The sequence below is a fragment of the Phycodurus eques genome, chromosome 14, assembly GCF_024500275.1.
Source record: "Phycodurus eques isolate BA_2022a chromosome 14, UOR_Pequ_1.1, whole genome shotgun sequence".
NCBI classification, from domain to species: Eukaryota; Metazoa; Chordata; class Actinopteri; order Syngnathiformes; family Syngnathidae; genus Phycodurus; species Phycodurus eques.
The window spans coordinates 18,213,781-18,285,673 of record NC_084538.1 but is presented as its reverse complement, the minus strand read 5'-3'; the positions used below and the strand labels follow the sequence as shown (position 1 = coordinate 18,285,673).

At 42.2% G+C, this 71,893-nt stretch overlaps 3 protein-coding genes and 1 long non-coding RNA gene across 9 annotated transcripts in view; 2 read left to right on the top strand and 2 right to left on the bottom strand.

Annotated features, from left to right (window-relative positions):
- The window catches only part of babam2 (BRISC and BRCA1 A complex member 2), a 109,161-nt gene extending 100,847 nt beyond the window's left edge, over positions 1 to 8,314 (top strand). Inside the window, exons 7-10 of one of the 2 annotated variants that reach the window (XM_061695734.1) lie at positions 2,618 to 2,688; positions 2,811 to 2,893; positions 3,000 to 3,153; positions 5,298 to 8,314. In XM_061695734.1, the coding sequence (XP_061551718.1) occupies positions 2,618 to 2,688; positions 2,811 to 2,893; positions 3,000 to 3,153; positions 5,298 to 5,361 (372 nt within the window). In that variant the 3' untranslated portion in view covers positions 5,362 to 8,314. The remainder of the gene's footprint in view (positions 1 to 2,617; positions 2,689 to 2,810; positions 2,894 to 2,999; positions 3,154 to 5,297) is intronic. The other variant, XM_061695733.1, reaches the window with a different exon arrangement.
- A 27,189-nt stretch (positions 8,315 to 35,503) lies between these two features.
- fosl2 (FOS like 2, AP-1 transcription factor subunit) lies at positions 35,504 to 42,551 on the top strand. The gene is made up of 5 exons (XM_061695407.1): positions 35,504 to 35,868; positions 35,996 to 36,214; positions 37,445 to 37,699; positions 37,943 to 38,050; positions 40,381 to 42,551. Exons 1-5 carry the CDS (start codon positions 35,860 to 35,862, stop codon positions 40,924 to 40,926), a joined length of 1,137 nt encoding a protein of 378 aa, XP_061551391.1. The 5' UTR covers positions 35,504 to 35,859; the 3' UTR covers positions 40,927 to 42,551.
- A 197-nt stretch (positions 42,552 to 42,748) lies between these two features.
- Positions 42,749 to 67,404, bottom strand: mocs1 (molybdenum cofactor synthesis 1). Of its 5 annotated transcripts, none has more exons than XM_061695401.1 (11): positions 67,148 to 67,404; positions 64,085 to 64,193; positions 54,972 to 55,139; positions 52,108 to 52,272; positions 51,578 to 51,639; positions 50,108 to 50,219; positions 49,765 to 49,877; positions 46,638 to 46,748; positions 46,437 to 46,557; positions 46,327 to 46,374; positions 42,749 to 44,694 (listed from the first exon to the last, which is right to left on the bottom strand). In XM_061695401.1, the coding sequence occupies exons 1-11, from the start codon at positions 67,334 to 67,336 to the stop codon at positions 43,736 to 43,738; spliced, it is 2,157 nt and encodes a 718-aa protein (XP_061551385.1). In that variant the 5' UTR covers positions 67,337 to 67,404; the 3' UTR covers positions 42,749 to 43,735. The 5 variants fall into 5 exon arrangements, with proteins under 5 accessions (XP_061551385.1, XP_061551386.1, XP_061551387.1 ...); XM_061695402.1 differs by having other exon boundaries at positions 42,751 to 44,595; XM_061695404.1 differs by having other exon boundaries at positions 44,504 to 44,595; positions 46,309 to 46,374.
- On the bottom strand, positions 59,566 to 61,939 carry LOC133412343 (uncharacterized). The gene is made up of 3 exons (XR_009769752.1): positions 60,176 to 61,939; positions 59,871 to 59,986; positions 59,566 to 59,655 (listed from the first exon to the last, which is right to left on the bottom strand). It is a non-coding gene; the product is annotated as an uncharacterized LOC133412343 (long non-coding RNA).
- Positions 67,405 to 71,893: the final 4,489 nt, after the last annotated feature.

Genomic DNA, 71,893 nt, shown 5'->3' with positions numbered 1-71,893 from the left:
ATAAACTGCGGTGAATACAACTTAACCTGACAGGACGTAATAGGGCGTAACAAAACTTGAAGGAAGTTCGTAGTGCGATGAGATGTATATCAATTCCCCGGAATCACACAGTCCTTTCAAGTTGTGTTGCGTTCAGGCGTGTTTGGTGCGTGTTTTTTTCCCGTTTTGGCACGGTTCTCATGGCAAGCTAGGGTGCATGGTAGCCGGTTGGGCTCATTCGATTGCGGCGCATCGGGGCATGTGACAGTTCATAGGCCCAGCGTGATAATGCATGTTGCATTCTATTACGGTCTGAGAAGTTCCTTCATATATAAAAACGAGCCCATACTCGCCAACTACAACTCTTCAAAAGCCATGTGTTTAATTTACCTCACAATATCCGCCGTGGCACACTTTAGTAAGTTTATAACTTATAGACTAAATTAAACTAAATTTATAATGTGGAATGTCCCACAGTGTAGTTGGTACTTTTGGTGAACGTGTCTGTTGTGGGCACCTGGAAGATTGTGTAAGCCCACATTACTGTTGTTGTCGTAACGTGAAATGCTGTTGAAGTGGCTGCTTTGCTTCGGTAAACTATATTGTCATTGAAGACACAGAATTAAGAGTGCTTGATTTTTTTTTTTTGGACCACTTTTAACTTATTAAATAGGCTTGGGGTAATACATCTCAAAAAGTGTATTTGACCCAGTCTCTCAAAAACTGAACAGGCCTCTTTAAAATTTTGCAATTAAAGGTAGTAATTGTATTCGTCTAACATGTTTAAAAATAATAATAATCCGGTTTTATTGGGGCCAAACGTTTAATAGAAAGATTATTCCTACAAACTTAATATGGCAAATCACACCAGAATTACTGATAGTGTAATGGTCTTTAATCAATCTGTGGGTAATTCATTGTTTGATTAGTTTTGCAATTAGGTGTATTAAGATTATCATTTATTGTTTTGGCATTGTTGTGGGCTTCTGCCTCTCTGCAACCTTAGCCACTAATTCAAATGCTGCTCCTGGATAACTAAAGAATATTATGGCAGGTGTAAAGAAATGGGTTTCACACTGTACCATACTTCTTATGTTCCTTTGATTAAATATTGTGCTGGTCTAGTTTGACTTCTTTTGCTCTTTTTTTTGTCAGTAATCTGCTTGGTCTTACAATTTGTCTGTAGTCAGTCCTCTTCATGGTTGGCTGGCTGGCTGGCTGTTGGCATTCTCCCCTGCTCAATGGCCGACCAAGCCGTGAGCTTGTCTTCTTTAAAATTATGAAATTGATAAGCACACCTGTCACCGTGTAATGTGCAGTAGATCGGACTGAATTCGAAAACAACACATTTACAATGGGTTGGGTTTAAATCACCAGAATGGTGTGTTTTCATGACGGTTTATGAAAATGTCTTCCACAAACCCTATATGTATATATACCATTTAGAATGGTGTGCCTTGCTCAATGAAATAAATCAAACCGCATTTGTAAAGATTTTTTTAAGATTTCTTTGTTAAAAAAAAAATAATAATAAATGGGACGGGTCACTGAAGCTGCTGTTTGTAACAGACAGCTCCTTCGAAGTTACCTTTAGATTTTGTCGAGCTTTAAATTTAACACCATCTTATTTTACTGTCAAGTGTTAAAATGAAAGACTGTACGTGGTCTATATGGTAGCATTTTATTTTCAGTCCGCAATATAAGTGGAACATACAGAGGGGCGGAATTACTTTTCCAAGAGGCCACTGTCACAAAACCAATACAAAAAAAAAAAAAAGTACAAAGATTTAATGGTACTTTAGATCTGCAAGACATCTGGCATTAACCTGAAAGCAACCATTACAATCTTTACCCCTGTTAATGTTTCTCCGACCCGCACATTGTTGACATTCTGGGCAGGCTCACTCTGAATGCATGAATGTATTTTTATTATAGAGTATTTACACAATGGCCAAAAGGAATTGTAGTTTGTCACTTTTTACTGTCACATCCTAGATGCCCTTGAAATGCCTAGCATTTTCTAAAAAATATAATACAAATATAAAGCATATCCCTGAACAACATGAACTGTTTGTTACAACTACATTTGATGCTCCATGTGACATGTTCTCATGCGAATGTAGGAGAAAATCCATTTCAGTTAAAGTCAAACAGGACTGGGCTAATTGAAGAATCTTATTGGTGCGATTTTGAATAATGTTGTTTGTTATTGTGTGCGCTGCAATTTACTGGCGACCAGTTTAGGGAGTACCCAGCTTCTCGCCCAAAGTCGATCCGGACACACGACAACCCGTTCTTATGAGGATAATTCTTTCATCAATTCATCAATAAACTTTATAAAATTATGTTCGTGGTTAATTATAGTACATTGTTCCAAAATAAAATATTGCAAAATCCTTGTGAGAATTTTAATTTTAATTTTTATTTTAACATGATAAAATAAAATAAAACAATTACATAGAATAAAAATAATTATGTCATACTCTCGATATGTCCCAAAAGCCTATACCCATTTTATTTCAAATGACACATTCTGAACAAATGACATATGAATACCCATGTAAAGCCTCATCTAGTGGTGCTGTTTTGCTTTTAAAGTAACCCCCCCCCCCCCCTCCCCTTGTTTTGTTCTGTTAAGGTGCAGTATGTCATCCAAGGCTATCACAAGAGGCGGGAGTACATTGCTGCATTCCTCAGCCACTTTGGAATGTGAGTTAACAAAAGAGGAGCACGTTCTCTACTCAAGGCTTCAGTGGCTATTCATTTGTCTCTGCCTCTAATCTTGTACTAGACTTCATGGTGTATATATAATCAGTGTGTGTGTGTTGCAGGGGAGTGGTGGAGTATGATGCCGAGGGATTTACAAAGCTTACCCTTCTACTCATGTGGAAAGACTTTTGCTTCCTAGTACACGGTAGGAGCATTACAAAAAAACACAACACCCTATTGTGAAGCTATGATACCTACAGTCCAACACGTCCTTATTAACACCCTCATTGTGTCCTTCCTCTCCTTTGTAGTGGATCTCCCACTGTACTTCCCTAGAGACCAACCCACCCTCACGTTCCAGTCCGTGTACCACTTCACCAGCAGCGGGCAGCTTTATTCTCAAGTGCAGAAGTCGTATCCTTATAGCCCCCGTTGGGACGGCAATGAAATGGCCAAGAGGGCAAAGTAAGGAGAAATGTTATTACTTGTGTTGTTCAGAGTTAAGGCCTTGTGGAAATTATTTAAGACAATTGCCACAAGAATATGAAGCACTGCCTTTGTGTCGATGCGTTTTGCATGCCGGCGGTCTGAGTGAGGACGTGAATTTACACTAAATTCTACAATTTTGAAAACTTTAACATCGTTGAAAATTATTTACAAATATGTTTGTCGTAGTTCTACAATCAGGTTGTGTACATTAATAGAAGGTAGAATGAGTTAGAAGTAGATGAAGTCAGCACTCTTCAGATTGGAATGAATACAAAACAAGAACACTTCTGTTGACTATTGACCTTGCTCTCAGCTCATCCGTCTTACTTTCAAGAGACCGTCTGTTGGCTAGCAACAGGGTAGTTAGCGGTGGTTAGGTAGCCATAGCTCGTTATTTTGTTTAGTGTGTGGCGGAATACTGGTGTGCCTTTTTGTTTTTAGAAGGCCTGACTTTACCGGCTTGAGGATGTTGTGAACCGATTATTGACCAGCAAACCTGAAGTCTCGTTGACAATGACTCGTTGTTGCCGAATAAAAATAATGTGAATAAAAGCTTGTATTGTGAAATACGGCTTGCCATCTAATTTAACCCTTACATGCACAATATGACAAAGTATAAGCGCCAAATTCTAGATACACATAATAGTAGCAGGACAAACAAAATAAAAGTTGCCATCGGGAAAATGTCACAAACCATTACATAGAGACCATTCGAAGACCAAAAGAGCGTTCTTCGGGAAAGCTGTTTACCATAGTGTCTTTTTAATGGTACAGTAATGTTTTAAGACATTTACAAGCGTTTGAAATGCTGTTAAAGTGTTGTGGGATCATAGTTTTTGGTATATTCATGGTTTAAGAGGGTTTCTATAGTCGTAGTGGCCACAGGTGTCCCAGGTCCTTACCTCTTATGAAATAAAACATAAATTTGTTAATGTAACAAAAGATAGTCATACTTTATTGTACTTCTACGCATTTGTTTTACCAGGCTGCTCCACAGCTTTGACATCATGTCCGTGACGGTGTCCCACCACAGAATTACAGTCTTGGATAATCCATTCAGTAATTAAATGGGCAGACTTCTACCAGTCAATTGTGTTCTAATCATCATCCACTAATCTGCAGAAGTGTTATGATGCTGCCACCTTAAATAGTGTCTTAAGATGTACTTCATGAGCAATCGCTCCCTGATGAACCTGTCACTCTGTGACACTGACATGAATTTTGCTGTGCAGAATGGACTCCATCCATTTTCTGTTCCGCTTATCGTCACCAGGGTCGCGGGCATGCTGGAACCTCTCCCAGCTATCTTCGGGCGAGAGTACACCCTGAACTGGTCGCCAGCCAATCGCAGGGCACATATAATTAACCAAAAATGTTTTTTTATAAAAATGTATTTTGAACATAGATTAAATGATTTGGGTAATTTAAAAGCCTGTTCAAATTGTATCAGCCATACTGCAAAAAGAGAAATGTTGAAATTAAGGTGAGTAATTTAATTCATGACTTTAATGGCGGTGTACACCCTGAACTGTTCGCCAGCCAATCGCAGGGCCAAGAAAAATCAAACGTTGCAATTTTAATGCAATTTGTTTTTTAATCCTCATGTGTCCACTAGAAATATAGAAACCCTCTTAAACTTGTAAGGCAATTGTAATCACTTTTGGAGGCGTGTCAGTTATTTGCGAAAATTCCCTACTCATGGTTTGGCTCAGTTCCTATCCCCCGGGAAAAGTCGAGGTCCACTGTATATCTGTTCATGTTTTTATTAGATACACCATGTAAACATTCACAGTGCAGTGTGGGAAAAGTATGTGAACCCCTTGGCTAATGGCTTCACCAAGAGCAAATCGGAGTCAGAAATCTGCGAATCTTGAGTCCAATCAATGTGACGAGAATGGAAATGTGAGTTCAGGCTGCCCTGCCCTATAAAAATGCAGGTAATTGCAAAAGGTTCACTTACTTTTTCCTGCAACTGCATTTTGTGCTCTACAGATACAAATTTTCAGCACAACCATTAACCAGCGATCATGTCACACAGGCTTCTTTGTTTGGATTGACAAAACACAATTGATATGCAGTGATCTTACACTATCACTCCTCTTCCTCCCTCTCTTCCCCAGGGCTTACTTCAAGACCTTCATCCCTCAATTCCAAGAAGGAGCCTTTGCCAACGGAAAACAATAGTTCCCTGCAGCTCTATTGACATGCCTGTGGTCCTGTGATGTGTTGGTACAGGCCATTGCTTACCTATGTGTACGTGTTAACAGCCACATGGAGGGGGGGAAAAATCCCGTAGCAACTTAATCCCCAAATGTGGTGGATGTGATGTGCTAAAATGCTATAATTTGCCACAAACATTTTTTTCAGTACATCCACCATTTAAAAAAAAAAAAAAAAAAAAAAAAAAAAAAAAAGAACCCCCCAAAATGTCAGTTTTGTACTTATTACACTGAGTTACTTTTTGTATAAAACCCTACTAAATTCTAATGAGAACAGGCTTCGCAGACTATTTTGTGTAACATTTCTACCCATTATCACTAGAGTGTCAGTGAATGAAACTGTAAATTTTTTGACTTTTCTACTGGGGCTAAGGCTATGCCTTTTGCATTGACATACATTATGTTGTCCAAGCACTGCCCATACTACAGGTAAACCCATGCCCTGCTAAAGTCATGATGAGATGGCACCTTAGCACTGAGGGATCAGGCTGACTGGTTCCTGCTAGTCGTATACAAAAATAGAATTTTTTTGACAGGAAGTCTGATGTGATGGACTGTAATACAGTATCTCACCTCTCTTGCTCACAATAACTAACATTTTCTTTTGACCTCTAGCAGTAATGCCAGAAAGCGATGTAACAGATTGTAGGAACAAAATTATAGGAACCCCGCGGGCACCTACAGGGATTGAGAATTTAAAAAATATTGTGTACTTCTTTCCAAAGATATCTGATCGGATTGAGTTTAGGGCACTCAAGTTCTTCCACACAAAATGCATCTATTCATGCCTTCCCAAAAGTGTTTGCACAAAGTTGGAGCCACAAAATTGTCAAAAATCTAATTGATTAACGAAATGACTAAGACTTGTACAGTGTATTTAATACTTTGGTCCATTTAATTTAGTTGCAGATATCGATATATATAGTGTTCAAACTTTGTTGGATAATCGCCATTGACAGATCTTTAGGGACAATACTTACCTTCTTAGTTCACTGATACTATTGCATCCTTTTCTGCGTCATCAAAATTATCAAAAACATCAAAATGTTCCATGTGTTCATTTTCATCATATAAAATGTACCTTACTCACACAGTCACACTATCAGTGCTTACTGCACAATGTGCTTATTTGTAAAAACGTGTGGTCATTAAAGAGGTAAGTTACACCTGATAGTGAGTTCTCCTTGATTGCTCCTCTTACCGTAAAATCCGGGCTGTTGAGTACACTGGTTTATAAGCTGCACACATTACACATAAATATGAGATAAAACACAAACTGCCAACCTGACTATCGGAAATATACACAAGTGGAGACAGTACAGAGTAAAATTGAAGCCAAAAAAAAAAATTAAAATCTAAAATATGTAAACAGTATTTATACTTTACATATTTGAGACAACGATTACAACAGTGCACGTATTTACTTAAATCTTTAATTATAAAACCTTATACAGTAGTTTACATTTATTATACAGTAATTAACATTCATCAACATTGCCTTCTGAGAGAGGCGAAGAGGCTTGTGTTGGTGGCGGAAGAGAGGCTCTCACTTGACTCGGAGACTTATGCTGGAGGCGCGGACGGTGTAGCTGGGGTTTTTACCTTGGAGAAAAACATGGTGATCAAAAAGTTTCACTTTTTTGCTGATGGTCATCATCTTCTTCTTCCTCTTGGGCACCCGGAGGAAGCTTTCGCAGGCGCACAGCGCTTAGGTGGCATTGTAAGGGCTTGCTTAAATAATCAAAAAAAATTATCGCTCAAACAAAAAACACCAAGAGTCCTTATTCCTTGCAGTGGCCATTCAGTGGAATTGCACTTCCTTGTTCATAAATAACTTCACCCAGTTGTACCAGTATGGCAGGCAATTGACCCTGTAAATATGCCCACAACTTGAAAAATTACATTTTCCCTGAAGTGTAATGTGTTTTGTGTTATTAGGGCAAAGTGTCTTGCCGTCTGGCACCCATGCACATTGTGTTGCGAGACAGCGACGAAACGGACGAGATCCGCCGCCCCGTGGCCCATTGCCAGCGGTTAGAGAAGCCGGCGGAGGTCCAACACAACAGTGTCAAAAATTCATTCAGGGAGACCGTAGAGCGTCGCGCTGCTTTGGCCGCTTATGGAGCACCATTCGGCAGCCACAAAAGCACGTTGTCCGTTAACTTTTAATGGAGGAAAAGTTGTCTTGCCGACACGGTTTATGGTCATTATGCCGGCTCAAAGGCTACTTCTCTGCAGCCCGCGAAAGCGTGTGATATCTCGTTCGCTGGAAAGGAGCCGTGAGAAAAGGAAGGTGGTACGTGTATTTGATTGACAGGAAACCGGGATTTTCAGAGCTCACAGCAACAGGCCGACAGCGTCTATCTGTTTGGTAGTACTTGAAAAGAAACCCCAAAAAAAAAAAACCTCACATTTTTTTTCCCCCCTGTTGTTGAGGCCTACTGAACAGTAGTTTTAATCTTATCGGCTTCCCAGTGACGAGGACTGGCTAAGTTGTGGCTCAAGGTTTAGCTACATACTGTCAACACGGGGTGATGTGGCTAATTACACACATGTGGTTCGGAGATTTTTAGACTGTTTAGCCACATTGGCTTAAGAGGTTTCATGACCCAGTGCCCACCCTGCCCTGTCTCTGAAGCTCACTCCCTTGTTGCTTTGGCCAACACAATTTGCTACTTGAAAATTTATAAGACAAATGTTGTTGCTGTTTTTATTGGTGTTTTTTTTCTTTTTTGTCATGTATTATTATTTGTATTGTTAAAGAATATCACTAATATTCAGTAATGTTGGGCCTTTGTTTTCACTGAGGCCAGTTGCAAATAGTTTTAATCAGTTTCCATGTCCGCTGTCAGAAGACTGCAAAGGTTGATCTCTCCCCCTTTGGACGTGTCCCGGAAAGCCTTCAAGTGATCAATCAGAAGCAACACATCCGGTGGTGAGTTAAATACATATTATTTATTCATTTACAATTTTAAAAAATGTAAAATTTTTGTTCACGCAGAAATATCTTTCTTCCGGTTGTGTGAAGATATACTTCAGTGTGTACACTTAAATCCACCGAGATGGGTGAGGGACTGTTCTTTTCAAGCCCCCAAGTGCATTTGTTTAATAAGGAGACACGGCACAGAGGTTGTGTGTGTGTGTGTGTGTGTGTGTGTGTGTGTGTGTGTGTGTGTGTGTGCAAGCCATGGGAGGCAGTGTGTGTGTGCTTACTTGTTTTCGTCATTAAATATGAGGGTCATTGTTAGGGGCCCTTCCTCTCCTGAGGCACAGCCTTTTGCTATATTTATTGTTGGTAATGCAGCAACTGTCAAGTCTAATTGAGAACTATAGGCTGAATGTTTCTGGGGCATTTAATAGCATCAAGGCTCTTAATAAAATAATTAAAAAGCAAGATTCTTTGTCTTTTTTTTACTGCCCCGCTCCATGTTTCTTGCTGTAACCTTTGCTGACCTGCTTGCAAAACATTGCATTTGTCAGCTGAGGAACAAGCTGCTCTCGTTTTCGGAGAGTTGGCTTCGCCAGGGGGTCGGGGGGGTCAGAGGGGGGTCAGAAAGATGGGTGCGATGTTTAAAGAGTAGTTCAACTTGACAGTCAACTTTAGACATTGCAACTTTGCACTCAGAAGTTAGCATCTGATTTGCAATACTGATGGTTTAATAAAGTCCAGAACCTGAACTTGCTAAAAGTCAATCCGGGGTTTACGTTGGATGAAATATCAGAGGAGTGATTCAGTCTTCAACATTTCTTCAACAAGAGAAGTTCATTGACCTAGTTTGTTTCGGGGTGGGGGGGGTGGGGGGGGATTCTCTTTTAAAGTTCATCACTGAGTTTGATGTTGAACCAAGGTGACATAATCCCTTAAGAAACTAAGTAAACAATCCCCTGCAAAGTGTCTTTAATTATGTCACCTTTGCGACGCTTAAGTCACATTTACTTAGCCTTCCTCCTTCTAATGCGGATCACCTTTTATACACGTTAACATGGATTCATCTGCTGTAATGATCCTGTGGAGGTGATGCAAAAGTTACCTTTTGAAGATGCTTCTTAGCACCTCCTGAATCACAGTGCAGAGGTCTGCCAGCCCTCCCATCTAATACTCCACAAATCCACTAATCCAGGCGTCTTTAACAGATCTCAATGGCAGTCGGCTGGAATCGTTAAAGGCTGGAATAATTAACTTGGGATCTTTGGATGCGGCCTGATTAAATTGATGAGCGTGTGTGTGTCTGTGTGTGTATGGTCTGGCAGATTTCACGCTTTGCTGGGTCGATAGACACAATTTTAGGCGCAGCGAAGGATGCAATGGTCATTTTCCCCTTGAAGGTTGAATGGGTGATTTTGCCCCGTTTTTGCCTTGATTTGGGCGTCTTCCTCTTCTGTTACATAGCTTGAGGTGAGAAGGCTTTTATGCTGGTGGAGGGACACTTGAGTTAACCACAGCTACAGTTAATTAATGAGTGATGGTGTTCACCCCAGAAGCAGGTGTTCTTGTAGCTCAAGGGAGCTGGCGAACATGAATATTAGCATTAGATGAATTTTAAGTGCACTGGTGACAGCGCTCTAAGCAGCTGGCTTGGAGGCAGTAAGGACCTGCCAGCCTGGAGTAGTGACAAGTGTGTGAAACAGGATCACTTAAAGCTCGGGAATGAGTATGGTTCTGTGCAATCGTTGACTGTTGGCATCACTCACCCCCGCTTCACCTCCAAATTGGGCTTCGAGGGCCCGTTCCGTGTCACTGCTCAACCTGCAGTTAGGTACAAGTAAAAATAATCCAGGCAGCACGGTTTGCTAGTGGTTGGCCTGTCAGCCTCACAGTTCTGATGTTCCCGTGTGTGCAGGGCTTTTCTGCGGGTACACGAACTTCCTCCCACATTCCAAAAAACATGCATGTTAGTTTAATTGAAGCCTAAATTGTCCATAGGTGTGTGAGTGAATGATTGCACAAAATGCCCTAATAATTAACTGTTCCTGTTGCCTCGATTCTACTTTTGCAGATAACCATAACCTCTATGACTGACAATCTGACATGAAGAAAAAAAAAAACACCTTTTTTAGGAAGCACATTGGTATTTTTTTTTTATTATTGATATTCTAACATGAAGTTAAAAATGGCTTCAGCAGTTATGCTATTAGGCTAACAATTTTACCATTCTTAACAGTCATACAAGTGTACAAAAAACAACAACAAAATGTGTCCACAACTTTGACAAGCAGACGCATATGGGAAAATCACCTTGTTTGAAGACTCCATCCATTCCTAACTAATGTTAACCACATTAAAGGGGTTGTTTGCATTTTTTTAATTTCTTAAAACTTAGTAGTACAAGATGAAAATGATCTTTGGCAAAATCAGCCCTGTGTGCCCCCATCTTGTGCCTCTAAGTTGATTTTGAGAGTTTGAAGAAAGCAGCACGCCCTAGCAAAATCTACCAACTCGAGACAGAAGGCTGGATGAACGAGGTGTCAGTCATTGGCCCTCACACTCGTAGTTGGCACACCCCCACAGCCTCCCTTTGAACTTGTGCTTCAGGAGTTTTGCTGAAACTATGGCGGAATTTTCACCTCCAGAAAATAAAAAAAGTCCCATCCCTTGTTTGCCAACAATGTAGCATAAGACCAGAACGAAGCAGAGCAAAGGGACCTCAGGGAAAGGATTCAGAAGCGACGTGGAAGTGTCAGGATTTCTGCTTGAGATGTACATTTATCACCTATTTTTGATTTTTAAGTAACACCACCACCCCCCCCCCCCCCCCCCCGAACAACAACAACAACAACTTCAAACCGATAACTCTTACTGTCGGGCGGAAACCTCTTAGCCGAATCTAAAGTGTTGAAAATGGCTTGCTCTCTTTGACGGTGCAACGTTAATGGCTCAACATACATGCCATGTTTTTGTTTTCCTGAAAAGGGATGGTTTTGAAGATATGAGGAATCTGCCAAACGGTAGCAGTTCAGGGTTATAGTACTAACACTCCATTATGAGTAAGTCATGCTACAGACGTAGCAGCTGTCGGACATGTCAGCTAATGCTAATTTTGTACAACCCCAATTCCAATGAAGTTGGGACGTTGTGTTACACAAAACGGAATACAATTAGAATTTTATGGCTGCAACACGTTCCAAAAAAGCTGGGACAGGTGGCAAAAAAGACTGAGAAAGTTGAGGAATGCTCATCAAACACCTGTTTGGAACATCCCACAGGTGAAAAGGCTAATTGGGAACAGGTGGGTGCCATGATTGGGTATAAAAGGAGCTTCCCTTAATTGCTCAGTCATTCACAAGCAAAGATGGGGCAAGGTTCACCTCTTTGTGAACAAGTGCGTGAGAAAATAGTCGAACAGTTTAAGGACAATTTTCCTCAGCATACAATTGCAAGGAATTTAGGGATTTCATCATCTACGGTCCATAGTATCATCAAAAGGTTCAGAGAATCTGGATAAATCACTGCATGTAAGCGACAAGGCTGAAAACCAACATTGAATACCCGTGACCTTCGATCCCTCAGGTGGCACTGTATCAAAAACAGACATCAATGTGTAAAGGATATCACCACATGGACTCAGGAACACTTCAGAAAACCAATGGCTGTAAATACAGTTCGGCACTACATCAGTAAGTGCAACTTGAAACTCTACTATGCAAAGCAAAAGCCATTTATCAACAACACCCAGAAACGCCGATGGCTTCTCTGGGCCCGGGCTCATCTAAGATGGACTGATGCAAAGTGGAAAAGTGTTCTGTGGTCCGACGAGTCCACATTTCAAATTGTTTTTAGAAATTATGGACGTCGTGTCCTCCGAGGAAAAGAACGATCTGGACTGTTATGGACACAAAGTTCAAAAGCCAGCATCTACGATGGTATGGGGCCGTGTTAGTGCCAATGGCGTGGGTAACTTACACATCTGTGAAGGCACCATTAATGCTGAAAGGTACATAACAGGTTTGGAGAAACATATGCTGCCATCCAAGCAACGTCTTTTTCATGGCTTATTCATTGCTTATTTCAGCAAGACAATGCCAAACCACATTCTGTGCGGGTACTAGACTGGCCTCCCTGCAGTCCAGACCTGTCTCCCATTGAAAATGTGTGGCGCATTATGAAGCGTAAAATATGACAACGGAGACCCCGGACTGTTGAACAGCTGAAGCTGTACATCAAGCAAGAATGGGAAAGAATTCCACCAACAAAGCTTCAACAATTAGTGTCCTCAGTTCCCAAACGTTTATTGAATGTTGTTAAAAGAAAAGGTGATGTAACACAGTGGTAAACATGACCCTGTCCCAGTTTTTTTGGAACGTGTTGCAGCCATAAAAATCTAAGTTAATGATTATTTGCTAAAAACAATAAAGTTTATCAGTTTGAACATTAAATATCTTGTCTTTGTAGTGTATTCAATTAAATATAGGTTGAACATGATTTGCAAATCATTGTATTCTGTTTTTATTTATGTTAAACACAGCGTCCCAAATTCATTGGAATTGGGGTTGTATTTCGAGCACTGTGATTTTGTTGAAGCTGGATATGCCTTCTCTGTGACTATTTATCACGACTACGAACTTTCATGGATGGCCCAAAAATATGAATTCTCTAAACCAGGGGTGCCCAAACATTATCCTCCGAGGGCAGCATACAGAAAAATGACATGCTTTTTGTTAAGGTGATAAGGCATATAGTGTTGGCTTTTTCATGACTTAGGAGTGGCCCACAGCCCTTTATCCCACAAGAATAGGTCCGCCCCTGCCCTGAGCAGATCTCCATATTCAGGACCGAAACAAGAGCAGTCTGTAATATGTTGACAATATTTTAAAGCAGTTTTTATTTGAGGATCATAATTAGTCATTCATGTGCTATGTTCTCAAATCGGACCTTGACACAGCAGAAAGTGGAGGAAAACATTTTTGCTTGTGAAAAGGAATTATTCTAAAAATTTTGCTGCTTTTTTATTTTTAAATAGTTTATTTGCATATCAAGAAAAGCTATATAAAACAAATTCATTAGTAGTAGTACATGTCAGAAATTGTTTCCATCCATCCATTTTCCCACCGCTTAGCCTCACCAGGGTGACGGGCGTGCTAGAGCCTATCCCAGCTGACTCTGGGCAAGAGGCTACCATGCATGTTTGTGGGATATGGGAGGGAACCGGAAATATTAAAAAAAAAAAAATAATTATTATATATATATATATATATATATATATATATATATATACACATATTATATGACGTTGGTCCACCCTTTGCAGCTGTAACAGATTTAGCTCCTCTGGGAAGGTTTTCCACAATGTTCAGGAGTGTGTTTATGGGAACTTTTGACCATTCTTCCAGAAGCGCATTTGTGAGGTCACACACTGACGTCGGACGAGAAGGCCTTGGCTCCCATTCTCCGTTCTCATTCATCCCAAAGGTGTTGCATCGAGTTGACTTCAGAACTCTGAGCAGGCCTCTCCAATTCATGAAAACCAAACTCTCTCATCCATGTCTTTGTGGACCTTGCTTTGTGCACTGGTGAAAGAAAACGGAAAACCCAATTGTGGAATTAGTCCATTACTGATCTGGAGTCTCATGCTACGCTGAGATCTTTGGTGGAAACTGTATGGACCCTGGGATGTTATGTGACTTGAGAGGCCTATTTTTCACAAAGATGTTGTTGGAATTGGGAACTCGAAGCCCCTCAAGGGATTCAACTGATGCAGGGAAGATGTATGAAAGGATAACAGAGACAGAAGAGAAATTTGTGAGTGAAAATCCTGAATCACCTTAAGAAGGTTAGATGGTAAACCGCAGGGAAGGAGGTAATCAGAGCGAAACAGGGAGCGTCCGAAGGGCCTGAATATGTCCACTTCAACTAGATTATTTACTATTTTGAGCCCCCGTCCCTGTGTCCGAACCTCTCCCTCAGCTGTCAGCGTCACCCGATTCCTTTGTTTAATTCCTCATTTTGATTTCATTTGATGAGAAAAGACAAAGCGCGGCCACGTGAAAGAGGAGGCTCCAATCACAAACTCCAGTGACTGTGGGGTACTTTGTGTTTTGTCTGCATGTACAAATTCAGAGTGACATATGGGAAATTTTATTTCCCCACTCCTCATCTTTTACCCCTCACTGAAGAGGAGTGTGTGTGTGTGTGTACTTGTGAGGAGGGGGGGATTTCTGAGGCTATGTAGCATTTGCCATGCAGCGTAGGGTTGTTGATGCGAGCCATGTTGAAGATGATGGAGCTGAGAGGCTTAGCTAATTTTGGAAAGAGAGAGCAGGGTGGGGGGTGGGGATTTGGGGTCCTTTGTTGCTGTCTGTTTGATCTGGGAATTTGAAAAAATAAAAATGGCCCAGAGATGTCATGAAAATGAGAGAATTACTGCTTGGGTCCCTCACTTTTCTTTTTAATCAAACTAAAGTAGCACACGAAGTCTAATGCACTCTGAAGTCAAAGAGACCACACACACACTCCATCTTTCTTACAGATAATAACTGAATCTAGCTTAACCCTGATGGTTAATTGCTAATTAGCCCTCATACATGAGAAGTCAGGAAAGCGTAGCTAAGCTGATCAAATTGCTCTTCACTCTTCTTTCTACCTTGTACAGTAGGTTTTGCTATTTTCTCTGCATGTTATACTAGATGTGCTCTGAGTAGATGGCTTTTAACAAGATAAAGATGGATTTTTGTGGAACCGAGGAAAAGGCCAAGCTAGCTGTAGGTTAGTGGGTGGGGGTTCTGTCCTCGTTTTCCCCTTGAGTGTGATCACAGACACTCGATTCTAAACTTTTTATGGTTTAACTTAAGCACATCCTGCAGGTGTTTTTCTCTGGAATGCATTGAACTCGCCGTTTGGTCTCACTTTCATGTGCTTGATTGTCATAAAGACAAGACTTTTGTTTGCTTGGAAATATGTGAACCAGCTACTTTGGGGACTTTATTGAAAACAAAGAAACAAGACAATCATCATTGCTCATTAGGAGTGAATCAGTAGGCAAACAGATACAGGACCTGTTCATTTTCAATGGATTTGTTTAAGGATTAAGAGGTAAGGTTGAACACAAACCGATTCTGGATGCTGGTAAATCTCATTTATTGAGATTTGAAATGTTTCTTTTCCTTACAGGGTATTGAAATAAGAAGTTCTGGTTGTCATGTTTCTTAACTGTATAGGCAATGCTTTAAATATGATTTTATCATACTTAAATGTAATAATAGAATTAAAACCACTGTTAAAATAAAACAAAAAAGCAACCAACCCTAACCTACAGTATATAGGGGAAATTACTGAGAAGTATTGAATTGTCACGCTCAAAGACAATGCATTGACCTTTTTAACTCATTCACTGCCATTGACGGCTGTTGAATTGAAATATCCAGGTTTACATTGAGGCCTACTAGTTCACAGTTCCCAGGTCTGAAAGACACTGTAAAATGAATTTGGAGCTTTGTTTTAAATACAGTGTATGTGTTTAAAGATGATTGCTGAAAACATGCAAAGGCTGAGAACTGTGTAGTAAACAATTATGGAGATAACAGCATTAAACTGTTTTTCACCATTTCAGTTTTCCAGATTTTTATGGGCGTGGCTAAAAGCAGAGTGTGAATGAAAATAGTGATAGTGATTATAAAATAGTGATTTAAAAAATTCCATGCCTGCAAACGGTAGTTTCCGATCAGGAAACTGTAAGAATTTTACATTTGTATATTGCTCTGTGTAGTGCTTTTTTATGTGATTAAATAATTGGCTAAAAAATATAGTTAGATTAATCAAAACTAATGTAAAAACAAATTGCATTATTTTATTAATAAAATATTTCACATGTAAATGCTGACTTTTGTTTTGTTTTTTATCTTGTGTATGGGCGGCACGGTGGACGACTGTTTAGAGCGTCAGCCTCACAGTTCTGTGGACCCGGGTTCAATCCCCGGCCCCGCCTGTGTGGAGTTTGCATGTTCTCCCCGTTCCTACGTGGGTTTTCTTTCATGTAAACAGCCTCTTAGACAGCTTGAGCTGATTTTCTTTTCTCGTTGTGTTTTATCACTCCTGTAGACCAGTCCTCTCGCCTCCCAACACCGCCACCCCCACACTCCATCCTCCCGCTACCTGAGGAGATGTCAGTCTGGATCGAGGCGCTGTCGGTTCAGCCTGTCAGACTGAGGGACGTGTTCTGATCGGCTGTAGACACTGATAGACCTGTCAGGTGAGATGACAGCCACAAGTGGAGATGCGCACCGACAGGTACATATAATGTGACAAGACTCCTCCAGCCCGCCACCAACGCTGCTCCCGCCTCCTCTCCTTCCGAATAATAAATATCTGTGCGTTGGAAGTTAGTACGGGAGTGTTTACTGATGAGTTGAGGGAAACTTTTGATCTGAGCACATGTGATGAGTCCACGTGACGCCAGCATCAGTTTGGCATCCACTTTCTAAACCCTGACAACAGAATGCATTCAGCATAATACAAAGTCTTCAGCAGGCAGCATCATCATATGACGGAATATGAAGGATTAAACCATGGCCTTTTTCTCATACGACAATTCACGATGACGTCACAACAATATATATTCGTTCTTGTTCTCCAATTGCACCACTGGTACAAACAAACCGTTCCATGTTGTTTGACCAAGGCGAAGCGATTGAGAAATCAGGGTAAATAGCTTGAAAAAAAATTTTTTTCTTCTTGCAGCATGGTACAGGAAGTCTCATATTCTCAAGACAACATGTCTTTGATTGGCTAGCCAATGAAACTGCTTGGAAGGGACACCCAGCCCCATACATTTACGTAGCAACAGGTAAAATGACCAATATATTTGAAATGGAATGAAATAGTTATCAAATGGATGTTTACTCTCACGTTTCACTATTTATCATCACAGTAACAGTGTTACATACAGTTGAAACCAGATGTTTACATACATTATAAAAAAAAAACTACTTTTTTCTTAGTCTGACATGAATTAGGATTACCAAGATTATTTCTATGTGATAAATGCCAGGACAATGAGATAATGTTTTTTTTTTTTTTTTTCTTCACATTTTTTCATTACTTTCTTCTCAGTCAGAAGTTAACATTCATTTCATTAGTATTTGGAACTATTGCCTTTAAACTGTATGACTTGGTTCAAATGTTTTGGATATCCTTCCACAACCTTCCCATAATAGTTTGCAGGAATTTTGGCCCATTCCTCCTGACAGAACTGTTGTAACTACGCCAAGTTTGTAGGTCGCCATGCCCACACATGCCTTTTTAGATCTGCTCATACATTTTCAATCGTATTGCGATCAGGGCTCAAGTTCAAATTACCGCACCCACACAACGTCATACACTGTCTGCCATCTGATTTATACTGTGAAAACTGGGATTGATCTGTGAAAACAAGACCTTTCCTAAGTGCCAGACAGCATCCAATGTGAGCATTTTCCCATTTTGGCCAGTTACGGCGACGAACCGCAGTCAGGTCAAGACCCTGATGAGGAAGACGAGCATTCAGATGAGCTTCCCTGAGGCAGTTTCTGACAGCTTGTGCAGATATTCTTTAGTTATGAAAACCGAAAGTTGCAGCAGCTGTCGGGTGGCTGGTTTCAGAAGATCTTGGATGCTGAATGTGGAAGTACTGGGCTGGAGTGGTTACATGTGGTCTGTGGTCGTGGGACTGGTTGGATGTACTCACAGTTTCTCGGAAATTCCTTTGGAGATGGCTTTATGGTAGAGAAATATTTATTTTACAGGAACAGCTCTGGTGGACATTCCTGCAGTCAGCATGCTGCAACTCCTTGCTCCCTCAAAATTGCCGAATCATTGGCATTGGGCAGCCTAAGGTATAGCTGTGCAATAATCATCATCAAACACGCCATGTTCCCTCTCGTCATTGTCAAGAGTCAGTCTCGTTGCCGTGCGGCTCCTCAGAAATGATGCCGGCTTTTACGAAAGCTCGAACAACAGTGCAAGCAGACACGTTAGCCCAAGCATCCACAAGCTTCGTCAAGCTCCGAATTATTGCCCTCAGTCGAATGGTGACTGTAGAGACGCTTCTCCCGGCTGTTCTTTGCTCATTAATCCATTGCCCGAGTTGGAAGACCAACTCGGGCCACCTTGCCTTGTTTCCGCGGAAACTCAGCTTTGTCTTCTTGACTTGGCGAAGCTCGTTTTCCTGCTTCCTCCACTTGCGAACCATGGATTTGTTGATCTTGAATTCTCTCGTGGCTGCTCGATTCCCATGTTCCTCCGCGTAACTGATAGCTCGCAGTTTAAACTGTGCTTTGTAAGCGTGTCTCTTCGTCGGTGCCGTTTTCGACTGCGGTCAAGCCAGCCTCCACTCGTAAAGTAGCAGTCAAGCCAGCCGCCCCTAATTTTGTTCATACTAGGCATTACGGTAATAGCCACCTTCAAAATAATACCTGCTACGACATGCGGACAGTCGTAGCAGGTATTCGAACCTGTTCTACCTACTGAGCCAAATCCACCCCTACATAATACCATTGGTATCGCAAGACAAGTCCAGATCTGAATGACAGACCACCAAGGACTCCACTAAAAGAGGTTTGATGAAGATCTGATATTGTATTTCAAAATAAAAGTCTCTGAAAAATACATATTTTGCTGTCATTACCCCTGACTGAAAAAAATTGTTAAAAAAAAATCTATGAGATACATCCGTATTATTGGGAGGCTTTTATTTTGAAGGTGGCTTTCGCCGCGAGTTGGCGACCTATCACCGTAATGGCTAGTATGAACAAAATTAGGGGCGGCTGGCTTGACTGCGACTTTATGAGCGGAGGCTGGCTTGACCGCAGTCATTTCCGGGGGTCCTTAGCCAAACCGATGCACATACCGGAACTATATACCTACTGGGGACGTGTCTTTAGCGTCCTCTGTCACGCCCACCCTTCCCCCTTTACTTCCGCATGCTGCCCTCTGTCACGTCCGCCTTCCTATATAAGCAGCGTGTCGTCAGTCAAGCGCAGCGCTCATCACACAACAACATTTATAGATTTTGGAACTTAGTGCACACATAAGGCGCGCCACGTTATAAGGCGCCCTGTCCATTTTGAAGAAAATTGAAGTCTTTTAAGTGCGCCTTATGGTAGTGAAAATATGGTAGTCTTTAAAAAAGACTGACAAAAACATGATTTAGATGCAAATAATTTTCTTGCAAGACCAAACTTTCCCATTCTTCTTTTGTGATGTTTTTCCAGGCTTTCACCACAGCACCTTTCAGTTCTTTGCATGCTCTGCCAGGTTTGAGTCACATTTTTTCACTGCCAATTGACAGCTCTCTTTTTTCCATGTTGGTTACACCTCCCAACGGAATATAATCTTCACAGGCAAAATGCAAATATTAAACTGAACATATGCACTAAGTGCTATGTACAGTATTATTTGAATAATCAATAAGTAAAAGGACACACCTAGGAAACAAAAAACACCTTTTAGTCACATTCCAATAGTTAATGGGTGGGTTAAATAACTTACAGGTGGCAAAAGCTCACCACTAGTAACGAAACCTTACATATCATTTGACTAAGGCAGAGGGATTGAGGAAGCAGGGTAAATGGCTGGAATGTTAAATTGGAGTCAGGAGACTCTAAATTGCCTATAGGTGTGAATGTGAGTGCAAATGGTTGTTTGTTTATATGTGCCCTGCGATTGGAATGCAGGCAGGCCAGTCTCGTACCCGCACTCTTTTACTACGAAGCCACGCTGTTGTAACACGTGCAGAATGTGGTTTGGCATTGTCTTGCTGTAATAAGCAAGGGCGTCCATGAAAAAGACATCACTTGGATGGCAGCATATGTTTCTCCAAAACCTGTATGTACCTTTCAGCATTAATGGTGCCTTCACAGATGATGTAAGTTACCCATGCCATTGGCACTAACACGGCCCCATACCATCACAGATGCTGGCTTTTGAACTTTGCATCCATAACAGTCCGGATGGTTCTTTTCCTCTTTGGCCCGGAGGACACGACGTACACAATTTCCCAAAACAATTTGAAATGTGGACTCGTCGGACCACAGAACACTTTTCCACTTTGCATCAGTCCATCTTAGATGAGCTCGGGCCCAGACAAGCCGGCGGGGTTTCTGGGTGTTGTTGATGAATGGCTTTTGCTTTACATAGTAGTTTCAAGTTGCACTTACCGATATAGCGCTGAATTGTATTTACTGACATTGGTTTTCTGAAGTGTTCCTGAGCCCATGTGGTGATATCCTTTACACATTGATGTCGGTTTTTGATGCAGTGCCGCCTGAGGGATCGAAAGTCACGGGTATTCAATGTTGGTTTTCGGCCTTGTCGCTTACATGCAGTGATTTCTCCAGATTCTCTGAACCTTTTGATGATATTATGGACCGGAGATGATGAAATTCCTAAATTCCATGCAAGTGTACGTTGAGGAACATTGCCCTTAAACTGTTCAACTATTTTCTCGTGCACTTGTTCACAAAAAGGTGAACCTCGCCCCATCTTTGCTTGTGAATGACTGAGCAATTCAGGGAAGCTCCTTTTATACCCAATCATGGCACCCACCTGTTCCCAATTACCCTGTTCTCCTGTGGGATGTTCCAAACAGGTGTTTGATGAGCATTCCTCAACTTTCTCAGTCTTTTTTGCCACCTTGTCCCAGCTTTTTTGGAACGTGTTGGAGCCATACAATTCCAAGTTAATGATTATTTACTAAAAACAATCAAGTTGATCAGTTTGAACATTAAATATCTTGTCTTTGTAGTGTATTAAATTAAATATAGGTTGAACATGATTTGCAAATCATTGTATTATGTTTTTATTTATGTTTAACACAACGTCCCAACTTCATTGGAATTGGGGTTGTACATTTTACATAAGGAAATGTAAGGTTTTAAAAAAAGAAGACCTTTTGACCATCTATAAAATACCACAGATGAATCACCATGTGCGCTTCGCGGGTGCTCAGCTCCCATGTAATGTGAACGCTGTGCGTAATTTTACAATTTACAAAGTGTTATCACCAAGTACACGCCTCGCATTTATAGTGCACCGTTTTCAGTCATTTTCAAAAAGAAAACATCCAGATTGTTCAAACATGCCTCTGACAAATTAGTTCATGTTTGGTCTGCTGCATCTTGGCAGAGTCTACAAATGAGGAGAGGGGCATCTGTTGATTAATAATAATCATTTAAAAAAAAACGATTTCAACCTACTTTTGTCATAGCTCTTGAATTGTAACAATTTGACAGTAATATAACAAATGAAAAAAATAGGAAATAATATGAGCAGCCATGCACAATGGAAATGGTAGTCAGTGGGTGTGTTCAGTCAAGTTCATCTTCACAGCAGCATGTCTCACGACCTCAGTGCAACTGGGAAGAGTTGATCTCTACCTGCTCCTATGAACCACTGGGTCATATCCTCAAGGATTATGGGGAAAAATACAAAAAGAGGTGGAAACAACAGGCTTCTTGTGGAGAAAAAAAAAAAGCAGAGGCTGAGTTGAAGGGGAGGAGGGGGTTTATGTGGAGGGCTGATGGTGGCGGTAGTAGGGGGGGGGTGGGGGGCTCGTGCCAAGTGACACAAACCCCCCTTGGCAGACTAATTAAATTTTCCACTTTTCCACACTCACATTAAGCGTCCATTGAGCTGGAAGGAACGGACGCGATGAAGGAGTCGACCCCATGAAGAAGATGGACCGCCTTTTCCCTCCTCTCCTTGCTGGTTCATTTTTGATGAATTGTTGCTTCCCAACGCTAACTCCTCAAACTAAAATGTTTCCTGTATCTCAAACCTCTGTTTAATTAAAATTACACTTTCAGTGTGGTGGAAAGATGCCCGCTCATAAAAGAGGATGTTTTGATTAAAAGTTTGGATTGCATGTAACACGTTAGTCTGAATTCACAGTATAAATGGGTCAAGTGACATCCTTTCAATTATTTTTTTTCTTTTTGCTTTGACATGGTACAGTTTGGCTGTGCGTCATGGCAGTGTAAAGGGGGGAAAAAAACACGAAATCGGCTATTATTACATCGGAAGCAGCCCTCGTTTCTAATGTGGCTACAAATCTGATAACTGCCAATCACTGAAATACATCAAACAGTGTTGTATACGCACCTGCATCTATTACGCTTTGACTAAGGCAGAAGCATAGACCGTTAAATATGGTCTAAATATCGTACATTGGGGGTGCGTAGACCCTTGAGTAAGGACAAATAATTGCCGACAGTGGCCACTGGAGTAATGCTGCATTTAAACTTATCGGGTAAGAGTGCAGTTCATGACAAAAAACATTTTTTGGGGTTGGGGGTTATTGTTTACTTGTGTAATGTTACGGATTTTGACATTTTTATAGTCGTTAACATACTGTACATTATGGACATCTCTGCATATGCGGTTTATTTCAGGTGCTCATCAAATGTAAACAAAGATATGGGTCACTTGGAGTGTAGAGTGGAATAAAAATGAATACTCTTTTGTTCGACCCCCAATGGGGGGGAAAACTATTTTAATAGCAGAAAAGTAGCCAGTAGCAGCCCATAAAAATAATATCAAAGAATCAAAACTACAGAAATATCCACTTTTGTTCAAAGATTTTAATATCAGGCCATTAGGCTGAACAAAATAAGAGTACGAGTATGTATCGACTGTACGTACTTGTGTATGGATGCATGTGTGCGTCTAAGTGTGTGTGTGAGAGAGAAAAAATGTGAACAGCAGCAAAATTAGTCAGGAAGAACTATTAAATCCATGCATTTTTTTTATTGTGCTCATCGTGTTCAAGGCCACGGGCAGCTGGAGCCGATCTCGGCAGACTTCACTGTGAACCGGTTTTGGTCACCAGTCAATCACAGGTCACATTTTGAGACCGATGTTTGTCTTTACACGCCTCGTTGAAATTAGCAGCCTGTTTTGAGATGGCGGTCCTGTCTCGTGCAAATGAGCCACTGCTCTGTAGTACCCGCCCACCGAAACATGTGACTTTTGTTACCACGGTGACTAAGGGGGGTTGACACACACCCAAGTTGAAGGTGAATTGCAACGCTCATGCACGCCAATAAAGACAACACTTGTGGAGTCAGCACTTCATCGCCAAGCCAACACTTCAATTAGTGTCCCTATACGTGGCACCTGTCGCAGACATATTGCCAAAGGCAAATCCCACTCCCCCATTCCCATATTTTCCTGATTTTAACATGCTCCCCTTGTCTCTACTGAGATCAGAACTATATATACCCCACATCTAAACTTGCATTTGAGTCAGAGTTCACTCACTGATGTTGAAAGAACACTTTATTGAATTAAGCATGTAGAACAATAACATGGGACCATCAGTAGTAAAATTTACATCATATTTTCCTGCATGTGATTTGTGTTTCCTCGGATGCACAAATGGATCTTGTTTGCATTTTCTTTTTTTTTTAAGAACTTATCACTTACATTTTGCTTGGACAGGTGACTTCTTGAATATGTGGCGCAGCGAATACAACAGAACTTATAATAACGAAACAATTTCCAATTTAAATATCCAAGTTTTTTTTAATTTTTTTAATGATTCAAGCCAGTCTGGTTGAAACTTCAAGCTCCAGAAAGCAGCTGATTTTATTGGAGGAGAACTCAACCCAAACCTGTTAACATTCCAAACTGTGAGGCCTTCAAAACAACATCCTCATAAATTATATAGGCGGCCTTGTTGACCGTGTGAGATGAACTTGCCTTTTGTGTGCGCACTGTGGCTGCACTGGGATGTGTCATTGTCTAATGCTGTTTCACTTGTTGTGGGCCAAGCACAAGGAAAACAAAACTGAGGAAAGTGCAATGTGTAGATTTTAAGCTCATTCCAGTCAGGAAGTGCTCTCCTTGTGGACATGAGGTGGTATTTCGATAAACAGGTCCAATGGGAACATTAGGGTCCTGTTTACTTGCGCGTCGCAGGTGGTGATGCTGACCGCCCGGTGTGCGCTGCTCAGAAGTGCCCCCAATCTACCGTCTGACTTTTATTTGTTTACGTCTTCCACCTTCCACATTCTCCAACATTTCCTCTTTCTCCCTCCGAGCTGACTTGCATTCTTCTTTGTCTTGAGGCGCAAGCGTTCATGTGACACACTTCCTTCCATTGTGTCAGCAGCCGATACCTTTTGGCGAATTGGGAATTTACTGTTGAGAGCCTGAAAAGGTGCTGCGTGTTAAGCACGGGTAATTGGATGTTTTTCTTAACTGTTCCATTGCGGCCATTCGGATTAAAAGAGCCGTTAGTTTACAAATCGCAACAATATAGAAACCTCGCTCCTTTATAATCTCATGGGAGATGATACCGTTTGCCTTGCTGAGTGTTGTAGAAATACTGTAAGCTACAGTTGAGGCTCAGATGAGGTCATTAGTCTTTTTTTTTTTTTACCCCACTGCAGCAGCCTATGAGCAAAGACACATTTTGTTGCCACATGTTGACCCTTAATAAGATGTTTCGACTCTTAACCACCCATCTCACAACAGTTCCAGGCCTGCCCGTCGCCCATTATGCTACGTTTACTTCATGTTCACGAGAGCCCCGTTTGCCCGAAACGTGGTGTGGCCTTTGATTTTGGACATTCCCCCCCCCCCCCCCTTTGTATTGCCAAGTTTTCTTCCGGTCTATAAAGTGGGGCTAGGTCTAGGAGGCTCAAAGGCGCACTACGGTTCAGCCTGCATTTAACCAAGGATGCCAGTACAATCCCTCCCGGCCCATCATGTTCTGATGGGATCCCTCACGTTTTTCACGTTCTGTCAGGAGTTTCTAAGAACGAAACGTGGACGCCGGGCATCTTTGGAGCATGTCAGCGGCAACGGCAAACTCCAGTAAAGCTTCCCTGTCGGGTACGGGTTTGTAACCAACCGTCCCGCACCGTATCGTGTTGGGCCCCCCTATCTCGTCACGTCTCATGTCTATCCCGTTTTGTCCACTATGCTCCGAAAGGTGATTGCTGCATGAGGCCACATGGATATTTGTGTAGAAGTAGCATAACAGGACTAGCGATCACCAACGACGAAGCACGTCGTGTCAAATACATTTACAGTGAAATCCCAGGGGAATACGTCCTAGACTCACCAGTAATAAGGGGGAAATCTGCAGTATAGAGACCATAGAAAAAAATGCGTCAAACATATCTAAACTTCTTAAAATGCACTTTTTAAAGTCTTCCTAAGTGCCTGTTGTCACTTTCGTGCTCAAACATTTCTTTCTTTCTCCAAAGAGGAAAAGCGTGCTTGCTTCAAGCCATTTACTTGTTACTCCCGTTTGAAGTATACTGAAAATGAAAAGTGAATGAAACAGTGTATACTTAAACACCAAAATGTCCAACCAAACCCTTCGTAACTTTTTCTGACAAAAGTCAGCTAGTTTAACGCTAACATATCATGTGAAAGGGGATTAGCATCGATGTTATGGTAGTTAAAAACCTTCAAAACAACTGCCACTTTAACACTCACATCCAATCAGCATACAGCAGTCCTCAAAGGCAGATGTATTCTCTGCTCTGTGGGAACAGCCGACTATTGCTGGAGCTCAGTTAGGGACTTTCTCTGACGCCTACTCTCACTCTTAATGATGCCACATTTCATCCAGTAGACCTCAGTACTGCCTGACAAGTAGCCGAAGAACGTAAAACTACACTGAAGGCGCGCAACTCTAAATTCAGACTTGCCTGTATATTTTGCAAGCCAATAATAAAAAAATAAATAAAACGTTTAAATATCTGCACTACTGTACAGCGGGGGCGCGAACAGCACTGTATGTTGGCTTTGTTAGTCATGACTGTGCTTGACTCTCAACAACGCACTTGAGTTCTTCAAAAAAAAAAAAAAAAAAAAAAAAGCTTTTCACAGGCGAGCATATTGTGTAGCCAGAAGCAATTGTGCAAGGCAGAAGAATTACCTGGAAAACAGGTATGTATCTGCATTCAAGTTAAGTGACACGTGATCAAACCAATGCTGAGATGAATGTTACATTTATAGGCTTGCTATAAATGTACTAAGAATAAACTGTCAGTTTAGAACTATGAAAATGAAACCAAGATAACAAAACTTGTTTCCACCATTAATGTGACCTAGAACCTGTACAACTGGAGGGGAAGTCAAAATAAACAACTGAGATAATGTGGTTGCACAAGTGTGGACACCTTCTTCTCGCAGGGATGTGGCTGTGTTCACAATTAACCAATTACATTCAAACTCATTTTAAATGGGAGTCAGCACACACCTTCCACCATTTAATGTGCCTCGGATTAAGTATCAGTCAGGAGAAGTGTACAAACAGTGGCGTGCGAAGGAGAGGGCCGTGGCCCAGGGGGTTATGGGGCATCCAAACGAGTTGAGGTGGTTATCCAATGACCTGATGGGTTTAAGATCAGAGTAAAACCACTTAGGAACCTTGAGAAAATAACGCTCATTGTATTGTGTTATTGCATGCACACACACAAAAAAAGTTACATTAAAACTGTATTTCAATTTTGAAATGAAAAATATCACATTTGTTTTTCTATACATATTTACAATCAAGGATTTTCTTTTTTTTTTTTTAAGGCTATCATAGTTCAATATAAAGGTGAGCCAACACAAGGTGAGTACGCATTTGTGACAAGTCAAGTAAGTAATTACAATGGTTTGTTTTGTTAGAAAAAAAAATAAAAAAACACAGTCTGACTTATGGAGACATTATAGATGGTCATAAACAACAACATCTCAAGGAAGGTGCAACAGCTGAATCTTGTTTAAGCACCTGCTCTTTTCGAAACAGTTTGTAATGTAAATTCTCCACACTTATTTTATCGAGGGTTCTAATTTAGTGGTCAATCAACTGGTTTATCAGGTTCATATGCATTTCCCCACCTGATGAGCACACACAGCCGTTGTGACAAGTACTAAGTCGTAATGTGTGAAAACAGCAGAGTGCACATTTAATAAGTATCACAAGACATTCCTCGTGCTGCTTCTGTTTAAAGTGACACTAAAACAAACATTGAAGTGGAAATGAATTGTTTGCCTACAGGATGTGCCGAAGCTGCCTGAAATCCCACCCGATGTGGTTTATGTGAAAAATGTGTAATGTATACTTTTAATATTCTGTCTAGACATGCTGATATTTGTTTAATGAGATGTTGTTGTCAAGCAGCTGCTCTGCCTCACGCATACCTGAATGTGATTGGCCTTATCCGACAACATGCAGCCAATGAATTCATATTCTTCTTCTTCTCCACAATTCTGCACTCTGGAGGTCAGGGAGGATCAAATTATCTCTCTGCAGTTGTTGTGTTTGATTGCGTTGCATGTGTTGCCGTGGCAACTAGTCACACGTCGCCGAAAGACGGTTATTTAATTCACAGGAGCAGTCTGCCAGTCTGGCATGCAGCCGCTATTTAAAGTGATCTTCCCACAGTGGGCATCCCGATGTAAGTGCTCATTAGAATTCTATTTAGAAAGCCGAACTTGCACAAGACTTGAGAAGTGTATTGCTGCCACACAGACACACACACACGCAGACACACACACAAAAAGCCCTTTTCATGTAATTACGAGAAGCTGAATCATGTACATTGCCTTGAAAAAGTATTTTCCCACTTCTCAAATAATATATATATATATTTTTTTTTTTTTTTTTTTGCAGTTTCCCCACTTTAATGTCTAACATCACCAAACAAATACAAATATTAGATAAAGATAACTCAAATATAAAATGCAGTTTTTAAATGGTACATTTTATTTTTTAAGGAAAAACCTATTGAAAGCTACCTAGCTCTGTGTAAAAAAAAAAAAAAAAAAAAAAAAAAAAAAAAAGTAATTGCCCACTAAACCTAATAACAGGTTGGGCCACCCTCAGCAGCTACAACTGAAATCAAGCATTTCCTATAACTGCAGATGAGTCTTTCACATCTCTGTGGCGATATTTGGGCCCACTCTTCCTTGCAGAATCATTTTCATTCAGCAACACTGGAGGGTTTGAGCCAGAACGGTCTTTTTAAAGCTCATGTCACAGCATCCATCCATCTTCATCAAAACATCGGATCCGTTTCCTCGTAAACAACGCTACCTTTGTCTTTTCAACGGAAAACTTAAAAGCCCATGTATATAAATAACCATTTCTCAACCATCCCAATGGCTTTCTGTATCCTATCTTGGATAAAATGGATATTATTGCCTTTCTTCCATAATGCTCCATCATCCACAAACAATGACTTTCCTATATCTGGATTTCTTTCCACAAAAACGTCATTAATCATAATAGAAAATAATAAAGGACTGATAACACTCCCCTGAGGTGTGCCATTTTCCACCTTATAGGCAGTAGATAAAATAGTGCCCATCTTTACTTGAATCTGCCTGTCCAACAAAAAGTCTCTGATCCAATTAAATGTTCTTCCATTAATCCCCATTTCATACAGGTTATAATCAATAACCCCACCTTCGACATCATATCATCATCAAAAAATGCTGCTAGTACTGATTCTTTGTTGGCTTGTGCTTTTCTTATTTGGTTTTCCAGACAAATCACCAGGTCCATGTTCCCCTTCTTTTCCTGAATGCTCTTTGATATGGAGATATGCGTTCTTGCTTGTCTAAATAATAATTTAATCCATCTGCTTATCATCCTTTCCATAACCTTCCCTATGTTTGATGTAAGTGGAATGGGCCTGGAGCTTGCTGGCTTTGTGGGCTCTTTCCCTGGCTTTACGAGTGGAAAGAAGCAACGGTCGTACCGATTTGGTAGCGTGCTTGCCTTCTTCGCAGATTCTGTTGTACATTTGCAGCAGTTTATTTTCTGTCTTTCTACCCAAATGTTTGAACACAATATAACAGATCTGCTCTTTCCCGGCCGGGTGAGGTGAGTCCAGATTTATCTATTGCTCTCCTCATTTCTTGCAATGTCAAGGGTACATCCAATATATGGCTAAAACTCTCATTTCTGTCTAATACGCCAGCATACTCTTGTTGGAGTTGTTTCCTCCCCTCGTTTCCCCTCTTCTGTAAAATTATTAGAACTATGAATATCTTTAAAAAAACCTTTACCATTATTTTTGATTTGTCTTCATTTGATGTCCTATTTCATCTCCTTTCTGTATTACTGGGTGTTGTCCTTCTTTCTGGACTCCCCTCATCTTTCTTAGCATACCCCACACATCACTAATTGGAGTCGTTCTTCCAATTGAGCTGCAGAATTCCCTCCATTTCCTTTTCTTCATTTCTTAGGTTACTTTCCTTACCTGCGCCTGTGATTTTTTTTTTTTTTTTTTTTTTTTTTATGCTCGGAATTTATGCATTCCTGTTAATGTTTTCTAGGCCTTTTCTTTTTCTTTCTTTCTTTCACTACTTGACTACATTCTTCTGGCCACTATAGCTTCTTTTCATTCTCCCTTTACTTACTGGTATTGCTGCTTTGGTCCCCTTTATTGTCATCTCCCTAAAATTCTTATCAATGACTTCAATACCTGCTTTTTTATATACCCGCTTTCCTTGAACTGACCCCATTTTGCCTTCTTCAAAATTATTTTGCTGTTCCACACTTCTTTCCACTGTCTCTCCCTCACTCAGCCTCTTCATGTTATTTTGTTTTTCACCCTGACCTGTGTCACCTGTACTTCCTTTTGCATCACCCCCACCCCCACCCCCACCCCCTCCCCCTCCACAATTACAACACTTGGGTTGTTTATGATTCTTGCACTGTACATGCTCATGATGCTTGCACATCTGCTCTTTCCGTCGCATGTCATTGCTGTATGATCAAATCTCTGAAAGTTAAAACACTTTACTGGTTTGGGCACATATTCCCTCCCATTGTATGTCACATTGCCAAGTGACACTCTCTCCGACACTCTCTCACTCCTCAAAAACCAATAACACGCTTGTCATATTCAGTTCCATTATTGGAGCCGTGAGGGTGCTTTGCGTCCTCCCCCACCCCTCTCTGTTTTCAGCACCTATCTCCAATCAGCCCCATCACCACCGGTATATAAGCCTGCCTGTTCCAGGAAATCATCGCCAAAGTATTGCAGTTACTTCCAGCGGTACCATGGCCCATTTACCTCCCATAAGTCACTCTATTCATCGTTCCCTTTTTTGACTCTTGTGTCTCCTTGTTCTCAGTTCTCCGGCTGCTCTTGGATCCAGCTACTCCCCATACATGAAAACGCTCTTACTATTCATTCTCACCTCATCCCTTAATCTTTGCAACCACTGGACCTCCCTTAGTGCTCCTCCTCTCAAATTTGATTTCATTTCCTCCATTGATACCTCCTCCGGTAGTGCCCAAATCAGCCCTTTACTCCATTTAACCCCTACTTCAACCGTACTCAGGCATGACCTTATACCTTCCTAACTCCTTCATCCTGCATGCGGTTTCCCTTTGCTCCTCATCTTTACATATAATCAGTAAATTCCCATCACTCAACAACCCTCGGCATTTTAATATCTCCTAATTGGTTAAGGATCATTTACCCAATCTCCCCACTCTGACCCATTCACAGCTCAGTTGAGCCTACCCGCCAGCTCTGTCTTGGATTTGCAGATTTTTTTTCTTCATGTCGTTGAAGATGGATCCTCGCCTCCGACCACCCAAACCCGTATTCCACCCTCAGCCTCTTCCCCTCGCTTTTGTCCAATATCTTTCACCATAAACGGATTTTTGTATTCGAAAACCGCTCTACCGCAATGTCCCCCGTTGCTCGAAACCGCCTCCACTATCACTCCTCCCGCCTTCCCTTGACCTTCTTGGTGTGCACACAGCGCTTAAGACTGGGAGGTGATTACAAATCGCTCCCAGGTGCACGCATCGCATCCCAGACTGGGAGCTGATTGTCAATCGGCCCAGCCCCTAAGGGAAACACGAAAAACACAGGTAAGAACCAGCTGACAGCAAAAAGCAAAACAGACCTCAGACAGAACTTAACATCATCACTGTTCCATATTGTCTGTATTTGTGGATAATCGCTCTCACAGTGTTTTGCTGGAGTCCTAAAGTTTCAGAAATGGGTTTGTAACCTTTTCTAGACCTATTGGTGTCAATTACTTGATTTCTCATCTGTTCTTGAAATTCTTTGTATCGTGGCATTTTGTTGCAGCTTTTTTAGATATATTTCGGGGGACTTCATTTTGTCAGACAGGTTCTATTTAAGTGATTTCTTGACTGAAAATGTCTGGAGGTAATCAGGCTTGGGTGTGGTCAGTGAAAATGAACTCAGCTTACCAAAAACAAATTGCTAATTCATGATTTACAATAACTTTTTTCCCCCCACACAGGGCCAGGTAGCTTTCAATAGTCCGACCCCCACCTTCAGTTTTTTTGTTGTTTTTTTTTTTAAATCACCATTTCAAAAACAGCATTTTATGTTTACTTGGGTTATCTGTCAGATGTTTACATTTGTTCGATGATCTTGAACATTATCGTGGGGGGAAACTGTGCAAAAAAAATACGAATTTGAGAAGGGGCAGATACAGTTTCACAGCAGTGTAATTTGCTGAAGTTTCTTGTTAGAACAGTATCTATTCTATGTCATAGTGTGGACTTATCATGGTATTTGAAGATATTGTTTTCACGTTAAAACACCAAATGATCAAGTTATTTCAAGATCTAGTTTTAGATGAAAGTAATATAAAGGGGCAATGTTCAATGATATTAGATGTGTGACGCAAGAATATGGCCAGTTTACACAATTCAGCTACATTCTACTTTATGCTTTCTTTTTGCATCATTGCTTTATGTAACCACGTACTGTATTGACCCTTAATAGGCCACAAGCACAGCAACAAATCCCAGTGTCAGTCACCCTAATTGTTCTTTCACCCAATCACTACTGCCCGAGTCAGCACTTTGGTGCCTATGTGTGTACTGCTGGCAGCACCTGAGCTGAGAGATTAGCCACACTGATCTTGTGGAGCTATTATCCAGGTTAGCAATGGTATTACATTATTATGACATGATTTTGAGTTATAAAAGGATGCAACTCGAGGCAAGGTTAAAAACAATAATGACTACTTCTGTGAAATTTGAATCGTCGAGGAAGTTTCAGTTCAACTGCACTTTCAAGTACTTTTCAGTTCATACAGGCAAAGGCCACAGCGTGCTTTACGGGCGTACCTGTATGATGTGTTCTTGTATGTTAGTGGCTGTTCTCAGGCGGGTCCTTGAAGGCGTCATGAGGTCCGTCGGTCCGCTTGCGTCTCCAGCGCCAGCGCGTCAGGGCCAGGTAAGCCTCTTGCTCACAGCCTTTGCAGCGAAAGCACACCCTGGGATGCGATGTCCTCCGAGGAGCGGATTCCTTATGATGCGTGATAGATACGCTTCCTGACCTGACCAATCAGATGTCTTGATACTTCAGCGTTGTCTTAAAAGTCCACTTCAATTGCAAAATTCATTTGACTATATAAACATAGGGCAACAGTTCACCGTTTGAATCGATGCTTCGGCTTTACTGTGTAGAGTTTGCATGTTCTCCCATGCTTGAGTGGGACTGCCTCCCGAATTCCAAAATCATGCATGTTAAGCTAATTGAAGACTCTAAATATACATATCTCATAAGCCTTAAGTTTACTGGCGTCGTTTCCTGTCACCGACAGCGGAGGGGTCGATCGATCTTTAAATGTTTTTGTTCAACAAAAAATACGTTTAGGGATAAAAAGAAAGAAATTGCAAAACATTTGGACATTCCTTTATATGCTGTTGACTATGTGACTATATATATATATATATATATATGTTTACTTTGACCTATGGGGTGGCCTATGAACTCTGGATCAACAAGTGGCCTTGCTAACATGTGAGATAACCAGGACAAAATGACTCAAGAGAAATTCTGCTGATGCTGAGATAGCCACAATTATATTTCACTTCATAATGAATCACACATAATTTAGGTTCTCGTGATTTCGTCATTGTCACCGACCGCAGAGTGGTTCGCTCGCTCGATTTCCGTGCAGGCAGCGTGGGTTCGGTTTCCACGCCGTGACAGTGCGAATGTGACTTTGAATGGCTGTTGTTGTACTTCGCCCAATTTCAAGAGGAATTGGAGCAATGTTTGATTGCATGCTTCGTTTGAAATCTGCCGCTCAATAAATAATCAATTGAATAATATTGGTTTTCTCTCTCTCTCACACACACACACACAAACCTAGACTTTCGACATAAAGCATTATAAACAAGTTATGCCACGACAGGCGTTGTAAGGGAAATCAACATGGCTGCGCTATAGAATAGTTGGAAGCAGCGAGTGTGGCCCAATAGTGTCCTTCGGTGGAAGTTGTGCATTTTCCGGCAAAGTCTCCGCACACTTCAGACGCCAGCTGTGGTGCCCTTGAGCCACACACCGATACCCTAAACCACGGGTGTCAAACTCAAGACGCGGGGGCCAGATCCGGCCCACCACATGATTTTACGTGGCCCGCAAAGGCAAATCATGTGTGTCAACTTTCAATTTAACAATTCTTGTTCAAATCTGTACCAAAATTTCAAATTGTCATATATCATAAATGACGGTGTTGAGATATCGCAAGCATTTTTGTGTTACCAAACATTAATAAAGGTTGAAAAACCCATTACCCTTAATTTCCGGTTCCAAAACTAGGTCATAGATTTCTTGTGTAAATATGATGAGACGATTAAATATTTTGATGTTTTCACAGTCATAACGGCACTCTGAGGGAAACCGTAACTACAAGGTGGCCCGCGACAAAAATGAGTTTGACACCAGCTGCAGCCTGTAATGGCTTCAACGCGGAGGTCAAATTTGGTGAATATGCACGGAAGCGTGTGTGTCATGACAACAAAGATGATTCCTCCTCTTCTCCTTTCATCTTATAGTGCATTGTGCGACATGTTTCACATTGCGGACAATGATTTTTATTTTTATAATTTTTATTTATTTTTTTCCCATTGCGGAGGTGGCAAATCTTACGCCAAGTTAGAAAGCCGCCAGCTCATATGGCATCGCCATTATCAGGTGCGGACACGTGTACGGTACTTAGACAGGGTGTGGCTCGACCATATGCATGCAACACTGTTCTTCTTTTGTTTAAATGTGGGTCTTTGCCCGTGTTATATACCCCCCCCCCCCCCCACCCCACGCCGGCACTGTTAGAACACGAATTACACAGATGATTACATTTCTCCAAAGCATTCTAAGCAGAAACTGCGTCGCTTAGCAACGGCAAATCTGCGCCGCCGGCAACTGATAAATAATATTCATTAATTAGTATCATTTAAGAAAAGAAACCCGATTGAACATGCGCTATTAAACCAAAAGGCCTGAGGCGCAGGGTGACAAAAATGACACATTGGAAAGGTTTGACGCCTTCTTGTAACGAGCCCCCCGACCCCCCCTCCCACCCATGATGATTAATTTTCCCCCTCGGTTGTAGAACTTCCCCGCTGCTGCCGAAACTTTATTTGACAAGTCTGCGCGGCGAAGATGTTCAAGATGGGCACAACCAGCAGTGTTGATGCAGATTAAAATAGGACCCATAGCGGATCGGATTAAAACTAATAGGCCATTTCACGTGGCGTAACGTGTCATTTTCTGGGCTCCGTGCCCTTGTTTGTGCGGCGAGCATCCGAATTACGATCTAAACTGAAGCGCGGCTCCTTTCCAATTCTAAAAGCGGCGAGCGCTCGACTACACGCTTCGAGTAATAGGCTTGAAATGAACCCACAATGCACTACGAGCCGATTGTGCACGCGACCTCGGACGCAGGCGCACAGGTGCTGCTGTGAGCCCTTTTTCTTTTTTTTAAATTTCAATTCTGGCAAGTCACGTGACTGCACCAGCAAACTGGGGGGAAAAAAGCGCGAGGGAGGGAATCCCTCCAGTACGTCGCGCTTCCTTTCCAAAGGAAACCCACGCTTGTGCACTTTGTGACGCAATTGCCCATTTTAGGAAACGTGCGTCAACGGACCCAATGGAGCGCGACAAACAAGCGAGGCCCTCGCAGAAGCTTCTGACGTCCGCAAATGTCTTCGTGCGCGTTTGAAGGAGTCCATTTCGCTTGCATCCGCGCTGTTATTCTTAACGCCAATATCCATCGGGAGGAACACAGCTGTCTATTTCGCCACTATATCCAAAAAGACGACCCCCCCCCCCCCCCCCGCCTCCTCTTCCTCTTCCTCCTCCTCCTCCTCCGGCTCCAGTTGCAACGCCCATATGCGTGACGTAGGTTCTGTGGTCGGCGTTGAAAAGCAGTTGCACTTCTCGATAGTGCCATTGAAGTGAGTCATCTCTAGGAAGTGTGGTTTGGAAACAAAAAAAAATATATATAATAATAATTTAAAAAACAAAAAAAACAACAACACCACCAACATCGACGTGTTCCGTGAACGCCACAGGTCGCGCGTAGACGGCAAGACGGTGGGAAATACAGACAAGGATCGACATACAAAACGACTCGAAAGCGAGCGTCAACCTGCGTCGATCTGAACTTGAAGTTCAAGTTCGCGCACCTTGCGCCTCTCGAATACCAAAAACGGACAATCGTCTCCAAATACTTGACGTCACTCTGATGTTCCAGGTGACTGCAAACCCGCGACTGCAACTTTGATCAGGTCTTTTCTGGAAACGCGCCGTCCAACCGGAGGATTTTGATTTTGATTTTGATTCTGATTCCAACCACCCCCCTTGTCCCCCACCACCACCAGCCCGCTGGTGCCTTCGACGCAAGCGAGGATTTTCTACCTCCGACTCCTGCGCGCAACAAGTCTGCCGGCCTCTTCTGTCTTTCCCGGATCATGTACCAGGAATACTCCGGGAACTACGACACGTCGTCCCGCGGCAGCAGCACTTCCCCGGCCCAGCCCGAGTCGTTCACGAGCGGCAGCAGCACCATCGGAAGCCCCATCTCTACCTCAGCCTACCAGGTAAACGCTCCGGCAGCCTCATCTGGAAGCTGCCGCTGCAGTTTAAACGCGATGCCAACGGGGTCGCACCCGTGACTCAACTGTGTGCGCGCACGAATCCCGGAGTTGCCACTCTCGGGTGCGGATTTGATGCATTGGTTTGAACGTTGCGCGCACACCCAAAAAAAAAAATAAAAAAATAAAAATGCCAACGCCGCTCTAATCGTCGAGATGTAATTCAGCCTACAACGGATATTTCTTAACCTGCTGCGTACGGAAAGCACCTCGAAAAACCTCTGTTGCTATTTAACTGGCGCTATTGAAAACAAAACCCAAAAAATACATTGGAATCGGATATTTGCGTGTATGGCGCCCCTATCTGTCACACATACGGCGATATCAATTCCATATCGTGGAGTCTGGGAACTGGACACGCGATAGAAATCCGATTCGGCATTGAGGGTGCGATGCGTTTAAAGGTCCTCGTCAACACGTGAGATGACCGGGAGACATTTTGCGGACGCTATGGCAGCCACAGTTCGATTTTCACTTCATAATGAGTCGCGCGTCACGGTGAACTGTTGTCGAGACGAAAACGTGGAGGGTCGACATCCAGGAAGTCGTCGTCTCTGAGGAAAAGCCTCACGCAAAAGAATTTCCCACGACGACTTTCGGTGGAATTTATGGCTGCTGCTTTGCTTCTATTGGAATCTCGTATTCAATTCAATTAAAACGCAACCACAAGGAGAGAAAGATCAAATGGGACTTTTATGTTTGATTTTGGGGGAAAAAAACAACAACAACATAGGCGGCGCCCCCCCCCCCCACCGCCCCCCTCTCTCCCCTTTGCGCGTTCGACATGCCTCAACTGCGAAGTCCTCCCCAAGTGCGGCGCGCCGCTTCCCGGTTTACTGGAACTGACCGCGTTTCACACGCACTGAACAAATGAGTCACCGGATCAACAAAGTTTCGCAAGACTGCCGGGATATCCGACGGAAGGTTGGGAATAACTGGAATAGAAGGACGTGCGTAAATAACGCATAGACGCGTGATTAATGGAGCGGCCCAAAAGTTGTTCCGAACAACTTGCATGGCAACAGATAACAGCCCACCTTGAGCTTCCCCACATGATTCACAGCTTGTGTCACTCACTCCCCCACTAGGTGGACTGAATCATTATTCAAAATGTGGTAACGGCCTTATTTGTTTTTAGAATGTTATCGTGACCGAACGTCCTCTGACTCCTTCCAGAAATACAGGGTCGACATGCCCGGCTCCAACAGTGCCTTCATCCCCACCATTAATGCAATCACAACCAGCCAAGACCTTCAGTGGATGGTGCAGCCCACCGTCATCACCTCCATGTCCAACCCGTACTCCCGCTCCCACCCGTACAGTCATCACCTGAGCAACGGCCAGGGGCTGCTGGGCCACAACCCCCTGGCCCGTCCCGGGGTCATCCGCTCCATCGGGGACGCCAGAGGCCGACGCAAGAGGGACGAGCAGGTGAGGGGATAGCGTTCAGTCGTTTTGGGGGGGGGGAAAGGGACCTGTCGTGGTGTCGGTGGCATAAAAAGGAGGGGGAGGGGGGGAAAGCATCGAAATATCAAGTACTATAAACTAAATATACATTACCAAACAGTTTCCCCCCATAAGCACATCGTCTTTGCATTACGCCCGAAGGCGGATAATGTAAGACGTGCGCGTTGCCGAGACACTACCGCATTCCTTGCTTTTGATTCCCCTCAGCTCACCCCAGAGGAAGAAGAGAAGAGGAGGGTGAGGCGGGAGAGGAACAAGTTGGCCGCCGCCAAATGCCGCAACCGCAGACGCGAGTTGACGGAGATGCTGCAAGGGGTGAGTGAGAATCCCAAGAGTTCGCCGGGGATCGTGTCCGCCGACTGTACAGATCAGGGGTGTCCAAAGTCCGGCCGGGACGGCGTTTACACGCTTCGAACAGCACAAATTCGACACGTCCTGTAAAGGTCACAGGTCAAAATGTTGAAGGAGAGCACAGTATTTTTCTAAATGTAATGTAATATAATAATTTAAAAAAAAAAAAAAAAAAAAAAACGTAACAAAAATGGAGTGTTCACACTTTATTTCAAATCATTTAAAAAATTATGATATATATATGTTTTTTGGTATCCAAAAGTGCTCAGCATATGGTTAGCGGCAGCATATTGGATTGGTTTTAGTGGGCCTGTATGTGACCCTCAGTGGAAAGAGTCTGCTGCGGATGGACCTCCTCCTCTTGCCCGTTAAGTTGACGATTAGCGATGATAAATGGAGCTAGCAATGTGGGAATGGCGCTGAGGGTTGAGGCAGAAAGGGTGACGAAAGCTCAACACAGCCTGGCAGCAGCACAGTCGTTTGATGGGTGAATGCGCTCCACACCTTAAGTTGCAACCTGGCAATACTGGTTTCCCCCCCTCCCCTCCCGCTCATTGCATAAAAGCCTGACGCAAGTATGGAGAAGCGTTCTCCTCGGCAGCTGCGGCCCTCTTACGGAGCCGCTAACCTGCAGCATCCAAATGAACCAATCAGCCCGATTTACGATGAGCTCGAGCTTGTCGAGACTTCCAAAACTCCCAGGATTGGAATTCGCCGTCGGCTGCAAGCCTCCGCGAATGCAGGACAAGCGGCAAATTGGAATCGGCTCCCAAAACCCGGCCACGCTGCGAGTCGCTCCCACCAAAAAGCAACAACGGCCTGTCGCTCCTTCGAGGGGAAACAAAAGCCTTTCTTTGGCATGGCCAGCTTTTGAATTCCAAATAAGGAAATGTCACACTGTGTCCTTTGATCACATACACCACCTCTTTTGTGCACCTCCTTGGAAAACTACTTCCTCATACCTCTGTACCCATGAGTCAAAGTTCTCAGACAGCATGTCATCTTATCTTGCCTGTCTGTCTTGCATCGGTGATGAATTGTGCATTATGATCCCTGCACACAAACACACACACACACACACACCCGGGCGCTTATTAGATGGCACAAAAGTTGAAAACAAAGACAAAACGCGCATAAATGATTTGTTGCCGTAATCAGATCAACACTGCCCTCTTCTGGAAAACCGATGTCTACAATCATGGCCCTTAAATTGATCAGCGGTTCTCAAACCTTCTGACCAAGTACCACCTCACAAAATATTTAGCAAATATAATGGATAACATTAAAATGCATTCCAAAAAATACAAATGCTGAGGTTATAATCCTAAAAATAAATCACATTTACTCTACTAAGTTTAATACAACTGAACTGTACTTACGAAAATGTACAATAGTTAGTAAAAAGAAACCCAAGTACTGTACAGGAAAAGTAAAAACAACAAAACTCTAATGTACTGGATTATGGTTTTTTTTTTTTAATAAACCGTTGCATCTCTACAAGCTGCATTCTGTTTGATTGTATTCATGTTTAAAATGTTGTCAATTTTAATTGACAATCATCATACCGTCATTGTGTAATCATAGTGATTTCCAAACGAACAAAGTGTGTTCAAAAAAGTACCTGTCACACTTTTGATGCTTTCCCCCCATAATCTTTCATTTCCTTTTCTCAAGTCTGTGAGATAATTTGGGTCGAAATTTCCAACATTTCCCTTTTTCAAGCTGTTTCCGTTGGTCTTTTTTTGCCTGGCAATATCCAATGTGTAAATAATCTTTATTTTTAATATAAGTATGGTAAACACCTTTGCTCCGATCGGCGATATCACGGCATCTTGTGGCGGCCGAGCGTTCAAAGCAATGCATCCTTCATCTTTTTGCCGACGGTGACCGCTGGCTTTATTTCATCCGCAGTTACATTATACATTATAAATATACTTAAGTGTTGTTGCGCAACACAGCATACGTATGGCGGCGGTGGAGACCCGCTCGCTTAAAACCCAGAAACGCTGTGTTGGCGTTCAGCTGAGTTGTGTGGATGGGTGCCAACCGAGGTGTAGGCAGCTATTGGAAATAATTAGTAACTATCTACGAAACAAAGCCATGGAAATCTGATCCGCTCTCAAGCAGCTCATTGCCGTTTGCCTTCAAGGGAAAAAACGCATTTGTCAAACTTCAACCATGTCACAGATTCATTTTGACCTTTGTTATTTATAAAACGGGAGACAAAACATTTGGATTTTGCTGGCATGAGAACTAAAAAACAAAAACTCACATTCTCGTTTATGTCTAATCAGGAGACCGAGAAACTAGAGGAGGAGAAAGCCGACCTGCAGAAAGAGATCGAAAGCCTCCAGAAGGAGAAGGACAAACTGGAGTTCATGCTGGTGGCCCACAATCCCGTGTGCAAGCTGCCCACCGAGGATCGCCACCATCAGCCTCCGGCGCACCATCAGCACCATCAGCACCATCAGCAGTGCGCCCCCCTGCCCTTAACCATGCGCCCCAACGTGGCCGCCCGGGCCCACGTGGTGGTGAAGCAAGAGCCGGACGAGACGGAGGAAGCGCTGCAGGGCAAAGCCCAGCATTCCGTCATCAAGCCCATCTGCCTGGGTGGGATGTACTGTACGGACGGAGACAGCCTCAACACGCCGGTGGTGGCGGCGTCCACCCCGGCCGCCACGCCCAACGCCCCCAACCTCATGTTCACCTACCCGAGCATGCTGGAGCCCGACAGCCCCTCGCCCTCCTCCGAGTCCTGCTCCAAGGCCCACCGTCGCAGCAGCAGCGGCGGCGACCAATCGTCAGACTCCCTCAACTCGCCCACCCTCCTGGCCCTGTGAGCGCGTGCGCAAAGCGAAACACTTGCGAGGATCGAAAGACCCCAAAGCACATTTGGAGAAGCTGATCACGTGAGCAATCCCCCCTTTTGGCAGGGAGACCCCACAAGGGCTACGCTGCGTGTTTCTTCTTGTCCCGCCTCAGTCTGTTGAGTCGGACGTGTACGTGTGTGCAAGCAATCCTTAACGCGTCATCGCTTTGCCATCTCAACTTGTTTACTCAAGACTCTTTACTCCCTTGAAATCTGGCCATTCTGAGTTCAGATGATTATACAAAATGAGTTCTTAATATATCTATATCTATATGAATATATTTTTAGAAGAATGAATTAAAAGCCATGACCACTTGCACTCTGCCAGACGAATCAACAGAGGTCACAGCACGAGAGACACTGAGCAAACGTTTCCTGATCTTTATTTTCATGTCAGATGTTTCCTTTTATACCCCCCCTCGCAGACCTTGATTCATCTCTTCATCCACTGTATTTTATGTACTGAAAAGAAGAAAAAAAAAAAAAAAAAGTGTTTTGGAGACGTTGTCTTCTCCCCCATCTGCCTGTAGAAAAGCATCATGGTCTTCGGTGTTACGAATTGATGGCGCCTTCTTCACCTTCTATTTTGCCAATGTGGCTTGACTGCGTTAGTGGTGGTGTGCTTCACCTCAGTGGTTCTGTACCTGATCTTTACACGTTGAAGACAAACGTGTGTGTGTGCGTGCGCGCGCTTTACGTTGATGCCAGGGATAGCGCTCAACATTACCCCATCATGAAGAACGCAGGCTGTGTGATAGTCTTACCAAAGGGACAAAATAAATAAATGGGGCCGTTGTGCAACATCAGGAATTTCCCTAACATTTTAAGACGATGTAGAAGCTCTCACATTTTCCCTCTTTTGCTCACATTGTGGAAATAATAAAGGTCTTACCTTTGTCAACACTGCCACTCAGGGCAGTTCAGGTTTAACGAAACCAAAAAGGGTTGTTTGACACTTCTAATCCTTTTCTTTGTTCATCTTTGTGTTTTGCTCAAATATGGAGAGAAAAAAAAAAAAAAAAAAAAAAGCCACTGTGGTCTAACCGGACTGTCACCAGCTGCCAATGATGTCAAAACCCTGTTTGTACTGTGTTTGTAAAGCTGTCTTTTCTTAGTAAAACAAAACAAAAACAAAACATCAAGGTACCTGTTACCCAAGTGGAAGCCTGATTGGCTTAAAACAAAGATCAATCATAAAGAGTGTTTTTACAATACAGAAGGAATAGTAGTAAGACAGCTGGCCTGGGATGAAACATGACCACCACGGGAGGATTTTTAACAGGTCTAACAACTTCAATCCACAAGGATTTTGGTGATTGTACCGAGAAGGACAAAGTACTGATCGTCGAGACATCAATCGACACTTCAAACATTCCTAAATAATTTTTTTAGGAGTTAAAAGTTAAATGATCATGCGCTGGATGCAGACAAATGGACGTTTTAATACAATGTGCTGCTGCTAACTGGGTGGAAATATTTGTTTCTTCTCTCTCTCGGCAATATTTGGGTTTCATGCAGATGCAAGAAGAATTTTTAGCTCGTGTGTGACAAAAAAAGACAAAAAAAAAAAAAAACCAAAAAGAGAGTCTGTGTGTGTGTCAAGATTGTTTGCAGCTCCTCAACACACGTAGGAAAGCCATTGACGTAAATCTTCTACTGTACATGTCATCTACTGTCTATTGCCTGTTTTCAACTACTATTACTTATTTTCCAACTGCTTTAACTGTTAAAATTTATTCAAAAAGAAAAAAAAAACAGCAATATGTAAATAGCAGTGTTTGTTAATTTAAATAAATCATAATAAACAATTTCAAACTTGGATTTGTATTTTTTATTTTGCTTTCTCATACTCCATGCAGAGATGGGCAAAAATACGTAGCGATTATGCCACAAAGTGCTTTCGTAAGAGAGGTGTTAAAGTGCGCTTCCCAATCTCAATAGCAGGGTTGGAGGCAACCGTCATCCCTGCAGTGATGACTGATCAGCAGTAAAGAAAACAACCAATCTGTGGGAGCATTTGTCGCCCCCCAGTGGTCTCTCGGAGGAGAGCAACACATTTTAAGCTGCATTGTGACTAAGAGGGCCAGCAGAAAGTGCTCCCAACTCTCCAGTGAGCGGTAAGTCCTAAGTCCATAAGTCCTTGAGACGTCACCGTGGTGATTTTTGTCCTAGTGTCTGTCATTAGCCACAGCATGAGGCACTTCATCCGCAATCTGATTAACTCCAATACAACAACAATTTAACCGGTTTGTAGTTGTAGGTTTCGAATATTTTGACTGCTCTCCTGTAGACAGTCAAATAAGACAACAACACTATTGTACAGTATTCGGGTTGAGAAATTTAATGTAATTACATATATTTGACAAACAATATAAGGCGTAGGTATCGTGAAAACTTCTTTTTAAGTATGGCACTGTGTAGTTCCAACAAAGCTAATAATCATTAACAGCTGGCACAACTGGTAGAAAACTGCAAGTCTCAAAATGTCGACAAAGACATCAATATGACCTTTCAACAGTTTGGATGTTATTCCAAATCTATTGTGACAAACGTGTAGTGTGCTACCTTGACAACTGAACAATGTTTAATTCCTTCCCTCCTTCTTAAAAGCAATAGGGCTCTTATATAGAGAAAATGAAGTCCAGTGAGTTAAGAGGCTACTTTCAACTAGTAGCTTGCTAATGGGAAGCCTCAAAGGAACCAATCTCACAGAACGTGGTTATGTCTTTTTGCAAAGACTGCAATTAGTGCAGTGGAGGTATTGTGTGCAACATGTTAATTCAGGGTGACGCTCGTAGAAAGTCTTTCTTCCCCCCAGTCTTACTAAGTAGTTTTATGTCAGTAATGATGATGTCATGGCTCACAGCCTTACACATGTCATAAACGGTCAGAGCTGCTGTGGAAACAGCAGTCAAAGCCTCCATTTCGACACCCGTCCTGCCGGTGGTGCGACACGTCGCCGTGACGACCACGGCGCCGCGCTGCTCGTCCAGGTCCAGGGCGACTGAGGTGTGGTCTAAAGGGAGCGGGTGACAGAGCGGAAGGAGGGCCGAGGTCTGTTTGGAGCCCATGATGCCGGCCAACTGGGCCACCGCCAAGGCGTCGCCCTTGACCAGCTGGTTGTCTCGCAGCAGCCCAAAGGCAACAGGGCTCAAAAGCACGGTGGCGCGAGCCTTGGCTACTCGGCGCGTCGGGGCTTTACCGCTAACATCCACCATGCTTGCTCGGCCTTGAGCGTCTGTGTGTGTCAGCTGGGCTTCTGGGGTACCATCGAGGTGAGGGCTGCCGCTCTGTGAGATGCGGGGGTCTTGGCTAGAAATGTTATTGTGACATTGTCTCACACTATGTTGTGTACAGTTGACTTTGGCCTTCATTATTCGTAAGTGTCTGGGTAAGCGACTATCATTTGTTAGGGGGTTGTTAGTCACAGTGTTGGTGCAATAAGGGGATGCAGTTTGACAACCATTAAAGTCAGACAAGTGGTGTTGTACATTGATAAAGGGTTCCGTCTGTTTCTTTTCACCGAGATAGGAGTTGCCACTCATTATGTTTGTAGTGCAGCAGTCACGGTCTGCCAGTGTTGAAGCAGTGTGGTCGAGAAGGCACATAAGACTCACGCCATTAAGGACTCTGTTTCCACCTGAATGGCACATATGAGGAGATATTTTTTTAACATGCTGAATGACAATGTGGAAACACTTCAAGATGCCTTTTGATGAAGGTGTTTGGGAAGTGCTGCCTGGAATATAAAGAACAGTGTCATTCAAGGATACCCTTCAACAAAAGTGTCTACCAAGGTGTAATGTGTACTACTGCCGTGCAGCCCAAAAAAAAATAAAAAATCCAGCACAAGCACAGTAGCAGAAATTATAGCTTCATGAAGATAATACGTAAGTATTCATTTTGACTGACACCGTCAGGTCTTTAAACGTGGTTTATTTATGTGGTTGTAGTTTCCAGTGGGGTTAATCTGCACAACATCATACTGAGAGCTGTTTTGAATATTTTGGTGACATGAAAGGGCCAAAATATGAGAAAAACATCTCAGTAGGCTTTATTATTTTTGTGGTTGTCTCTGTGGTGGCACCATTCTGTGTGGATGGCTCCCACCTTTTGTCTTGCCTCCCCCAGGATGCTCAGTGCCTTGCGATGTTGCTATACTATTAGTCAATACGTGCTATGTTTATGTGGGTGTTTGCATTTATTTTTTTTATGTAAGGATGGGATGGGTGTTTTTTTTTTTTATATTTCCTGCATCTGTTTTTTATCTCTGTGAAGCACTTTGGGTTGCATTTTCTATGTATAAAAAGTATTATTTGAATACAATTTGATTAATTGATAAAAGCAGAATATTTGACCCATCTCTTTTACAGGATCTCATTAGATTGTACAGTCTACTTACGTTTATCGCAGGGGTTACCCTCACAGTAAATGAAATGTTTCCTATAGTCACTGATGGTGTAGAAACTCGCCTGACTTTGGTGCAGACAGTGTAGGTTCAGTTCCCAATCAGTGACGGTGTGAATGTGAGTGCGAATGGTTGTCCATGTCTATATGTGCCCTGCAACCAGTTAAGAGGGGGTGGTCTGCGTTTCGCCCAAAGTCAGCTCGGATAGGCTGAGATGCTGCACTTTAGAGTTAAGTGGAGGCACTTTATTTGTCTACTTGAGGTCGTCATCCACACACGCAACACAAGTACATGCCTATTAGCCATGCCCTGCTACAAGGCATGGTCTGAGTGGGCAATTTTCTGGGTTGACCGCCTTACACCCACGGTCCTGGCAATTTCAGCAAAAAGCATTATGGGTACCCAGAATTCATTGCAGCCATGTTTTAAAAGACAGCATTGTAGTTGTAGAAAATCAAACTAAACTTAGCTTCTTGTTACATTTGCTCCTGTCGATATTGTTACGAATGTGTGCAATAGCTATTCCTCAGGCTCAGGTTGGTATTTGTGAATGTATTTAGTAAAACTTTAACAGTGGCTTGTATTTTAAATGGATAACACACTTGGTAAGGTTTCGTTATCTGCTAAAAACAGGCAATTTGACGACCTGTGAGTCACTGCTGCCACATTTAAATCAATTGGCTTATAAAGCTGCCTTGTATAAGAGTGTGTAGATGACGAATTGCACAATATTGACCTTCAAAAAAAAATATGCGATGCACTCCATCTGCAATAAGTGAACCACAATATAGAGAGTGATTACTGCATAGCTCTACCTAATGCTGTGACTGATTAATGAATCATCGAGTCAAATGGGCATAACCTGCCTGCCAATGTTCAACAGTTTGGAAGGTGTGATACAAATGATTATTTCAGACTACTGGTAGTTTGAGAGTTTGTACGTACAGCCGCAGTATCACCCACCGATGAGGATCATAGGTCTGTTCTTCATTTGGGAGATAGTGAACATGCCTGAAAACCCGTCACTCTGTTAACATTGATTGAAAAGAAAAGTTCCTCAAACACAATCTTACCTGCATGTTGTTTCTTCTTTCTGCCCACAGCAGCGCCGATTATTTGCAGCAGCTCTTCATCTGACGCTCCGGAGCGTAACACATCGCGGAGGGACACCTCAGAATTACCGAACAAACACACCTGAAGACACATGAGAAGTGTTCCTACAGTATGGCAGACATACACAAACACAGGCGTATGAACATGCACATGGTCTTTACCTTGAGGTTGCCGTCTGCGGTGATGCGTAAGCGGTTACATGAGCCACAGAAATGGTCAGACATGGAGGTGATGAAGCCGACCTGCCCTTTGAAACCTGGCACTTTAAAGATCTGTTGGACCGATGTTAATGTCAAGTAGCATCAAGAAACAACAGTAGACACTTTCTAAGACGTGTTTAATGATTGTACATTAACCACATCACTCACCTCTCCAACTTGGAATCCTCACTCAGTATCATTGCCACTGCTCTTTCCTGGCTAAAATCCTATTTGACCAATCGACACCTGTTATCAACATGAACAACTGCACCTCTGCTTCTCTGACTCAGGGAGTCCCCCAGGGTTCGGTGCTTGGTCCCCTCCTCTTCATCCTCTATCTCCTACCACTTGGTAACATCATACGGCGCCATGGCCTCCGCTTCCACTGCAATGCCGATGACGTCCAGCTCTCTATAATCACCACCAAATCACTTACTAGTGCAACCCACTCCACCCTCGTCAATTGCCTCATTGAACTAAAATCATGGATGCAGACCAATTTCCTCAAACTCAACTAGGGTGAATTGGACATGATCATCTCCCGCACCAAAGACACCCACAGTTTCCACCTCATCATCGATAACTCCAACCCCTGTCCCTGACCACACATCCGTAACCTTGAAGTAATTCTCGACATCAACCCACCACGTCAAACACATCACCAGAACTGCCTTTTTCACCTAAGAAACATCGCTCGTCTTCGTTCATCACCCTCCTTCCCTGCTGCTGAAACCCTCATCCGTGCTTTTCTTACCTCCAGGCATGATAACTGCAACAGCAGTCTCTATTTTTCATCATCCAAATTCCTTAACAAACTACAGTACAGTGAAAATTCTGCCGAACGCCTTCTCACTCACACCTGCTCCTATGACCATATTACTCCTGTCCTTCAAAAACTCCACTGGCTTCCTGTTCCCGAATGCATCAAATTCAAAGTCTTTCTCCGAAACTAGAAAGCAAAGCGCTCCAGAATCTGGCACCGTCCTACCTCAAGGACCGGCTCTACCACCACCCTCCTTCCCACCCCCGCTGTTCCTCTGATGAAAACCTAACTTTCCCCACCACTCAGGACCAAGCACTTAACCTGGGGCGACAGAGCCTTCTCCATAGCTGCCCCCTCCCTCTGGAACACACTCCCAAAACACACCCGCAACTGCACCACTCTGTCCTTGTTCAAAACCCTCACCAACACTCATCTTTTTAAAATAGCTTTTAAGGTTTAAATTCTACTTTGTATTTTGTGCTGTTTTGTTTTTCTTTATATACACTATATTGCCAAAAGTATTCGCTCACCTGCCTTGACTCAGATATGAATTTAAGTGACATCTCATTCTTAATCCATTGGGTTTAATAAGGCATCGGTCCAACCTCTGCAGTTATAATAGCTTAAAGTCTTCTGGGAAGGTTTCCAGAAGCGCATTTGTGAAGTTACATACTGTTGGACGAGAAGACCTGGCTCTGTGTCTCCGATCTAATTCATCCAAAAGTGCTTTATAGGGTTGAGGTCAGGTTTGTGCAGGCCAGTCGAGTTCATCCACAGTAAAGTCTCTCATCCGTGTCTTTATGAACATTGATTTGTGCACTAATGCACAGTTATGTGGGAACAGGAAGGGGCCATCTCCAAACTGTTCCCACAAAGTTGGAAACATCTAAAAACGCCCCTGAGCCCCAGTGAAAGAAAGTCTGCAAGCTTAGGCATACCATGACATTTTGGACAGTCAAACAGTTTGGGAATTACCCCTTCCAGTACTAACATGTCTGTGCAACAGTGCACAAAGCAAGGTCCATAAAGACGAGAGAATTTGGTATGGATGAACTTGACTGGTCCTGCCCTAAACCCAATAGAACACCTTTAGGTTGATTTCGAGTGGACAGCGAGCCAGGTCTTCTCGTCCAACATCAGTGTGTGGCCGCACATATATGCTCCTGGAAGAATGGGCAAAAATTCCAATAAACTCACTCCTAAAGAACAACATAAGACAACATAAGCCTTCTCACAAGAGTTGAAGCTGTTGGGATATCACTTAAAATCATATGTGAGTCAAGGCAGGTGAGCGAATACTTTTGGCAATATGGTATATGTTTTTATATACTTTTTATATCAGCTTTTACTCTGTACTGTTATGCTTCCTTGAGTGTCTAGAAAATAAAATGTATATTATTATTGTTGTTGAGGCGGCACTGGTTAGCACATCTGCTTCACAGTTCTGAAGACCGGGGTTCAAATCCCGGGCCCACCTGTGTGGAGATTACATGTTCTCCCCGCGCCTGCATGGGCTTTCTCTGGGTAGTCTGGTTTACTCCCACATCCCAAAAACATGCATGGTAGGTTAATTGAAAAGTCTAAATTGCCCGTAGGTGTGAACGTGAGTGCGAATGGTTGTTTGTTTGTATGTGCCCTGCGATTGGCTGGCGACCAGTTTTAGGGTGTACCCCGCCTCTCACCCAAAGATAGCTAGGATAGGCTCCAGCACGCCCGTGACCCTAGTGAGGAGAAGCGGCTCAGAAAATGGATGGATGGACATACTGTATGTTTCTGGCTGGCAGCATGGTGGAATTGTGATTAGCATGTCTGCCTCACAGTTTTTAAAAATAAAATCACAGCTTGGGCCTTCCTGTGTGGAATTCAAAGTGATCTTCTATGGTTACGTGGGTTTCCTCCGATATTGTAAAAACATGCTAGTTTCATTGAAGACTCTAAATTGCCCATAGGCGTGAATGTGAGTGTGTAATTTCTTGTCTACGGTATATACACGCTGTTATTGGATGGCGACCAGTTCAGGCTGTACCATCTCTCCCCCAAATTAATCTGGGATAGGCTCCACCTCAGCCGTGATCTAAAAGAGTACAAGCGGTATAAATTTTTTTTTATGGCTTTAACTAGTGTTTATTCTTGATGTCAGCTGACTTAATCCTTAATCAATGATGTCCCCCCACCGCCATTCAGTTCTCTCTGTTCCCGGGTTTTCCAGTCAACCATTCCATTGTAAATACACCAGGTGGAAGTAATAAAAATAACAAAATATAACTAAACATAACTGAATCACACATTTGCGGAATAATTCTACATTTTGACTTGAAAATACACCTTGGCTGTGTCTGAGTGTCCAGTTTGAAGCGTTTCCAGGTCAGGCCACTGCTGCTTGATGTGATCCAACATCTCCTGGTAGCTCACCATCTTCTTAAAGTTCCATTTGTTGCCTGAACAGGGAAGAAGATACATGCGCAGCAGGTTATTGTGGGAATGGCACCACCAAAGCATCCATAGTATCAAATGAAGTTAGATACTTCAGTTTTGAGAACATTATGTTCCACTTTGTTTTCAAGGGAAAAAATGAATGACAAGCTCAATACTTCGTTCAAATTTGTTATAATAAAACTTTTTTGAGTAGTCTATCATGACTGTCATCTTCTTGAATGTGCAGACTAACCATCAAATGGCATGTATTCAATGAAGCGCACTTCCAGGGGCTTCTTCTCTGTCAGACCTACGAAATCAAGCAGTTCGTCTTCATTGAGGCCTCGCATGACCACACAGTTGACCTACAGCAGGTAACACACAGCAGACAGCGGTTACTAAACATACCCATACAGAGTTTTTTTGTGGTGTTCCCAAGTCTAAACCCAAGTCTGCAAAGAAGTGAGCTATCCTGCACAAATGCGCTCATTAACACAAGATGACTTTAAATGTCAAGTACAACAGATGTACTAGAACTCATGTCTTTACAGAGGTAATATTTCTCACTTTTTATTGACACTCAGAGGAATTCATTTAACATTAACATTATTAGCGAATGTGTCATCATTACACTACCGCTATCATGAACTGTGCCCTGCAGTCCTTTTGCCGGAGCCTGGGTGGCGCTTTGCGCTCCTCTCCCTCTCTCTCTCCCTGCCTCTCTCGCTTCACAGTAATCAGCATCACTTCGGCCGCACACCTGTCATCAATCAGCCCTCATCATCACCTGCATTTAAGCCTGCCAGATCCCGGAAACTCTCGCCAGAGTATTGCAGCTTCTACAGCGGTACCGCGGCTCCTCAGTCTCCAAGTAAGCGACTCTATTTCTTGCCATCGTTCTGACCTTCATGCTCCTCCTTGTCCTAAGTGTATGCTCCGTGTCCCTCGTCAAGTAGATCTCTGCCACATCACCGTCAAGCCAGTCGCCCGTCCTCGTCACTGCCTGCCACGTATTCTCTGCCTCAACAACCCGCCAGCGCATCTCAAGGACCATCCCCATTTCCCTTTCAATAAACTGCTCATCACAACCTCTCAGCCTCTGCCTGCTCTTGGGTCCAGTCTCTAGCCGATCGTGACAACCATATTGAATATATATGCTAGTTGACAATGATTAAAAAAAAGATTATCAACAGATTTGAGCACTTTCGACATAAAATTTTAAGTAAAAAATTTTTTGGTTATTGGGTTTCCAACAGACAAAAACAGGCTACAAGATACCGCTGCACTGTATCGATTCCTCACAAGACACTATTGGGCACACCCCGGGGAGCTGGTGCGGGGCATACATAAGTGGCCAGTGGACTGGGTTTCATCAAAATTCTGTTGTTCCTTGGTCCTGCTGCTCCACTGCTGTATCCTGCCTTCCCTCCGGTCATAATGCATGATTACACACTCATTATGTTGGGGGCAGGGGGTGCTTAAGAGGACAAGAGGTCAGTTTGGCTTTCCTCCTCTACCTCCCTCAGGCCGGCCCCACATACTGTATCTCCCACTGTTTTTAATGCACCACATACTGTACATACAGTACATGCTTTGGGGGTGGGGGTGAGTCATATACTTTTATTGTTTTCTTCTTTTTTGCTATGTTCTTTCTTAAACCCTCAAACCTTGTTCTATCTGACTGCATTTAAAAGAAAGAAGAAAAAAAAAGATTACAAGATACCTTGACTGGGTTGTAGCCCATTTCAATGGCCTTATCAATGCCTTCCATAACCTTGTGGAACCCTGTGAAAAAGAATGTGAAAGCTTAAATGGGGGATAAATAACACCTGGTATTTGGTAAGACATTATTTATATTTTGGTGAAGTTCTCTGGGTCTTGCTGTATTCATGGCTTAGTCTGTTAACTTTCCAGTGATTAAAAAAAGAAAGCAGAATGGTTCAGATGGTTGCTTTTCAGAACATTCTCTCTTCCTTATTTCTTCATCTCAGTCGGTCCATCTGTGCATTCCATCTACACGCCCACCACATAGAGCTGAGCCTGCTGTCACTTTACCTCCTCCAAGTGAGACTGGCCCACATCAGCTAGGAACTACTTATAGACGCAGTGTGGATTTGAACTGTCAGCTAGCCTAGCCTGAGCTGAAAAATATTGGAAGATGTAGCAGGGAGTCATGGTGCAGGGTGCCCAATCTAATTTTGTATACCTCAACATTCTTACATTTGACCCTAATGTTCAAACATAACTTCATACCTTTTCGCCTGACAATGAACTCAAACTTGGCAGGTACCAGAGAATCCAAACTGATGTTGATCAGGTCAAGGCCTGCATCTTTGAGTAGAGGGAGAAATCTTGCCAGGTTCATGCCATTTGTTGTCACCGCGATGGTCTTCAGACCCTCCAACTTCTTCAATTCAGCTGCATCATCAAAAAAGTAGGGAGAACATATTGAAAAGGAAAGAAAAAGAACTGCATTATTGTCAAACCGACAACTTAACTAAACAAAGCACACACACTAAAGCCTGCATTCACATTTACCCGACAAACTAGTGTTACACCATGGACAATGTGCGGAGCTCCCATTCAGCTTCGAGAAATTTGGCATCCGTGTTTTTACTCTTAAAAATAAAGAATGGGACTAAAACAGAATGCTAAACATAACATATACTGTATTCTTATACTTACTGCACTATATATAGAACCTTTACAAAAAAAAATAAACATTTAAAGGTTTATTTATTTCCATAATTCCACTCAAAAAGTAAAACTTTGGGGGGGACGGGTCCTGACTGTTTGTGCACATGCACGAAACAAGCAGCTCAGAGTACCCACCCTTCTTGGAGTCCTTGAGGGGGTGCTGGAGAGCGCTCCCGCTGGGGACTCCATTGTTCTGCTGGGTGACTTCAAGACCAGGAAGGGCGTGATTGGGAGGAACGCCCCTCCCCCCCCCCCGGCCAGAACCTGAGTGGTGTTCTGTTATTGGACTTCTGTGCGCCCCATGGATTGTCCTTAACGAATACAATGTTCAAGCATAAGGGTGTCCACACGTGCACTTGGCACCAGGACACCCTAGGTAGCCGTTCGATGATCGACTTCGTGGTTGTGTCATCGGACTTCCGGCCGCATGTCCTGGACACTCGGGTGACGAGAGGGACGGTGGTGTCAACTGATCACCACCTGGTGGTGAGTTGGCGCCGCTGGTGGGGGAAGATGCCGGTCCGCCCTGGCAGGCCCAAATGTATAGTGAGGGTCTGCTGAGAACGTCTGGCAGAATCAGAAGGAGTTTCAACTCCCACCTCCGGCAGAACTTCATCCACGTCTCGGGGTAGGCAAGGGACATCGAGTCAGAGTGGACCATGTTCCGCGCCGCTACTGCCTAGGCGGCCGACCGGAGCTGAGGTCGTAAGGTAGTCGGTTCGGTCCCTGTCGTGGCGGCAATCCCCGAACCCGTTGGTGGTTTAATATTACAGTCCACCAACATTGCAGCGGACCCTGCGATGTGACTATTGCGCACAACAATCGACAGTGCAGCCCTATTTAGTCTCACTGGACAACCCGAAGGAATGAGTGAATCATTGTGTGATACAGTTTGCTACACTTCAGCAAACAGAATCAGTGTGTTATGTGCCTAACTATACAGTTGAGTCTGTGACGTAAAACATGGGGTTGACATGCAAATACAAATTACATTAAAAATGTTAGGGAAGCAGGTGGCCCCGACTGGACCTCACCTGCAACTCTAAAGCACTCAGCCAGCGAGCTCCAGTTTTCACTGACATTTTTAATAAATCAATGATTTTATGTAAAGGTCCTGTTTTTTTTTTTTTTTTTTTAATCTATTATTATTCCAGTACTAAGAAAACCCCACCACAGGTAGGTAGCCCTTCCATCAGTAGTCATGAAATGTCTCGAGCAGCTGGTCCTGTCCTACCTCAAACACATCAAGGCCCCCCCCCCCCAATTTCAATCCATTACAGTTTGCATCCAGAGCTAACCGCTCAGTTGATGGATGCAGTTAACCTAAGGTCTGCACTTTTCTCTGGACCACCTGGACTCTCCTAGCACTTATGTCAGAATGCTGTCGGTGGATTTCAGTGCCGCTTTTAATACAATAATGCCTAAGGGGCTCCAGGAGAGGATGTAACTATTAAAAGTGTGGACCCCTCTATTAGCTGATGGATTACACAGGAAACAGCATGTGCGACTTGGTACTCACTTGTTTGGTCCTCACTTCATCAATATTGGGGCATTTCAGTGGTACGTGCTATCACCCTTTCTGTACTTTCTGTATACAAGCGGCTGCACTTCCAACAACTACACCATCAAATTGATTACATTTGCAGATGAAACAACCTTGGCCAGTCATCAGGGATAATGATAAATCTGCTTACACACAGGAAGTGTCGCATCTACAGTAGCTAGATGGTGCTCTGGAAACAACTTGCTCAAGCCACAGAAGACAGTGGAAATGGTCATAGACCTTTGCAGATCCCCCCCTCTCTCCTCTCCCACCCCCGGAAGGAAGCACAAACTCCATAACCTCCCATATAGTCACTACTCAGTACACCTGCGTAGGACTATTTTTATTTTTATTATATCTTTATTTTTATTCTGTTTATCTAAACCCTTATCAGCAGCTTTTAATTTTAATGACATTGCAATTTAGTTGCTGTGGACTCAACTACATGCAGACTTTTTAATCTCCTAAAGCCAATAACAAGCATATACATATCTTTTTGCACCTAATGTGCATTCATTGTCTGCCTCTTTAGTCTTGTTTTTCATGTCTTGTCTTTATTTAGAGCTGATTGCCAAGTCAAATTCCTGTGTCGACTTGATACATTTGGCCAGTCTTGGTGGCGACTGCTGGGATTCCATGCTCCACTTCCTGTATTTGCCTGCCTCGTTAACCCATGTAATGCTTCGATGTCAGTCACAGCTTTGTGATCCTTGTGACACTAACTCATGAAAGTCACTTGTGCTGTGATACATTAGATAAGGTAGATGTGTGGTGACTAATCAGTTATCCTTGCTGCATAATTCTTCATGAACTGAACCATTCAGTCCATCTGTGAAGTCACATGGGAAACATGCATGACTTTCTCAATTTGTGTTACCAATGATATCCAGCACATCAGGTCTGATGAGAGGCTCTCCTCCAGTGAGACGAATCTTCTCCACACCCTCTTTCACAAAGAGGCGAGCTAGGGTCAAAATTTCTGTTGTGGACAGAAGCTGGCCTCGTGGTGTAAGCGTCACACCCTCCTCTGGCATGCAGTACTGACCTGAAAATGAGCAGAACAAACAGAAACAAAAAGTTGGCTTTTGAAAGCTACAAGTTAAACCAGACCAACATATCTCACAGTATACTGCAGTACTGTGAAAAAGCATTGCCCCCTTCTGAAATTTAGTTTCCCCACCTTACTGTTTAAGATCATCAAACAAATGCAAATATCAGACAAATATAACCCAGGTGAACTTAAAATGCTGTTTTTAAATGGCCAGTTCATTTATTAAGGGAAAAAAACTTTTAAAAGTTGTTCCACTGTGTGAAACAGTAATGGTCTCCTAAACCTAATAACTGGTTGGGCCATCTTCAGCAGCAACAACTGAAATCAAGCGTTTTCTATAACTGGCAATGAGTCTTTCACATCTCTGTGAAGATATTTTGGCCCACTCTTCCTCACTGAATTGTTTGAATTCAGCAAAAATGGAGGGTTCTTGAGCATGAACAACCTTTTTAAAGGTCATGCCACTGCATTTCAATCGTATTCAATTCTGGACTTTGACTAGGCCACTCCAAAACCTTCATTTTGTTTTTTAAGCCATTCAGAAGTTGACTTGCTGGTGTGTTTTGGATCTTTATCCAGCTGCAGAACCCAAGTACGCTTCAACTTGAGGTCAAAAACTGATTGCTGAACCTTCTCCTTCAGGATCTTCTGTTAAAAAGTAGAATTCACGGTTCCATCTATCACAGTAAGGTGTCCAGGTCCTGAAGGAGAAATGCGGACCGAGATCATCACACTACCACCAGCATGTTTGACTGTTGGTATGATGTTCTTTTTCTGAACTACTGTGCTACATTTACACCAGATGTAACGCGACACACACCTTCGAACAATCTCAACTTTCATCTCGTCAGTCCATAAAATACTCTGCCCAAAGTCTTGGGAATCATTCAGATGTTTTTTTTGCAAAAGTAAGTCAAGCCTTCATGTTCTTTATGGTGAGCAGTGGTTTTCGCGTTGGAACTCTGCCATGGATGCCATTTTTGCCCAGTCTCTTCCTTATTGTTGTCATGAACACTGACCTTAACTGAGGCAAGGGAGGCCTGCAGTTCTTTAGAAGTTGTCCTGAGTTCCTTTGTGGCGGTGTTTTCTTTACCAGAGGCGGTGTTTTTTTACCAGTTCCTCAAAAGGCCATACTCTCCCACATAAAAACTAAATTTCTCGGGAACCAAACATCATAATATATTTTTTTATTTTTTTATTCTTAGTGCGTTGTACTCGGGTTGAAGTAATCATTCCAAATAGAACAACATTTTGAGAGACTGTCATTTCAATCTTGTCATGTTGCTACTGACATGCACTGTCAATTGTGGAACCTTATATAGACAAGCATGTGCCTTTCCAAATCATGCCCAATCAACTGCATTTACTGCAGGTGGACAGCAATTAAACTGTAGAAACATCTCAAGGGTGATTATAAGAAACAATGCACCGAAGCAGGGTCCGATGTTAAGCCCTTTTGAGTGGTGGCCTGCCTGGTCAGAACTTGTACTGGTCCCGAATATTCATGGTATAATATGTTAAGTTTTAGTAATTTCATATTTAGCGTCTTTCTACTATATTATTTCAGCCCCTTTAGGAAATTATTAGTTTTAGTATCACTCTGCACTCACCTCTAAAATCAAGGCATTGCAATTGCACTAATTAATAAAAATGCATACAACAATAAATCAATGACAAAATTATTAAAATATTTACTTATCACTGACATTCCAACAATGGTTTATCTTGTGTCTTGATGTTGTGCACACTATTTATAATTAGGGCTACTCCGAAAAGGGTTTTATGCTGCTGATTCAAGTACGGATAACCCCTGAGTGAGAACTGCTGTTACGATCGTGCAGATTAGCTGTAAATTTTTCAATGTATTTATGGTGAGTGCTGTTGGCCATATGGTCTGACATGTTTGTTTGGGTTTGGTTCGCAGCTCTTGCGCCTGCGCAGTGTGAAGGGACGCTACACTAGGGCTGGGCGATTATTGAATTAATAATAATCACAATTATTTTGATTGATATTAAAATCATCATTAATAAACAATAATTTCCTTCAAAACTTTGTATTTATTCAACTACCGAAACTCAACTTTAAATATAACTTAAAAGAACAACCAGAAAATAAATTAGTCACAAATAAAATAATATTAAAATAATAGAAATTGAAAACAAACAAAGAAAATTACCTTGATAGCTATTCTTGCCAATTCTTTTAGCCATAACTGTATTGTCTTTGTCTATTATTGTTGTCTAAAAAATGCTCTCATTATTCTGGCATTTAGCAAATAGAAATAATTTTGGTAATCCTAATTGACCTAATGCCGCGATCAGACTACAGACAAATTTGCTTTCACGATTGCACTATGTCAGACTACTGCCATCAAATCTTGCCGTATCTCGTTCAAACAGTGGCGACATTTCTTCCGATAGCACTGTATCTCATCTTTTACGATCGCTGAGCTTTATCTTGTCAAATCAAATGGTGTCTGGGAGGCGGAACCAGAAAACGTGTCACCGGTCAACGCAACCGGATACACCTGTTACCACGGCGACGACAACAACAATGGATTGTGCCAATGTATTGTTTGAGGGGGAACGAAATGAGGAAAAACGTGTCGTGGTCGTCACTAGGATTGCGAATCTATGGCATGAGGCCGATTCAATACATATCTAGCGACAAGGGGTGCGATTTGATACAAAAAAACTACTTCTTTAAAGGTGAAATGATTTGATTCAATTTGGGATCGACACAATATTACGATTCGATTCGATACGGAAAAAAGCTACTTTTATTATTGTTGATGAAGATGTTAATCATAAAGAACACAAGTCTATAAAATTAGATTTTAACAGTATTTTCAAACGTAAACGACGACTTATACCCTTCGCATGGTTGCTTTATGACACTGTAAAAAATAAACAAAATCTCGTTAATGTATTCATTATTAGTCATGGAATAAATAAATCATACAGCAACATACTTTTTGTTGGATGGGATCAGGAATGGACGGATGGATGAATGTACAGTAAAACAGAACATAACCATCTTCAATATATAACTACTTCAAATTAATCTTCGAAGTCCAGAGGGAGAATACAGTAGATTTAGAGTAAGCAACAGAAACCTTCTTGAGTAGGTAGTACTCGAGTAGTTTACTGGTACCGTAATTTCTCGTGTATGATGCGCACCCGTGTATAATGCGCACCCCCAAAGTTGACCTCAGAATTCTGGAAAAACCCTTCTACATATGTATAGTGCATTTTTACAATGCATGATTTTGCTTCTTCCCAGATGATCAAAACAAAGTATTATCTGTATTTTGTTAGTGTTTTCAAATAATTATTCTGAAGTTAAACACCTTATTTGAACACACAATTTATTTTAATTTACTTGCTCTTATTTTGAAATTCACAGCCCTACTTTTATTTTGTAAATGAGAAAACACTCGTTTGATTTCCCAGGCAGGATTTGTAAGATGTGTTTTTTAAGAAAATGAAAGGCTAGGCGAAATACATTTCATTTTATTTAAATGTGATTCAAATTAAACTCAAGCATTTCAGAAAAGCATTATCATTAAACAAAACATAACCATAAAGAAATTATTGATGGTTGTTGTTCAGTCCTCAGTCGTATTAAAAAACAAAAACAAAACAATATTTCACAAATTCTCCCTGGGTGTGTAAACTTAGGAGCAGAATTGTACATGTATGCAGTCATATGTACCCCTATCATATTGGAATGAAAGTGTAGTCTCCATCTTTTTCATAACCTCTAGGGGGCGGTGGCATAGTGGAATGAAAGTATACAACTTTTTCATAACCTCTAGATGGCGGCATACATTGATAAAATGTGAAAGCATTTTTAATTTTCTCCTATACCTATGTATCATGCGCACTCTTAACTTGACAATTTTTGTGGTAAAAAATTACGGTAAATTAGGTAGGTAATAAAAGTGCAGCATCTCAGCCTGGGTATAGCCTAATGTTTTGAACACAAAAGGTATTAGGTAACAACGGGCAACATTTGAGCCTGATAACAGATAGCCTAGTGCTTTGAACACAACAGGTAACAAAATGCAACGTTTCAATGTAAACAAATGCTATTATCCTTTACATAACTTATGGTTGTGCTTTTTTTGTGCTTATGCTTTGTATAGTTTATTCATCATCACTGTCCACATCTTTTTTTGACGAAGCTCAACTTATCCACATCCTCATGTTTGAGTAGAGTATGTTTCTTGGAAACAATGTCTCCTCCAGTACTAAAAACCCTTTCAGTGGCCACACTGGTGGCTGGTATGCAGATATTGTTTAGCGAGAGAGCAATGGCAGGTCCTGCTGCTCTTTCCACCATTGCAGTGGGTTGTTTTTCAGGGGCAAAGTCTCTCTCTGTACCTCCTCACTTCATCACTGGTCCTGGTCAATCACTGCTCTAGCTGCTGTCCTCCTTACTTCAAAGTCTTCTCCAAACCGCTGGTCCAGAGCTGATATTTTCTTCTTTTTGCAAGGAGGGTTATTAGCTGGAAAATGCAATGAGGACATAAAATGAAGCCTCACATAGTTCCACTACAGATTTTACAACAATAAATCAGATCTATAGTCATCTGCAGGCTTCTGTTGCAGAATTTATTTAGGTATGCCATCTTAATACATTATAAATATATTCAAATTTATAAATTATAAGAAATGTAATTTATTGAGATGTACTTGTACGTATACACACACACACACACACGTTGGAATATCATGGGTCAGGGGTCTATCAGTGGTGAGGTCTGCGTCTTCATGGGCAGGGTGAATCTGACATGGATCTGTCTGCACTGGACCCTTCTCAGTTGGATGGCCTGTTGGCTTGAAATAAAAATATATCATCCTACAGTCAGTGTATGGCTAAATGCAGTGTACTCTAACAGTAACATCAGTCAGAATAAATCTAGTAACAGCAACCAAGCACAGCAGACTGACATAATAGAATCAGAATGTATTGTAACTTGCTTTGAGTAAATGACAGTATGTTGAGTGTTGACTTGAGGGACTTACCATTTCGTCAAGGATGTAGCTTCTGCTGAGATGCTTGTGAATATCCTCTCAGCATCATTGTCACTCAGGAAGTGCAGACAGAGCCTTAAACCGGGGGTCCAGAGCTGCTGCAGTGTAAAAGAGATCATAGAGGCCTGCGTAGCGTTTCTCCAAGTCATTTGTGAATGCCTGCTTCATCTCTCCGATTACCACTGTGTCTTTATCTGATGCTAAAAAGTTATTTTTAAGCTTTGCTTTGACTGTGGAAATCATTCAAACTGTGGGCTGCTTGTCTTCAGACATGGTCACAAGTTTGACCGTTGCCATCAGCTTGACAATGTCTTCACAATTGCAAAGATTTTTGTCCTTTAGAGTGTTCACATCTCCTCCATTTCTGAGATCCCTGGACAGGAGTGCAGCAGATATAGCAAGTTGTTGCTCCAAAAAGCAGTTCAAGCATGTCATAGGCACTGTTCAAACAGGTTGTCGAAATCTTGAATGAGCTTGTGTGAAGGAAAGGCCAGTAGTTTTTATTTCTCCTGTAAAATATCTGCTGCCTTAGCACTGGTGGAAAAAAAACAACCACTCTCCAGCAACCTTGCTACCATGTTCACTCTGAAGGCTTTCTGTGTGGCAAGATTAATGGTGTGTGCAAAGCACATGAGGTGAGGGCTATGCATTCCTGTTTCAGTAGAGTACCTCTATTCTTCCCGGAGTGTGACCCTTTAAACACCTTTGTCTGTAAATCTGTAAAACATGACACTTTAGCTGCCAATTTTAAGTAATATGGTGGGCTGTGATGGTCACATATGACTCCGTTGCACATAACGTACAAGTATCAGTTGTTATTGCAGCTCGCTCTGCTTTTGGAAGCTCTTCTTCAACGTGGCTCCTCACTTGACCATACAACACCGGCATTCAAGTGTTAGTGATATGCTTTCGGGATGGTAATGCATATCTTGGCTCTAAGATATGCAGCAGGTGCCGAAAACCATCCTACTCAACTACATTGTACGGACATAAGCCCTTGGAAATGAAATGGGTTATTGCAGCCGTGATTTCCTTCGCTCGTGCTGAATTGTGGCCAAGTTTTCAGAAATAGGTGGGAATAACGCTAGCAGTTTTTCCTGGTGTGCTAGCACTGCTAGCATGCTCCTGTTGGGTGCTCGACTTTAACTCACCATACCCGTCACCGTGTTTTCTTGTGGCATCAACGTCAAGATTAGTTGTTGACCCGTAGTACTTCGGAGCTGCTCTGCATAGCTTGCAGATAGCATGGCTTTTATCGAGTTGTCCGTTTTTGTTAGAAAATCCAAAAACGGTCCAGACTTTTTCCCATAGTGCGTTGAAAACCGTTCTCTGTGAATCAGTAGTTTCACCAGCGCTCGTGCCAATTTTTACATCAATTCGTTCATTGTCCTTTCAAAACAAGTTGCTGCGGTGCTACTCTATGTTGTCAAGGAGCATCCGCGAGCGTCGTTATGTGTGCTCTCGCATTGTTTTTATGTGGAAAACACTAACCTCAGGCAACCGATCCACAGCTCGACATTCGATTGGTCTAAGGCTCCCCAGCGGATTTTGTATCGATTGAGAAGTCTGCTACCGATACTGTTGTGTCTTCACGAACGGATATCCGGTCAAATCGGTTTATCTGTCTCAACCCTAGTCGTTGGCGGTGCTCGAGAGAGGCCGTTCATTCAAGGTTTGCTTGAGCTCAGTTCACCTACTTTTAATACGATATGGCTCGCAAGCAGGCAACAAAATGTAATGTAGCCTAGCAAGCTAGTACTAGCACTAATTATTATACGTAAACATGCTGGCGTTCTGTCAAATCATGTGGTAAAACTTCGGTGAACATTGGTTGCTGCGCGTAAATAAATGTTGACAACAGCAACCAAGTATGTAGACAACCAAGCACGGGAGGCGTTGCGACGGTCACAATACGCAATCGGATTGGTCGACGTCAAGGTGCGCTGTCGTCGATATGTCACACTACGCTGAAGATATAAAAAATAAATAAATAAAATAAACAAATCAAACCTCCTAGACTTTTCATTTTGGTATCGTAGGGCTACAGTATTCCCAAATGGTTGGTCGTGGGTTATGTCACACTACAAGAAGTTTTGTCATTCCTGACAAAATATGTCAGGGCCGATCTGGGAAATCACCCGCGATAGGAAAGGTTTAGTCTGATTTCATGTCACATTCATGAAAAAAAGTGTCTTTTTATATAGTCAATGACTGTATCTGCTGTTCCTGCTGTGTGCGTCTTGGCCGCTTAGGGACAGTGTGGTGCGAGGCATGCATGGAGCTACTCGTGTGGTGGAAGCTAAAAAAAGAGTAGAAGACGCAAGTCACAATATAACGTTAATAACTTGTTTTTCACAGATTTGGAAGAATATATGCCTATGAGTCTGTATGTGTTACTGCGCCGTTTGTATGTGTATATTCGTTAATAAAGGTAACTCTCTCCTGTGACCAAATGCTAATATTAGCTAGCCCGTCAATAGGGTTTTCCATTGACTGTTAGCATTAAGCTGGCGATTTAAAAAACGATGCGTGTCTTGTATTTAAATATAAAATGAGGGTAATTTTTTTTTTTGTGCGCTTAGTTTAGAGTAAACTGCAACTAGGGTGTCAGTAAACAGCTTAAAGCACGCTGAAGGAGGGCAGAATAACATTCTACAGGCTGCAAAGGAGCAGCTGCTATATGAGGCTAGTGACATTAGCTTCTGTTCGGCTATCATCTTGAGGCTAACCCGAATGGCCCAAAGGCCATTTTCGGCAGGCGAAAATCATGGGTGACTTCGACATTTGTACTGGCCAGAGCAGGCCATTGACTATACATTGATGGTGGCCCCAAACAACGGCGTAGTGGCCCCAGGCCACCGTTACTGCAGGACCCAAATTTTGGAAGGCTATCACATAAATGAGGGGAAAAGGCAGAACAGTAAGTGTGCCAAAAAAATTAACCATTGAAAATATTTATTTACTGACCTAATACTTTAATTAAAATAGTTTTATTTAATGTAGCTGTTTTATTAAAAAACAAACAAACATTGTTTTAATCAATGAACTCAGGTTTTTAGTTGTTATAACACAAGCAATACATATCTAATCCTGATCATGAAAACCAAATTTTCCTTACAGACACTATCTGACCAATGTATCAGATTGTAAAGTACACTTGTATTACTGTATTTGGTAGTGGTAAATTCATGGCAGCAAGTGCACTGATATCACAACAATAAGATTACAGGTAACTATTTGGAAGGATAGACATTTGCTGGAGCAAGTTTCTATTTGGAACGTGTGACCAATTTTGACAGGTATTATGATGAGGAACGAGCTATCATTTTTAGGAATTTGATTACATGTAACGGTAAGGGTTTTTTTTGGGGGGGGGGGGGTTTTACAGGTATTATAAAGATGAAGAGGTTAGCATTTGCAGCAAGTATTAACAAATCACAAATGAAATGGTTATTGATTAATCTAAGTTTTCAGTACATACTATTCTAATTTCAAAAATGATTACCTGGAAATACCTGGTCTGGGCCAAAACAAGTAGATGATAATCATGTAATTATTAGACAAGTTTTACTTTTACATAAAGACAATAGGATCTCTCAAAGTTTTGAGTTTTTAATGGAATTGAATAATTTTTATTGGGCTTTATTTGAATGATGATTTAAGTCAATGATGATATTAATAATAATAATATAATTCATAATTCAAGTTTTGTGACCAGACAAACAACTAACATTTAAATTATTTTTTAGAAGCTGGTATACTCAAAAGACATACTGTTCGCTAGACTGGTTTAAATTCTCTGCTGCGGCCTCGTCTGCACTAATCTCTGTAGCTCGAAAGAGACGTGAGTCCAAATGTCCTCAAGATGACAACTTTAACAGACATGGTAGGCAGACTTACAGCGGAGGTTGCATTTCTCAGTCAGGGAGATGCGCAAGTAATTGTGTCTCCGGCCAAAGTTGTCCGTCAAGAACGATGAAAAGGGAATGTTGTGCACTCTTAGCTTCTCCTGAAGAAAAGACAGATCATTCCAAGACACTCTTGCGATGATAAATCACTTATCTGAGGTTAAACTAGCTCTAAATTCATCCGCCCCCCCACCTCTCCACTGTTATAAGCAGATCTTGTCTCCCTGCACAGAATTTGTGAATATAATAAACTCTGAATTGTAGTCAATCACAAACTATTTCATTGATGTTTAGCTTTATTCATAACTTCAGCAAAATACATAAAACATATTGCTGCTGCTTTCTGAAACTGAAATTGTTTATTGCATTTATGACAGCTGGCTGAACTAAAAAGCTGGCTAATCATTTAGAATTGGTGAACAGGCTTCCCGATTGTGTCACATTACAGTAGTTCAAGGTCCCATGGAATGACTATGACCTTTGCCTGCCAATAGTATGCGGCTGTGTTCTGAGTGTAAAGGCGAACAAAAAAATATGCGTTTGGTCACACGCAATACTTAATGACAGGACTTCACAATTGCTGTGACACCAATTGCTCTTTTGTTCACTAATCTAGTTCTCTCAAACACGCCACAAGGTCACTTTAAACGTTTAGTCGGTAAAATCAAATAAATCATAAACTTCAACCACAATAAATTCCACTTTGAAGACTATAGTAATATATAGTTATACAAAGGATGGCTGCTTAATCAACACCATGTTGACATTGGTTGCAAGTATGTAAATGCTGAGTTCATTTTTTTTTTTTCAACTCAAAGGTTAAATGCTTGGCTTGTTCTGGATGAGTGAAGTACAGTACTGTTTTTCCTCACGCTAAAATGTATTGGCTCAAAAATATACCGTTTTTTTTCTGCAAGAATACGAGACAAAAATCAAGAAACAGAAAAACATTAGCATGACAGTAATCTATCAGCGGAGCTGGAATATCACTCTTCTCTGAGACTCTAGGAAGCAAATTTGCCTGGATTGCTATGATACACGATTATATATTTATCAGCATTCTATCCATCCATCCATTATCTGTACCGCTTTATCCTCACGAGTCCTCTATTTATAAATTATTTGCCATTTCAGCTCAGTGTCAATAACTCGCATTTATGCACTATTTCCAAAGGAACTGCAGTTTCTCATCTAAGGTGGCTAAACAGTGGGTACGGAAAGTATTCAGACCCCCTTAAATATTTCACTCTTTCTTATATTGCAGCAATTTGCTAAAATCATTTAAGTTAATTTTTTTCTTCATTAATGTCACACAGCCATAAGTATTCAGACCCTTTGCTGTGACACTCATATATTTAACTCAGGTGCTGTCCATTTCTTCTGATTATCCTTGACATGGTTCTACACCTTCATTGGATTCCAGCTGTGTTCGATGATACTGATTGGCTTGATTAGGAATGCCACACACTTGTCTATATAAGACCTTACAGCTCACAGTGCATGTATGTCAGAGCAAATGAGAATCATGAGGTCAAAGGAACTGCCTGAAGCACTCAGAGACAGAATTGTGGCAAGGCACAGATCTGGCCAAGGTTACAAAAAAATGTCTGCCTCACTTAAGGTTCCTTAGAGCACAGTGGCATCCATAATCCTGAAATGGAAGATGTTTGGGACGACCAGAACCCTTTCTAGAGCTGACCGTCCGACCAAACTGAGCAATCGGGGGAGAAGAACCTTGGTGAGAGAGGTAACGAAGAACCCAAAGATCCCTGTGGCTGAACTCCAGAGATGCAGTTGGGAGATGGGAGAAAGTTCTAGAAAGTCAACCATCACTGCAGCCCTTCACCAGTCGGGGCTTTATGGCAGAGTGGCCCGACAGAAGCCTCTCCTCAGTGCTAGACATGAAAGCCCGCATGGAGTTTCCTAAAAAAAAAAAAAAAAAAAAAAAAAAAAACACCTAAAGGACTCCAAGATGGTGACAAAGAAGATTCTCTGGTCTGATGAGACCAAGATAGCACTTTTTGACCTTAATTCTAAGCGGTACGTGTGGAGAAAACCAGGCACTGCTCATCACCTGTCCAATACAGTCCCAACAGTGAAGCATGGTGGTGGCCGCATCATGCTGTGGGATTGTTTTTCAGCTGCAGGGACAGGACGACTGGTTGCAATCGAAGGAAAGATGAATGTGGCCAAGTACAGGGATATCTTAGACAAAAACCTTCTCCAGAGTGCTCAGGACCTCAGATTAGCCCAAAGGTTCACCTTCCAACAAGACAATGACCCTAACCACACAGCTAAAATAACGAGGGAGTGGCTTCAGAACAACTCCATGACTGTTCTTGAATGGCCCAGCCAGAGTCCTGACTTAAACCCAATTGAGCATCTCTGGAGAGACCTGAAAATGGCTGTTCAGCAACGTTCACCATCCAGCCTGACAGAACTGGAGAGGATCTGCAAGGAGAAATAGCAGAGGATCCCCAAATCTAGGTGTGAAAAACTTGTTGTATCATTCCCCAAGAGACTCATGGCTGTATTAGCTCAAAAGGGTGCTTCTACTAAATACTGAGCAAAGGGTCACTAATGGCTGTGTGATATTTCAGTTTTTCTTTTTTAATAAATCTGCAAAAATTTCAACAATTCCATTTTTTCTGTCAATATGGGATGCTGTGCGCATTAATGAGGAAAAAATTAACTTAAATGGCCGCAATATAACAAAGAGTGAAAAATTTAAGGGGGTCTGAATACTTTCCGTACTTTCCACTGTAAATTCGACGAACACTTTTAAACGATCAAATACAGTCTATGCATCTATACATTGTTATATTAGTTATTTCTCTATTTAAAATGATTGTGTAGTATTTATATGTATTCTTTCATTAAAATTGGTGTATAACGACCCGAAACTCTCGTAACAGTTTACATAATTTAAGTTATTACCCTTAACCAGGAGGATGACACGTGTGCTAGCGTTAACCTCCTGGTTTAATGTGTTGCCTCAAACATTCCCGTTTCAATTACTGCAGAAATATTACTATAAATAAGAAAATAACCTTACCTGTCTTGTCAAGGTTTTCGCAGATTCGTTAAAGTCGGGGGAAGCTAAAGTGGAATCTCTAAGTTCAAGTTCGTTCTTCTTCACACTAGAGAACGGTTTACGACTAACTCCATTTTGAACCAGGTGTTTTCTGACATGTCGCACACTCCTGTTTATATCTTGTAAGCCGCAGCGCAGGTTCGAAGCCATGGTTTTGTTTTTCTACTGAACCCACAGGTAAACGGATCGCGAGTGCGTATTTCGGCGACATAAATGTGTCAGTGAATTGGGACTGAAGAGTAAAGGGCGTCGTCTTGGAAGCCAATGGAGGCACGGAACGTCACATGCAAGTGCACCCTGGGAAGTGTAGTCCACCCCTGAGAGACCCTTCACGGCACACTGCAATATTTGTTTCACAGAGACTCTATAACATGACGTACTTTAAGCTTAACTGCCACAAACAAAATCTTTACTCAACGACTAATCTATTTTTATTTTTCATGACATTAGGAACGGCGGCACGGTGGACGACTGGTTAGCGTCAGCCTCACAGTTCTGAGGACCCTGGTTCATTCCCGGGCCCCGCCTGTGTGGAATTTGCATGTTCTCCCCGTGCCTGCGTGGGTTTTCTCCGGGCACTCCGGTTTCCTCCCACATCCCAAAAACATGCATTAATTAGAGACTCTAAATTGCTCGTAGGCATGACTGTGAGTGCGAATGGTTGTTTGTTTGTATGTGCCCTGCGATTGGCTGGCAACCAGTTCAGGGTGTACCCCGCCTCCTGCCCGATGATAGCTGGGATAGGCTCCAGCACGCCCGCGACCCTAGTGAGGAGAAGCAGCTCAGAAAATCCGAATCATCTTTATTTGCCAAGTATGTCCAAAACATTTTCAAGTTTATTAGACTTCAGTTTAAAACTAGTAAATTCTATTTCAAATTATACTATTCAGATTATTTTTTTTTAAATGTAATGTTTCAAATTAAACAATACACATTGAAATTATGTTTTTCATATTCAGTTTGTGAATGCGTTTATTCAAGTGTATAAATTCAAAATCAAATATAAACAATTCAAAAGCAGTTCTTGCTGGCACATATTTCAGCCCATGCAGATGCGTGATTAGGATTCCCACGCAACTTCCTGGCAGGAACGCCCCACTGCATCCCGGGAAGGGCAGGCTTGTGCTACAAACATTAACGCTGCAACACTTAATCTTTTCCTGTCGAGAAGTAATAGGGCGTGTTCTACCGGGATACAGCAGCCAATCATAGTGCAGTGGCGCGTGTCCTGTGGCCAGTAATATTGGAGCAGGGCATGTTCTGTCAGGAGAAACCATAAATCACGTGACGTGGATTTAACCAATGAAGAAGCAGTGAGGCGAGTTCAAATAGTGACCACACTTGGTTTTCTACGGCTTTGCTCACCTGGAAGACATTTTTTTTTGGGGGGGTAGTACTTCGGCATGCATGTCAGGTTAATTGAAAACTATAAATCGTCCTAATGAATCTGAGTGTGAATGGTTGTTTTTGTTCTTTTGTCTATGTTGCCCTGCGATTGAATGGCAGTCAGTCCAGAGTGTAGCCCGCCTCTCGCCGGAAGTCAGCTGGGATAGGCTCCAGCACACCCGTGCACCCGTGACCCGAATGAGGATACGCGGTATAGACAATTGATGGAGGCGTTCATGCTTATGTCCACTAGATGGCAGTAGAACATCTGTTTTTCAGCATTAAAAAAAAAAAAAAAAAGTCCACTTGGAACAGGTAGACCTGAAAGTCCTTGTTCAATTGTACTGAAGCTCACCGCTAAGTTTTTTTAAAATTACTTATTAAAAGTTAGTGTAGATTGACAAAATCATCAGTGTGTTAAAGCGTGAAAGGAGCTTTATATCAAGGCGTGTCTCAACATGTATTTCTTTTACATTTTTCTTTCTTTCTTAAGAGTGTAATAATGTGGATTTTGAATGTGATAGGCCTTGATTAGGAGAACTGTTACAGGCACAATTAGCCACAATTATCGTGATGACATCAATATCACATCAATCATCGATATCCCTAGAGAGAGAGAAAAAAAATATGCTTCTCTTATGAATACCATATTTATTACAGAATGTCAATGCAAAATGTGTGTCCACCTTAATAAAACCTTAAATAATAATAAAACCTTTGCCTCATTAACTTCTTATTGAAGGTCATTTGTACACATAGCTGAGTGGAAGACTGTCATTGTTCATACATTAATATTTACTGGTAATCACAGAAAATATGCGCATCGACCAACTATTGTTGGACAAAGCAGTTGCACAATGAATGGCCACCTGTTTTCATTCGTTCACTCAATGCTTTTGCTTCTTTTTCACTTGGTGCACACCGCGACCCCCACTATCATGAACTCCTGGCAAGCAGTGGCAGTGGAAATCCCCCCTATACTGCACGTACTGTAGATCTCTCTTCACCGTGAATTCAAGAAATGATTTGCATGAATACTTTAACATGCAAAGTATGTAATGTAGTATGTAAGTAACCGACTGTATGGAGGAAAGAGGGTTGAGGCACTGTAAGTCTGTCTTTGCCGTCATTACAAGATGCAGCAAAACCTTTGCCGTACTTTTCATTCCCTATATTAAGTAATTTTAAAATGCAGTATTTGGAAGCGACATGAAATGGTTCATCTTTCAGTCGTACGTTTACATTACTGCGGTATCGGGCAGTGCGCCGCCAGATTTACTACATATTGCTTATCATTATATTTGTCACGTATGGGGAGTAGCTGGACCCAAGAGCAGGCGGAGGCAGATGTAAAATGATGAACAGTTTATTGAGGAAAGGTAACGGCGGCGGTCCTAGGTGGGTTGGCAGGCGGTGGCGTGGACAGGCGGCTGGCTTGGTGGCAGCAGTGACGTGGATCAGGAACACGGGAACGCTGAGAACAAGGAAACACAGGATTCAAAGAAGGGAACAAAGAATACTGTGGCTTTACTTGGAGGTAAAGGGGCCGTGGTACCGCTGGAAGTAACTGCAATACTTTGGCGAGGATTTTCTGGAGCAGGCAGGCTTATATACCGGTGGTGATGGGGCTGATTGGAGACAGGTGCTGAAAACAGAGAGGGGAGGGGGGGAGTGAGAGAGGACGCAAAGCACCCACCCGGCTCCAATAATGGAACTGCAGGGCAGTATATGACAATATTTCAAATTTCAATCTACTTATTAGTTCCTTTCCCGTTCCTGCTCAAACTAATAAATACAGCTGGTATTTACTGTATGTAACATCTATGATCTCCTTTTTCAGTATGACGGACTGTTCCATTTCGAACGTGACATACAGTATGCTACGAGCTACTTTCAGAACGGGGGGGGGGGGGGGGGGGGTTTGCAGTCTTTCCAAGTGTAGCGTTGACATGCAATGCCAAGGAATGCTTTGTCTCTGAATGTGCATTTATTTTTGCGTGTCACGCAGGTATATAATTTAGCCACCAACCAGGGATCAGCACAAAGAGTTTCGGTCATCTGAATCACTGGACTGGCAGTGTTAATTATCCGACCGTGACACAGCAATTAAAGAGAGATATTTAAAGCTGCTGGAACTTGTGAAAGAGATTCCTTAAATAATAGGCTGACTTACCACTTCTGTCCACAAAGCCCCTTTCAATCTACAATATGTGGGTGTAACTTATATACAGTTATATACTGGAATAGTTCAAAACACTCACTAATGCAAATTTGTCATAACATTTATGCATTTATGGATAGCATGTATTTATTATTATTATTAATATTATTTAAATTTATACCAAGACAGGCCAACTGGTTAGCACATTTCCCTCACAATTCTGAGGAGCGGGGTTCAAATCGCGGCCCCACCATGTTCTGCCCGTGCCTGCGTGGGCTTTCTACAGGCATCCCAAAAACATGCATGGTAGGTTAACCGTGTGTGAATGTGAGTGCAAATGGTTGTTTGTTTATGTGTGCCCTGCGATTGGCTGGCGACCAGTTCAGGGTGTACCCCGCCTCCTGCCCAAAGATAGCTGGGGTAGGCTCCAGTATGCCCGTGACCCGGGTGAGGAGAAGCGATACAGAAAATGGATGGATGGATTTTCCAAGACCTCAAACATACATCTGCATGGCCACCAGAAACGTTTTAACAATGCCAGATATGTTTGAAATGATGAGCTCATTTGCTGCTGAATGTGGTTTCAAATGAAAGAGAAGAAAAACACAAAACAAGATGAAAACAAAACAAACAAACATACAAAAACAAATAGAGGACCAGCAGTAGATTTTGTCCTTTGATACCAATGTACATGTTTCATAGCAGTAGGAATTAATGAAAAACTTACCGGCTGCTACCCCTAAACATGAATACAGAGTTGATTTGGATAATAATAGCGAAATAGGATGCTATTCATATACACTCTTGATATTCAAAGTAACGGATCCATTTAAGTCAATCACAACAGTCAAGCTAACATAGCCAAGCTTTATCATCATCGACACGCTGTTTATACCTGATTTGTATGTTGTTGTTGTTGTTGTTGTTGTTGTTGTTGTTGTTTTTACTCTTGTTTACATAAATACAAACATGTATAGTACTTTTGCACCACTGTGGAAGACTGGTAAAGATTTCTCCGTTCACGCCTTTCAGATCTGCTTTGTTTTCGCTGAGAAATCACGTGCCAACTAAAAATCGCTGCGGTGCTGGCAACGTTGGGCCTCGCCTGGCAAGCAGGTGGTGCATGCCTGTGAGACTATTTTGTCGTTAGTCATCAGCAT

What these genes read in the sequence shown, in the direction of transcription:
- mocs1 (XM_061695401.1), bottom strand. Translation starts at nt 67,336, where the DNA reads ATGGCTTCGAACCTGCGCTGCGGCTTACAAGATATAAACAGGAGTGTG. An exon ending in TGAGAAATGCAACCTCCGCT is followed by an intron (nt 55,140 to 64,084) that starts GTAAGTCTGCCT and finishes GCTCATTTTCAG; the next exon opens with GTCAGTACTGCATGCCAGAG. An exon ending in AAAGAAGAAACAACATGCAG is followed by an intron (nt 46,375 to 46,436) that starts GTAAGATTGTGT and finishes ACGGGTTTTCAG; the next exon opens with GCATGTTCACTATCTCCCAA.
- fosl2 (XM_061695407.1), top strand. An exon ending in TCTCTACCTCAGCCTACCAG is followed by an intron (nt 36,215 to 37,444) that starts GTAAACGCTCCG and finishes GACTCCTTCCAG; the next exon opens with AAATACAGGGTCGACATGCC. An exon ending in TGACGGAGATGCTGCAAGGG is followed by an intron (nt 38,051 to 40,380) that starts GTGAGTGAGAAT and finishes ATGTCTAATCAG; the next exon opens with GAGACCGAGAAACTAGAGGA.